The 72,089-nt window shown below is 37.4% G+C and overlaps 2 protein-coding genes across 2 annotated transcripts in view; both read left to right on the plus strand.

Annotated features, from left to right (window-relative positions):
- The first annotated feature begins 681 nt into the window (after positions 1 to 681).
- Positions 682 to 47,254, plus strand: ARHGAP5 (Rho GTPase activating protein 5). The gene is made up of 8 exons (XM_066188404.1): positions 682 to 954; positions 7,903 to 8,008; positions 11,482 to 15,381; positions 24,841 to 24,988; positions 36,274 to 36,351; positions 37,318 to 37,449; positions 39,121 to 39,226; positions 43,560 to 47,254. The coding sequence occupies exons 3-8, from the start codon at positions 11,659 to 11,661 to the stop codon at positions 43,888 to 43,890; spliced, it is 4,518 nt and encodes a 1,505-aa protein (XP_066044501.1). The 5' UTR covers positions 682 to 954; positions 7,903 to 8,008; positions 11,482 to 11,658; the 3' UTR covers positions 43,891 to 47,254.
- A 23,275-nt stretch (positions 47,255 to 70,529) lies between these two features.
- AKAP6 (A-kinase anchoring protein 6) overlaps positions 70,530 to 72,089 on the plus strand; it is a 288,951-nt gene continuing 287,391 nt past the window's right edge. Inside the window, exon 1 of the mRNA XM_066188405.1 lies at positions 70,530 to 70,697. The gene's annotated coding sequence lies outside the window, so the exon portion shown is untranslated. The remainder of the gene's footprint in view (positions 70,698 to 72,089) is intronic.

Here is a 72,089-nt window from a genome sequence, read left to right on the forward strand (position 1 = left end):
ACGCATTGTCCCACAAAGGTGGCCGTCCCACCTGCCGGCTGCGAGCGGCCCCCCTGCAGTACTCTTTCTCTTTTTAATGATTAACAGACGAAGGAAGTGCTGCGTTACACCAGCTGAACCTGGGAAATGTTGTGAAAAGTTATAGGCGGCCGGGCAGGAGAGGAGCTGGGGCACACGGCTGACCAAAGTAGCATTTTGGCATCTTTTAATTCCATCCCAGTTAACCGCCGATTTCCTCCCTTGGAGGAATCGCTGCTGGCTGCACGCTTAGGGTAGGCCCCAGCCTAGGCTGGCCCCCACCCGACAGGGGCGGTGGCCGGGATCAAGCCCGTGGCCGCCTGCACACCTCGGAGTCACTCTCAGGCTGGGGCGCCGTCCCGGCCTGCGCCGCTGCCCGAGGCGGGACTCGAACCCCGGTCCCCGAGACTCTCGGCTCCCCGGCTACTCGCGCGGCCACCAGGGCACGAGCGGGTGCGCGCCGCGCGCTCCCCCGCACGGGCCAGGGAGGAGGGGGAGGCGGGGCGGCGCGCGTGCGCGCGCAGCTGGGTGCCGGCCGCGCGCGCTCTCCCAGGCTTCCCAGGGAATCCAGCGGTAGCAGGAAGAGGCTCTTTCCCGCGCACGCGCAGCTGTCCGGGCGGGCGCGCGCTGAGCCGCGGCGGCGGGAGGGAGGGGGGAGGGGAGGGAAGCTGCTGAGGTAAAGTTAGGGGGAGAGAGAGACTCCGTCAGCGAAGCGAGAGCCGGGGAGGCTCGGCGGCCGCCATTACTGAGCGCCGGGGAGAGAGCGGAGAGGCGGGACGGGGCTGCGGCGGCCGGGAGCGCTCGGGAGCTGCGGGCCGGAGAGCGGAGAGAGCCCCGCGGGGAGGAGAAGCCGCCGGGGGCGCCGGCGTGGAGAGAGCGTCCCAGGAATGCTGCCGCTCCCGCCGCCGCCGAGGAGCCGGATCCCGACGGCGCGAGGTGAGGGGAGGAATGCGGTCCCGTGGGAGCCGGCCCGGCCTGAAGCGGGGCGGCCGGCCCGGCCGGCGGAAGGGGAGCGGGGGGAGGAGGCGGCTGCAGCCCGGCGAGCCGGCGCGGCGGCCGCTGGCTGTAACCAGTTCGGAGGGTTGGGGCCGCGTGGGGAGCGGGCACCGGCCCCGCGCCCCCCGCCCGGCCCCCTCGGCCCCGCCGCGCCGCGGAGGGCAGGCGGGAAGGGCAGGGAGCGGAGTGCCTGGTCCCAGACAGGTGATGAAGGCCTGAGCAATGGGAGGGTCTGAGCCTGCTGTACGAGGCTGCCAGCTGGTCACGGCTCTCTAGGGAGGGAGGAAGGCAGGAAGGGGAGCTTCCCTGCTCCTCTCTTCTTCCTTCCTCATTCCCTTCTTCTGCCTACTCCTTTAGCTTCCTCCCTTCTTCCATTCCCAGTGCCTTTCCCCCCTTTTCTCATTCTCTGTACTTATTTTCCTCTTCATTACCCCCTAATACTCATTCACGCCTTCTCTGTTCTTTCCTTCCTCTACATTTGAACAGTTGTCTATTCCCCTCCTCCTTCCTTTCACCTTCAAAAATTGCTCGATATTAAATTTCAGAAAACTTCACTCTCCTAATGATGTGTGTGCATTTCTGTTTTTCCACCAGGTGGATTTTAAGGCTTTGGAATAGGGTAGCCAGTTGCAGTGTTGCAGCTTTCAAGCGTTTTGAGTACCTTCAACCAGCATAACCTTTAGACTCTCTCCACCCAAGGGAATCACCAGAGACATACAGATGTAATGCCGTGGTGTTGTAGCTGTAAGACATAAGGAGTATGAAACACTGCTTTAATTTAAAAAAAGAACCGGACTATATAGTTATAAAAGGAAGACATACTTGTCACCTTCTCCCCATAATACACCCCACCCCTCTGTACCCCCCTCTTTTGCCCTCTCCAGTATCGCTTTTGATATCACCGTGGAATATTTCCTTAATAAGTAGGAGGGGAACGTTTTTAATCTAGACCAAAATAGGCCTGTGGGGGTATGTGTGTATTCTTTAGTTTAGTGTCATGCAGATAAACTGGAGGAATTTTTTTTTTCCTTAATAAAGATCCTTGACAGAAATTTGAAAACTACACTGCAGAGTAAAAGCAGTAGAGAGAGAACAGCGTTAGCTGGTCAATTGGACGTCCATTTTAAACCTGTGTATTGAAGCCAGTTGCAGCACTGATGCTTGTGTACTTATTTCATAAAGAATAAGAGTTAATAGATGGCTTTTTTGTCAGTTGTGCTGTCTTACCTTCTGAAGAGTCCTCCGCATGACAGTTGTTTTCAGCAGTGACATCAGTGACCAGAGTTAACTGCCTTCTGATAAAACCCATACTTATTTATAGTACATATCTAAAGTTAGGGTATTACAAATATCCATCCAGGTGCATTTTTGTAAGGGTTTACTTTCATTTTTGTGCTGCTTTGAAAATTATTTTTAAGAAGTGCTAAAATTCTTAAAATTCTATTTATAGTACTCTATTAGAACTCAGTGGTACTAGAGCTCAGAAAGTATGATGCAAATGTATGGGGTTTTTTTTTTTGGTCTGTAGTACTTGAAGTATGGGAAATTGTTTAAGCATTTGCTGCATTATCACTATCTTGTTTTAGTATAAGTTGCTTATAAGGGTGGGACATACAGAACTGAAATAGCATTTTCGCCCTAAAGTATCCCTATCTAAAGCAGCTGCCATTGTTGTAAAATTGTAAATAATTGGAACCAAATGCCTACCACATCCTGGTATTGGACTTTACTTTAGCTGAGGTGTTGCATGTGTAACATAATCCAATTAAATACTTTAGGCTCAGACTAAATTGTTTTAAAATGCTATATTTAGCACTAACAGAACCAAATGCTCCACATGTTTTTCAGGCTATGTGCTTTCCTAAAGCTGTAGGTGTTTTTTCCGTGTGCAGACTTTGTGGAAAAGAAAAGCACTGATCATAATAATGGATTGTTCTGTGTAAGTTTCCCTGATGGGACTTGTTATTTGAGTAGATAGTGCAAAAATAATTCCATTATGTTAAATAAAGGCATTAAAAGGGTGCTGATGCTATCTTAAGGCTTCCTAAAGTACTTTCTTGACACAAGACAAATCCCATGTACTGGCATCCTTCAGGAATATTTCGCATAAAACTTCCCAGAGCACTCCTCGTCACCCCGTTCAGTAGAGTGCGGCGCGGTGTGTCCTTAGGATTCCGTGCAGAAGGCGTTCTTGGGGGGTGACACGCCGTGACCTTCTCCCAGCGAGAACGGCACTTGGGAAGCCCAACACCCGTGGCAAAGTTCTGGTGGCACGGTTAGGTGGGGCGAACTGAAAACAGCCCTGTTTGTGGCCATGACGTAGCCGTGCGAGCGAGCCCGTGGTGCATTCCTGCTCGCTGATAAGGCAGGAATGCTTTCCAGAGGGGCCTGCGTCCCGCGGCCGGGAGCTTCTGCCGCCAGGGGGCTTTGTCCGCGCCGGGCCCCCGCCGCCCTCAGGGCCCCCGCGGGGAGCGCGCCGCACTTCGGGGGGTCCGCTCACCCGGGGAGTTCCGGATTAGCGCTCCCGGGGCTCTTTCCTCCCCTGGATCCGTGTTACGTCTCTCCTAATGGGCACGCAAAATACTTAATCACTCTTTAATCACTCTTTGTTTGGTTGGTTCTTTTTTTCTTTTTTACTCTGAGAGTTTTTAGCCTAAAGGTCAGCGTAAGTGAGCTGGAAGAGTATTGCATTTTACAGATTATTGTTTGAACCGGCTCATCGCTTCCTTGTATTTACAGATTTGGTGAAATATTTAAAGAAAAGCGAGTTCGTAATTCCTCGCAAGAAAATCTGAGACAATTGTGAAGTTATTTTGAATTTGCGTGTTGACTGTGTTTTTCTAGTCACATCTATTGGAAAACAAAATAATTAATCTGTGGCTAGTTCTGCACATTACATTTTGTGATAAATAAGAGTTGTTTCTTTGGCTTTCAGTTAAAATTCCCACGCATTTTTGCAGTTCTGCATCAGTTGACATTCAAACATGACAGAAGAATGTTTGCATTTAAAAAAGCAAAACCAATACCTGCATGCATAATTTTTGGAAAAGTGTATATAGTTGCATTTTGGCATTTATTTGTTGAAGTTGGCTAATTTTTATGCAGACTATTATTTGCTGCTTATATATGCCATCTCCCTTTCTCAATTCATAATTTTAAAAAGGGTATAACCAGTATTGTTTTACACAGGTAGAAATGACACATATGGCTTGTACAAGGTCAAACAACAAACTGAGCTTTATGGTGTTTAGAGTCCTGGATTCTATACTGCGGTTGCTCATGAAGCAAAATAATACGAAAAGATCCAGATCTGTGGATCAGTGAAACTAGTTGTAGTTGCCTATACCAGGATGTAAATATTTCTTTTTTTTTTCTTCCAGGAAGTGCGTTCTAGCCCTTTTTCAGTTCTTACTTTGATCCCTCTTTCTGTGTCTGCTTCTTTTTCTTCTATTTTTTTAAGTTTTTTAATGGATCCCCTTTGTAAAATTTCTCCATTCATTTTGTATTTTTCCATAAATAAGCCCGATCGGGAGACATGCCCTGAGAAACTTCTCTGAGCACTCTCCATGTTTTTGGTTGGAGCTTATCCTATGCAAAAACAATTAAGAATTGATTACTTCTGTAAATTTGCCCTTTCCTTCTCTGTTAAAATACAGGCTTTGAAACTATATTGAATGCTTTCAGATATTCAGAAGTCTGAAGAGAAGTAACTTGAGAGGCCTAAGTTCAGAATACTGCTGTGCTGGTGATTTAAACCTTTGCAGTTTACCTTTTTATTGTACCTTTATTTAATTTATGTAGGTTGGTCTTTTTTTTTTTTTTTTTTTTTTTTTTTTGTGGAGAGCAGTAATGATAATAGATGCCCTGGGACTGCTAGATTCCACCTAAAGAATGATGTTTTGAATTCAGAAATAATATTTAGGCTGTGATTTAATTTTGAGTAATACACAGGCAGTCTTCAGTGTATTATTATTAATTGAAGACATTTATTGAGCTTAGTAGGAACTAAGAGCTTTGAACTTCTGTTTTTTAACACAGTTTTTCGTTGTTTTATAATCTGAAGTTGGGCAGTTGGAGTTTTTATCTTTTTTTTTTTTAATACATTGATTACTTTGCTTTTGTATGGAGAGAATTATCTAGGCTACAGAACTCCTTTAGGGATTATAGTTGGCTGACATCATATTAACCAGATCTGAAATGAACATCCATTCTCATCCTTCATTTCCTTAGCATGAATAATCAGCATACCACTTCAACTGAATTTCTTTTCAGCCACAGGATCACTGTTGTCCCTTTCTGTCTTGCCGTTGCTTGCTTGAGCTTACTTTCTGATAAGCAATCTGAATAATGTTTTTTCTCATGTTGGATGACACTTGGGTCATGGTTGTATTTACCATTATTTGTAAGTAGGATTTCAAGAATGGTTAATGAAGGTTACCAGCACTTGTGAAGGCAAGAGTATTGTGTGTTTGTGAAGTGGACTGGACAGGTTAAGTGTTAGCACCTCAACAGACTTAAGTGATACGAAATTGTTGAGAAGGTGACATTGGTGTAGTCTGGTTTCATTTCTAAAAAAAAGATTTTCACTTGAAGGGAAGATTTCTTAGGCTTGCTTGAGTGAACAAAATAACTCTTGTTAAATACTGAATGAGAAATGACAATATTACATTAAGGGACATTAACTTTTTTTTTTTTTTAATTGAATGTTAGAAGGGAAAACAGTTGAATTCTTATTTTTTTTAGTAGGGCTATATTACTGTTGTGCTGATAGATCTGAGACGTTGGGTACTGTAGTAAATGTTTTCCTATGCCAAGTTTTGGTTCTCAAAAAGTAAGAAGTGAGGAGTGACTTGGTATAAAAACTTGGTGTCAGTAGTAACTTGAACCCGGAGCTGTAACAACCCTTTCAAACCCATCCTCCTTACTTGGTGATCTGCTGTAGAGGTTACAGTAACTTTCTGTGGGTAACTTTCTGTAGCTTGCACAGCAGACACTGTGATGGGCCTTTTATTCACGTGTGCTTCTCTTTGCTTGGCCAGGTAATTTACAAACACACTTGCAAGACTGCTGGTTGAAACTAACCCCAGCAAATACTAATCCATAGTTGTGTCTAGACAACATTACAGAGTGAGTAAAGGACTTGGGGGAAACACTCCTTATCTTTCCCTGTTGGCAGCTGCTTAAATAGTTGATGGTCATGAGCAAATCTGGGGATTCTTTCAGGCAACATTTTTGCTTCAGCAGTGTTAGGTCTAAAACAGTTTTAGGTTCAGAAAGAGGGTATTGAGAAATACGCAGGGGTATTTATCTGTAAGTGATTTTCTTGACTGTGGACTCATCTACAAGTTCCTGTGCAGCCACAATTACTTAATAATGATAGATGATTAGCTGTTCAAGTATTTATTACTTGCTAAAAATATGGCATTCTATTCTAGTGTTTAGAATTGGGCTTGGAAGACTTTGGGAAATGTGTATTTTTAAATAGGGCTTTCTCTGGCCGCTTGATGTTTCTGACTGGTGTGGGGGCTTGTCTTTGAGCTTTCTCTTGTGGCAGTGTCCCTCAAGCCTCAGATGCATTCTTGCACAAGGAGACACTTTTCTCTGTCTGTCTGCTCTTCCACATACTCTGAGTTCTTCAGAGTCCCATTGTCTTTTTCCTCATGAACAAGTATCTGCTCTGCTCAGCTAGCTGTGGATGTAGAGGAGTGCCACAGCTTGGAGGTGAGGGCAGGGAACAGGACCTACTGGCTATCTTCTCTATCAAGTGATACAGTTTGAGCACTGAAGCTCACCCAGGCTTCATGCAGGACTGGTAGACTTCTGCCTATGGATTTTGGTGTTGTTTGGTACCTCAAGATTAGTTACAGTTGTGGTATTGGTATATTATTTACCAGAATTGCCAAGCCTTTTTTGTCCAAAAGAAAATTTACTAGAGCAAAGTGAATATTGTTCCCCAAGCAAAGTGAAATTATTAAGGATATAATTATAAACAGCCAAACAAGAAAAAGCTCTGTTGTTTTGATATAGTATTTAGCACATACACAGCATGGTGCTGCATCTTGCTTAACATTGACACCTTTCCTTAGTTAAAAATGGCTTACATAATATTCCAGTGCAAGTGCCTCAAGTTCCTTTCCTGTTCTGCATCACAGTGTGTGGATCACTGGCCTGGCAAAGTCTGGGTTTTGTGTGGATGCAAAGGGAAGAATAATGGAAGAGAGTTCTGTTTCTGATTACTTCATAGTATCATCCCTCCAGTGAGATCATCGCTTAGAAGGGTTATATTAATAATTTGTACCCTGGTCGAGAATTCAAAATCTTCAAATATAACTATACTTTCAATTTCTAATTTGTCACAGTTTGTGAGTCCCTTTAATATAGTAATGCTGAAAGGTGGAAGGGTTTTGAGGTGTACTGTGCCTTTTTCCTGTTAACAGAATATATGTACATAGACATACATTTGTTTCATATATTTTGTACTTATGACTATTCCAACTTCATCTTGCAAAACTATGTTCTAAATACTTTAGAATTCCAAATTGTTCTACAAGTCATTAATGATTTTTATAGCTCACATATTATATGTTGTCTGAGAAACTACATTAATTTTTTTCAGAACAGGCTTCTGCCACCTAGGTATTGTTGAAGTATCAAGTTGAAATTCAGATCACAATCGCATAAGAACCTTGCCCTCTCTCAAATATTAATAGGTGTGCTTACAGGATTTAAACCTTCCAAATTTAGACAAAGACCAACTTGAGTTTTGTTTATGGGTTTAAAATACGGAAAACAATTCTCATGCATAGGTGAAGTGTTGTACCTTCTCTGATTGCTGTGTCTTCCTTCATAAACTTGAAACTTTTAATGGTTCTTATTTTTTGTTTTCAGATCCCTCAGGGAAGGACTTACTGAAGGGCACTGTTTAAATGTGTGACATTACTGCAGGAAGATCACAGCAGGACAGTCATTTGCTTTGCACCTCTTTTTCCTAAGGGTAAGTTTGGGCTTTAGGCCTTTATGATGTGTTTAAGGGTGAAGGTGGGTAAATAAGTACAAGCTGCTACCTTATTTTCTTCATAACTACGCTTGGAAATTTAAAACTCTGTAGAGACAAGGTCCTACAGTGCGTCTGTAGATGATCAGAGATTCTTCCTGCAGTGATGTCAGACACTTTGTATTATTCTCAATCCTAAGATTGAAATTATTTGGGGAAATCAAACAAGCCCTCTTTTGAATCTGTAACAAAGGTGGGGGGAGGATTAGATGAATTGTAGTGTTTACAGCTTGTTATAATTGAATTAGGCAGATTGAACTAAGATAATGGAACTAACTTACAATGAATTTCCAGTGGGCATGCTTTAAAACAGTACAAAACGATAAAGTAAATTTACACTAGTGGTATAGTGAAATGGAAAATCTTCCATTTGGAGAACAACTTAATGATGATTACATATTAAATGTGAAGCCATTATAATGTCAGATTTTTACCAGTTTTATTACTTAATTAACAGATTTTTGTCCTGTGACTGCACAGTGCAAAGTAGGGACTGTATTAAAAAAAAACAAAACAACAAACCCACACTGGTTTTAAATATCTTTAGTGATTCAGCTTCTACTATGGTCAAAATCATTAGTGTCAGAACTTTAATAAGAGACTGATGTGTTTGTTCTCCCTTTGTGAGTGTCCCCTTTCACCTTACGCTTTGTACTTACTGGCTTAAAATTGTATCGATTTAACAAAACATTTTGTAGATGGAGGAGGAACAACCTTTGCTACTGTGGATGTAGAGTATCTGAAAGTATTGATTGTTTCTTATAAACTAATTGCAAATTGACAGTGTCTTCCTGATGAAATGAAGTAATCCAGTGGATGACAATTTTTGTGTTCTAGTTTAGTCCACATGAAATCTGTATTGTGCTGTGGCAAACAGAACACATTTTATAGTGAAAGTGCTGACTAAATTTCTCATTCTAACAGTTTGAATGATGCTACTATGATAAGCTTTGCTTTAGAAAGAAAACACTGGGTTTATTTGTAGTAACATAAATACTGCTTGTAAAGGATGTTATTATTGCTAAGTATTTTTATTCCTGAAACCATTTTCTGTTAGGTCTAAATTCTGTGTTTTAAGAATATAATAAACACAGTGGAAACAGTGAAGAGCGAAATTTAAAATACAAGTTGTCTTTTTGAATGGGTCTTTGAGTAATCTGATTTAACTGAAAAAGAATTCTAAATCTGTCATAAAACTTCCAGTTTTTGCAATATAAAAGCTCTTGAGTATAAAAATTAGGTGTTCCTCTTCATTTTGTAATCAAGTTGATACTATCTTCCTAAAAAAAGTACTTCGCTTTTCTGATTTCTCTAACAGCTGGTTTTATGTTTGTAGTTTGTATTTTATATTTTGGTTAGTTAATTGCTGCTAAGAAGGATGAAGTATGTAACACTAAAATTTCAGTATTGACACTTGTTATACTTTTATTCTTATTAGGGCTATTTATAAGTTTGCTTGAGTACATTTGTGTGGTTACTTTGTACTCTACAAATGTAAAAGCAAAAATGTAAGTACAATACTATCTACCTTTCATTTATAGTGCCATGTAATAGTTGTCTTTTTACCAACAATATGAGAAGTATTTTTATCAAAATATTTTCACAGAAGATAGAACAGTGTAGGTTGGAAGAGACCTCTGAATGTCAGCTTGTCCAGCCTCCCTACTGAAGCAGGGTCACCTAGGGCAGATTGCCCAGCTCTGTGTCCATGTGTCTCTCTCTGGGCAAACCAGGCCAGTGCTCATTCACCCTCACAATAAAAAGAAGTGATTTTGATGTTCAGATGGTGTGTTCTATATTTTAGTTTGTGCCCATTGCCTCCTGTGCACTGCTGAAAGAAGTGCTTTCTTTGCACCTTTCCTCCAAATATTCATACACATTGATGAGATCTTCCCTGAGTCTTCTCTTTGCCAGGTTGAACAGTTCTAGTTCTCCTAGCCTTTCCTTAAATGAGAGATGCTGTGGTGCTTTAACCCCTTGCTGCATTCTCCAGTTGTTCAGTATTTCTCCTGTACTGTGGAACTGGACACGTCAGGTGTGGCCTTAGCAGTGCTGCAAAGAGGGGAAGGTTCACCTGCCTTGACCTGCTGGCAGTCCTTTGTCTGATGCTGCCAGGGGTACTTTTAGCCTTGTTTCCCACAGGTGCACACCGCTGGGTGGTGTTCATGTCCACTGGGATCCCCAGGCCCCCTCTGGACAGCTATTCTTCAGGCAGCTGGCTCCAGCATGTACTGCTACATGGGGTTATTCCTCCCTGCATGCAGGACTATATCATTTGCTCCTCCTAATTTTGTCATCAGCAAACTTGCTGAGGATACGTTTTCCCCCCCATCATCCAAGTTATTAATGAAGGTATTGAACTGGGTTGGACCCAGTAGTGGCCTGTGGAGTGCACTTCTGGTTACTGGCCCCCATGTAGATTTCATGCCACTCCTCACAATCTGCTGGGACCAGTCATTTGGGTATTCAATTTTTTGTCTTCCTCAGAATGTAATTGATTCAAAACCAGCAAATGCATTTTCATTTGCAGTATGCATGCAAGCAGAGTCTTCTGATTGATTCCTGAGAGTTAGTGGTAATTGTTATACTTGATGACAGCTTTAATAAAGCCACTGGAACCTTGTAGTCATTCTGTGAAACTCTGTAGATATAGTAGTTTTTGTTTCCAATTAATAAAAGTTTGTTTTTTTTCATAGAGACAGAAGGAATGAAACAACATTGTAGTCTTAAAATCTATACTTAAGTCCTACTCTTAGTGTTTGTATGATGTTTGTGTTTTTCTGTAGAATTCTGGTTTGAAACATTTCCTTAAAAGCAGTTTGCTGTTAGTATACAAATCAAGTAGTCTACCTCTGCAGATAGGTAGCAGCTGAGGCATGTGGCCAACTGCCGTCTTTTACAGCTACTTGCTTTGAAATTTTCTTTACTGCAACCTAAGCTCAAATCTACAAATGCACGTGAAAGTAATGTTATTCATGCAGATGAGCATGATGTCTAGTGAAAATGTGAGTGTGAATAGAAGTGCATGAATATTGGGTTTGGTTTAGTGGTTTTATGTTGTATTTTTGCTTTTTAGTGCCTAGTGTTCGTAAGCTAAGAAGGAGAACAGTGATTTGGGGGTTTGGGTGTGGGTTTTCTTTATTTTTAGAAGTATGCTGATCAGCTATGAAAACAGCTGACAAACTACTACTAAACTGTGCCTAAAATCTGTTTATTTTAAAATTTGTGGTATAAATAGCATTAGCATCACCGAATTATGAATTTATGATCTCATTCACAGTAGTTGTAGAATTTTCATATACACAGAAAATCAAGGTGATCAAGCAAAAGTGCTTCTTTAAATCTCTTTTCCCTCATGAATATTATAAAGAAATACCTGCAGTCTTGAATTTTTTTTTCTCTGTATTTTTTAGGAAGATGATGCTCCTTGTCTGGGTTATCTGAGGTTCTCTTAATCACAAGCTGAAGCAAGAACGACTGAAGGCAATTTCTGGAACCCTGGATATACAATTCAAATTTGTAGGAACCTTTTCCAGAATGAAAACCACATACAGTTACCTTGATAATTGCAAAAGGATGAGAGGAAAGTTATGATGGCAAAAAACAAAGAGCCACGCCCCCCATCTTATGCTGTTAGTGTTGTTGGACTGTCTGGAACTGAAAAGGATAAAGGTAATTGTGGAGTCGGAAAGTCATGTTTGTGCAATAGATTCGTTCGTTCAAAAGCAGATGAATACTATCCCGAGCATACCTCTGTGCTTAGCACAATTGACTTTGGAGGAAGAGTTGTTAACAATGATCACTTTTTGTACTGGGGTGACGTAACACAAAGTGGTGAGGATGGAATTGAGTGCAGAATTCATGTAATTGAGCAGACTGAGTTCATTGATGATCAGACTTTCTTGCCTCATCGGAGTACGAATTTACAACCATACATAAAACGTGCAGCTGCCTCCAAACTGCAGTCCGCAGAAAAACTAATGTACATTTGCACAGATCAGCTGGGCTTGGAGCAAGACTTTGAGCAAAAACAAATGCCTGAAGGGAAATTAAACATAGATGGATTTTTATTGTGCATTGATGTAAGCCAAGGATGCAATAGGAAGTTTGATGATCAGCTTAAATTTGTGAATAATCTTTATATCCAGCTCTCAAAATCTAAAAAACCCATCATAATAGCGGCTACAAAATGCGATGAATGTGTGGATCATTATCTGCGAGAGGTTCAGGCCTTTGCTTCAAATAAGAAGAACCTTGTGGTCGTGGAAACATCGGCAAGGTTCAATGTCAATATTGAAACATGTTTTACTGCACTGGTACAAATGATGGATAAAACTCGTGGTAAACCTAAAATTATCCCCTATCTGGATGCCTATAAAACTCAAAGACAGTTAGTTGTTACGGCAACAGATAAGTTTGAAAAACTTGTCCAAACTGTGAGAGACTATCATGCAACTTGGAAAACTGTTAGTAACAAACTGAAAAACCACCCTGATTATGAAGAGTACATAAATTTGGAAGGAACAAAAAAGGCCAAAAATACATTTTCAAAACACATAGAGCAACTTAAACAGGAACATATTAGAAAGAGAAAAGAAGAATATATTAATGCATTGCCAAGAGCTCTTAATACTCTTCTATCAAATCTTGACGAGATTGAATTTTTGAGCTGGTCAGAAGCCATGAAGGTATTGGAGAAAAGGCCTGACTTCCAATCCTGTTTTGTAGTGCTTGAAAAAACACCCTGGGATGAAACTGACCACATAGATAAAGTGAATGACAGAAGGATTCCATTTGACCTTCTCACTACCCTAGAGGCAGAAAAAGTTTATCAAAACCATGTGCAGCATCTTATATCTGAAAAAAGGAGGGTTGAAATGAAAGAGAAATTCAAAAAAACTCTTGAGAAAATCCAATTCATTTCACCTGGACAGCCATGGGAAGAAGTGATATGTTTTGTGGTGGAGGATGAAGCATTCAAATACATCACTGATGCAGATAGTAAGGAAGTGTATGGTAGGCATCAGAGGGAGATTGTTGAAAAAGCCAAAGAGGAGTTTCAGGAAATGCTTTTTGAACATTCAGAGCTATTTTATGATCTGGATCTTAATGCAACACCAAGTACAGATAAAATGAGTGAAATTCATGCAGTTCTGAGTGAAGAACCTAGATACAAAGCTTTACAGAAACTTGCACCTGATAGAGAATCTCTTCTGCTCAAACACATAGGATTTGTTTATCACCCAACTAAAGAAACTTGTCTCAGTGGCCAAAACTGCATGGACATAAAAGTAGAAGAGTTGCTTGCCAACAGTCTTCTGCAACTAGACCACGGACGCTCAAATTTATACCATGATAGTGCCAACATTGATAAAATCAATCTTTTCATTTTGGGCAAAGATGGCCTTGCACAAGAATTGGCAAATGAAATTCGGACACAATCCACTGATGATGAATATGCATTAGATGGAAAAATATATGAACTAGATCTTAGGCCAGTTGATGCCAAATCCCCATACTTGCTGACTCAGTTGTGGACCTCAGCCTTCAAACCACACGGTTGTTTCTGCGTGTTTAACTCTATTGAATCACTGACTTTTATTGGGGAGTGCATTGCAAAAATAAGGGCTGAAGCATCTCAGATAAGGAGAGACAAGTATATGGCTAATCTTTCATTTACATTAATATTGGCTAACCAGAGGGACAGTGTTAGCAAGAATCTGCCTATTCTGAGACATCAGGGACAGCAGTTGGCTAACAAGTTACAGTGTCCTTTTGTAGATGTACCTGCTGGTACATACCCACGCAAATTTAATGAGGCCCAAATAAAACAAGCTCTGAGGGGAGTACTGGAAGCAGTTAAACACAATTTTGATGTTGTAAGTCCAGTTCCCACCATTAAAGATCTGTCAGAAGCTGACTTAAGGATTGTCATGTGTGCCATGTGTGGCGATCCATTCAGTGTGGATCTTATTCTTTCCCCTTTCCTTGATTCTCACTCCTGTAGTGCTGCTCAGGCTGGCCAGAGTAATTCTTTGATGCTTGATAAAATAATAGGTGAAAAGAGACGTCGAATACAGATAACTATATTATCATATCATTCTTCAATTGGTGTAAGGAAAGATGAACTTGTTCATGGATATATACTGGTCTATTCTGCAAAACGAAAGGCATCCATGGGAATGCTTAGGGCATTTCTTTCTGAAGTTCAGGATACGATTCCTGTCCAGTTGGTGGCTGTTACTGATAGCCAGGCAGACTTCTTTGAGAATGAAGCAATCAAGGAACTCATGACTGAAGGAGAACACATAGCAACAGAAATTACTGCTAAGTTTACAGCTTTATATTCATTATCTCAATATCATCGTCAAACTGAGGTTTTCACATTGTTCTTCAGTGATGTATTAGAGAAGAAAAACATGATTGAAAGTTCCTACATGTCGGACAGCACGAGGGAATCAACACATACAAGTGAGGATGTTTTTCCAAGATCTCCGAGAGGAGGTTCCCTTGACTATAATTACCCAGATTCAGAGGATGATGCCGAAGGACCACCGCCTTACAGTCCAATTGGTGATGATGTAAGGTTACTTCCAGCACCTAGTGATCGTTCAAAGTACCGACTGGATTTGGAAGGAAATGAGTATCCTATTCACAGTACACCAGTCAATTGTCATGACCATGAACGCAACCATAAAGTGCCTCCTCCTATAAAACCGAAACCGCTTGTTCCAAGAACAAATGTGAAGAAACTGGATCCTAACCTCCTGAAAACAATTGAGGCAGGTATTGGCAAAAACCCCAGGAAACAGCCTTCTCGAGTGCCTGCAGCACCACCAGAAGATGCAGACCAATCTGACAACTATGCTGAACCTATTGACACGATTTACAAACATAAAGGCTTTGCAGATGATATCTATGCGGTTCCAGAGGATACTCAGAATCGTATCATTAAAGTTCGAAACTCAATTGTTATAAATACCCAAGGTGAGGAAGAAAATGGGTTTTCTGATAGAGTATCCAAAAGTCATGGGGAAAGAAGGCCTTCAAAATACAAGTACAAGTCTAAGACACTGTTCAGCAAAGCCAAGTCTTACTATAGGAGAACACATTCGGATGCGAGTGATGACGAGGCTTTTACCACCTCTAAAACTAAAAGAAAAGGAAGGCATCGTGGAAGTGAAGAAGACCCACTTCTTTCACCTGTTGAAACATGGAAGGGTGGCATAGATAATCCTGCTATTACATCAGATCAGGAATTGGATGACAAAAAAATGAAAAAGAAGCCCCACAAAGTAAAAGAAGATAAGAAGGTAAGTCAATTAATTTAATATTTTTTATAACATCTGGTGCATTGTAAAATGGGGAGAGACAGAATATGCAAGTGTTGCACCCTGTTTTGAAACAGATGCTTTAAAATTTTCTAGCTCTATTTGTTTGATTTTTTTTTTTCTCTTGAGTTCCGTTTAAGTTATTTGGAACTAGCAAACCTTAGGGAATGAGATGGTTTGTTTACCTTATCAGCTGTTCAATAAATGGCAGTTATTTTCATCTCTACTTACCTCTGGAGACTTCCTTCCATTTGGGTAAGGTGGTGTGGTTTTTTTTAAGGAAAAAGCTGCTTTGTGAGTTCTTGAGTAGAACTGGTTCTTTCAGTTCTTGCAATTTTTGCTATTGGAATGAGGTTTAGGGCTGGTGAATGAAAGGAGTGATTTCTTTTCAATTCTTAGTTGTCTACCTGGAACTTTAGGACAAGTGCATAAAAAGGAAACTATATAGTAGACTGCTGCATTTTCATAGTGTGGGCAAACAGGTAATTAAGTTGAAAGTTGTTCTACCTTTATGGTTTTCTATACAAGCAGAATAAAGGGAACAAAATAGGGAAATAAAGGGAAAATAATAATGTTGTCGTTTACTTATTTTTTGACTGGCTGTCTGAAAAGTTGTGTTGTCACAGTAGTGTTGTGGTGTGGGTTCTAGATGTACGTTCTCTATAGTTTAACTTTGAGCCATCAATCATTGTGTTTGGTATAGTTTTGGCATTAAATTAGGAGTGTTCCTGATCAGTTAGATATTTCTTTCTTGTCTCAAAATAATCTGACCTTTTTAAGATTATCTTTCGTAGCATTTTTAAAATGTCATTTTTTAGTGTAAATCTGATGGTCCTTGAATAGCATAAATAAGTTTTGTTTAAGTAGAGCATAGTTAAATTTAACTAATAGATAAAATTCTTCTTGGTATGCAGCTGTGATTTGAATTGCACATGAGTGATTTGAAGGCCACTAAATTTTTTTAAGGCTTACTCGTAAGTGTGGATAATGATGTCTTGTGGATATAAAATCATATGGTTAAAAATACTTTGAAGTTACTCTTTTGGAGAAACTTCAATTTTTTAAAAAACAGTAATTAATATACTTTTCGTAGGATCAGTGAACATCCTCAGTTGAAAGGAACCCATAAAGATCATTGAGTCCAACTTCTGGACTCCTTTTGCTTGAAATAATCTTTCTACATAGAAGTCAAAATGTAGTTGCATGATCTTCCTACTGTCACTGAGTTGAGAGCAAGTTACTCTGAGTTGGACATTTATGTGATAAACTGATTAGCTCTACTGTAGTGGGGTGTTCTTTTCCTGAAATTATGTCAGGAAGCCCCCTGATGGCTCTACCAAGGCCTCCACTTTTGGTTTTGGCCTGTTGAGAAGAAGCCTAAATTGGGAGTTTCAGGCTGTTTTAATTTTTATAGTGGGTAAGTTTCTTGAAGAGTAGATTTGTTTGAAGTTTTGGTTGGTTTTGCTTTGGTTTGTGATTTGCTGGTTATTTTTTTTTTTTTTTGGGTGGGGGGGGTGTATTTTACTCACAAGTAGCAAAGCTGCTACTGTTAAATTAGTGAAAGCTTTTAATAATCCTGGAAATTATTGTAATTGAGAAAACAAATTTAACTTGGTAGGTCAAAGTTCGCTAGTTTTCAGAGTATCTTGCTCAGTGCTAGTGACATCTCTGTGTTGACTTTAATGAAGCTGAAGTGAGAGTTGTTCCAGTTCAAGTGAGTCATTCTAGTTCATTATCTGTTTGTTTCTTAACAGTTAATTTTATTTCAGAAGAGGTGCAGTTTTTTAAGTTTTGGAACTTTTTCTGCATGTTCTCCTGTGTTGTTTTGGATGAGCACCTAGCAGTCCTTTATTACAGAAACGCGAAAATTACTCAGATTATATTGTCCTTTCCAAGTGTTATTTGGTCCATGTAAGAGATGTTAGTGCACCACTAGTTACTGATTGCTTGCTGGGTTTTTTTGAGATTTTTGACAGCTTGAATGTGAAAGAGGTAAATAGGACTTGTGTACTTCTTTTTGACTATTTCTTAAATCTCTTATTACAACTTTTTCTGAATTGTTAAGCTCTGTGTAAAGGGAAAACAGAATTCATGTGTCACTATTCTTGCTTTAATTATCGTGATTCTGAAATACAGAAATCTTATGAACGAAATGAATTTATTTGGAAAAACTTGAATTTTAAAGTCTGAACTCCTAATTTTCTTTTTCAAAGGTTGATTTGGGTTTTTTTTTTTTCAAAGCCCAAGTAGGATGTAACGTTCTTGATACTCCTTGCATTTTTTTGGTTTGAGATGTGGTGTTTCTAGGTGGGTTTCTTGTAAGGTGTCACAGGAGGGACATGACTACTGAAGGATGCTCATTCTGTCCTGATCCTTTCAGGTCCCAGCTCAGGATAGAATCACATTAAAAAATGGGCACTAGGACAGATAGAGAGAAGCAGAGAATGGATGTAGAGTGATTGTAGGGATCAGGGATAAAGGCAGGGGTTGGGTGAGTAGGAAGGAGGAAGCAATATTTGACAAACAGTAGAGTAGGAAAATGAAGTGCTGTAGTTTGGCTAACACATATATATCAAACTTTAAAAATCTATTGTGGATGCATGTTATTAAGGCAGAAGTTAATACTCAGAATTGTGCTACTTGTTGCTATTTGGAAGCATAAATTAAAAGGTTTTACTGTGGAAAGTATGGCAATGACAAACCTGTGGCAAGCAGGTAATGTTACTTGCAAGGTCATGTAGTGTTTCTTATTGCCAAAAGAAACAATTTAAAACTCAGGCCAGTTAAGAAAGTGTGCTTTGGTCTAAATTATTTGCCCATTATTTTTGTCCATAACACTGTGCTAGTGTTCTTAGATCTTGTTTCAGTGTACTGGTAGTTAGAACTGGAAGAGAATTGTCCTTGAGCTCTTCTCTCAATTATCACAGAAATAATTCCTGTGAAAACTTCTATCCCCCCTCTTTCTTGCTACTCTGAAAAACCCATCCAGAGCTTCTGTTTCCTCTGTATTGGTGAAGAATCTTGCAATTCCTAGTTTTCATCCTTCCTTATTGTAACCTTTCTCCTGAAATATTTCTTTTTCTGGCTGGTCACTTCCAAACTGGTGAAGAGAAAACAGCTACTTCTTGGCCTGAGTTTTAGAAGATTTAAAAAAAAAGGATATTTTCCTCTGAACCTCTGTTTTTGAGGATGACTGAAAGTGTGCATAGTATTGCAAGGAATGTCACAGCAGTGCATCATGTAATCTTTATGTTTGCTGGTATCTACTAGAAATCGCTGCTGGACACAGTTGTGTGATTGCACCCAACCTTTGCTTAGCTGCAGTTGCTGTCACTTTTAGGTACCTTTGGCCGGCTCTTGTCCTTGATGGTTTCCAGGTAATTACTTCATGCAGCCTAGTACAAGTGATTTATTGTACACACTCACATCTGCAGTACCTGTACTTTACAGCATGTACTACAGGCACAGTACAGCACATACGTTTTACTAGTTCCTTATTCCAGTGCAGGATTTTTCCATTACTCCATGACTTTGTCCTTTTTGTTGCTGAGTGTCATCTTTTTTTCTGCTCCTCCAGTTGTCGCTGTAATTTCCTATATGCCATCACCAAGTGCCTTACTAAGGTCCAGATTGGTAAAACCAACAGATGGTGGTGCTATCTTTGCCTCTAGAAAAGAAAAAGTGGGAAAGGCTGAGTCAGTATAGTCTAATTTGTGATACACCCACCTTTATCCTATTTTATTTTATTAGCACATGTCTAAATGTTCTGAAAAATTTATGATATGACCTCGTATGTGCTATTAACAAATGAAGCATTGAACTTTTTCTGGTGAGGATAAATATGGAGACAAAGTAAGCAGGAGGAGAGGAAAGCAAGCAGAGTGGCTTGAATCACAGGACTTTTTAGGCCACGTTCATGTGTAGTTGTGTGTGCACACTGAGCTTGAAATATTTCAAGTGTATGTTGTTCAATATTTGAAGTGCATGTTGTGTGCTAATATTTGTTAAACTGTAGTGCCCTTTTTTCTTCACCTACAGAGATACTTCTGTAAAGTTTCTCTTAGGAAAAAAGCACCCTGTCCTTTATGCTGTTAAACAAAATAGCAAAAAAAATGCATTCTGCAGAGTGAGTTCTCCCCTGTGCTGACATGCTTTCTGTGTTTGATTATATATTTCCTTCATGGTGTTCACAAAGTTAGAGGAGCCAAGCACAGACTAAAATGTTAAAATGCAGCTTTGTCTCAGCTGTTTCTTCTTTGCCAAGTTAGTCCTCTCCAACTGAGATGTGTGCTTATTCATCTCCATATCTTTATCAAAAACTGGAAGTGGGAATTGCAAGTGGATGCTTGTCTCACTTATAATTTTTAACATTAAGGTCTAGTGTAAACATTATTGGTGTTGGCACACTTCAAAAGCAGCAGCCTTGCAAACTGTATCATAAATTATTTTTGTCTTCAGTTTAACCCAATGAGTTTGGAGGTACAAAACAACAGAAACTGCAGAAAAGTTCAGGTCAGGAAAGGGCATGAAAATTCCTAGAGGAAAAGGATCTTACCGAAGGAAGCAGCAAGATCCTGATATTTTTATTCCTACATTCTGATATCTTAGATAGGAAGAACCAGTTCACTAACCTTAAAGCTGCAACTGATGTATTTTATGCGTTACTGTAAAGCCCAAACCACAGTAGTCCTTGGCTTTCCATTGCTCTCACTGTGTAAACAAGCCCAGTGTAAATATTTTAAAAAACTCTTTGTCAATTATTATAGATGATTTCATGAAATCATGGCAAGTTATTTTTGACCCTTGTCATTATTTAGTAATTCCCTCTTCAGCAGGAAGCCTGCCTGATGTGGAAACCTGTAGCTATTCCGTATAGTGACAATTAAAAACCTTATTATTTGTTTCTGCAATGGAATTGATGAGTATTGAAACTTTACCCACCTACTTTAGTGCCTTTATCTTTGTGAACACTTTGAGATCTGTTCAGTGTCTAATTTAGTCTGTGTTTTGTTCACCTCTTAGAGAGAAAGTATAGTTGTTTAGGTTTTATTCCCCACAACATCAAGAACAGCCAATATCCTGAATTAATTTTTGCAATGGGAAAGGCAGGGCCTTATTTTGAATTTTTTTATGTACTTCTGAAAACAAATTCCAACTATAGAAATCTTGTAAACAATATAGTAAATTAACTGTTTAATTATAATTCGTTGGTATGCTATTGCAAGAATTTCAGTATTTAGGTTCTTTGGCCAGTGATCAATAGTTTGATTATTCAAGGTCTGATTTTTTTTCTGTGAATGGAGTTTCCATCTGCATTGCTGAATTAAATCTGAGAAACATTGTTTTGAAACATTCTGCCTTGTAACCCTGTTTGCAGACAGCACTTGTTGCTTCCAAAGAAGCTTCTTTCCATTTTCCTTTTACCAAGATGACTGTAAGATGCTTTTTACTTTAAATTAATCTGAAAGCTTTTCTCAGTATTTCAGCAAGAAAAATCCACCAGCATCTTGATGAATTCTCACATATTTTACTCTGACTTTTTAGAACACAAAGCAGTGCATTTGTCATCTATTTTTCTAGGCTTAAACTTGCTTGCTGCCTTTATAATTTCAAAACTGTCTGAAATTTTATGTTAAAACTATCATGGAAGTAGTGTGAGGAACCATACAACCCATGTGTGCTGATCTCAGTTTGAGTAAGATTATAGTAAATATGTGAGCAATGGGAGATCAACTTAAAATTTTATTCAGCTGTTCTTGTGTAAATTCAGTGGTTAATTTAGCAAAACACTGTCTACTTCAGACTGTGCAGTGAATTTTCTTTTTCTCCTGAAGAATATAGGAATATAGGAGATATCAGAATCTGTACTTTCAGGTTTTGTCTGTTCAAATTTAGCACTCTTAATACGCATATTTAGAGCCATACACCTTCTTGAGCCTTTGTAGTTTAAAATAGTGTAACAAACTGGAATTCTAAAAATGGCAGAAGGTATGAAGGGATGGAAGAGCATGTTAGGGACAATGATCTGCATTATCGATACTTCATACAGTTTCTGAAGAGCTAGCCATGAATTAGAGATTACAAATACTTTTATTAAGCCTATAAAATAAGTGCTGTTCACGGTGCGTGGTTTGATGAAGTATTTTACTAGTTCTGAAAATATTGGCTTTTCCCTCCATGACCGTAGGGCTGACTGCAGAGGAAGCAGGCAGGACTTTTCCTTTGCATCAAAAGTAGTAGTGAAATCTTTTGGAGATGGAGAAGTGGCTAAATTTCTTCTTTAATAAATAAATGATTAATGCTAGTTCTGGTGGGATGGGAATGAAAGAAAAAAAACATGCCTTGTGTAGAAGGCTTGCTAAAGTAAGCAGCCCATCCATGAAGGGGCTTGATAGGATTTTGGCAGTTTTTAATTTTCTCGGTTAATTTAAAAATGTTATTTAAGTGTGTTGTACTGTCAAGACTCACAGCTGGCTGAAGTCTTAGCCTACTTTCTCTTTAGATGATTGCTGCTTGGCTGCTTCCCTAGTACTTGTAGTCAAGAGGGTTAAGCTTGAGTACTCTTTACATCTATATTTTTAAAGTTAATGTTCTTTGTAATGGTATTTCTGGTTTTGAAATCAAGACTTGGATACTGTTCCATGCTAGACTATATGTTTTTGTGTTTAACTTGTCTTATGTTAAGAGGACTTTAGCTCATCTTTTGCAACAGGCATTTTGGTGGTGGAGGAACTGCAGAATAGAGCAATATTGCAAGTAAATGCAACGCAAGGCAAGTTTGGAATTCTCAGAGTTAAAATGCTTTCCTGCCAAAGTACATAAGGGTCAGTTGGAGGTTTGGCATTAACCTCTGTTAGGGTATGAAGAGAAGCTGTCTTTGGCAAGAAGCAAGTGGTGAAACCCATGCTGAAAGCTCAACATAAGTGCAGCAATAAATGATAGAAAGCCCCACAGATCTGTAGGAAAACTAAGAATTTCAATGTTATGTCTTGGGCTTGTGTTTTAATTACTAGCATGAAAACATTGGTATATGAACAATGAGCTTTTTGCTAGGCTTAAGTAACAAAAGTGCTGGTTCTTGTCTTCTTTAAGTTGGTGCCTCTTGGTCCTTTCTTATGATGATGGAAGAGAATCACACAAAATTGTTTTTGGCTGTGGCTAGATTAGCACTTGCTGCATGCACTATTACGTGACTGCTGCATTGTAGAGCGTAGGTGTATTGGGGAGAATGATCAAGCTAAAAATACCTGGGGCAAAATCATAATCTCTCTGCCAAAATCTAGGAATTTTGAAATGGTTCACCTTACTCAGGTGCTGTTTTGCTAAATGTGTAATTTAATGTTTAACAGTTTCTGTTCATTGTTTCATTAGTGATATATTAAAAGTTAATTTTACACGGAAAAAAATTGTGGTAGTCATTGTCTTGACTAGCAAATCTAAAAGTTCCATTCAATGTCTGATGGATCATAAAAAATGCTGTTTTCTTGGAGTGGGGAACAGGGATTAAAGAAAAGCTTTCACCAAGACATACTTTTGTTAGAAATAAGACCTGTCTTTTTTTCCCTGGAGTCAGTTGGTCTTTTGGCAAAGATCAGGTCTTTTGCACAGAACACCTTTTTGTTCAGAACAAGTTCTCCACTTAAGAAATCCAGACCAACAGCTTCAGGAAAGCATGGAAGTCTAAAATCAGGAAATAGCATGTTGGTTTTTCTTAAAGCCTTAAAGTTTTGTTTTTAATTTATAGAACTACTTTTTGTAAAGATCACGTAGATAGTGGTATTTGTGGGAGGATTTGTTTTATGCTGTCAGTGGAGGGTTCATGCACTCACATACCCCAAAAGAAAGGAAAATAATGAGAGGTATTTTAATCAATATTGGACAGGAAAGTTACAAAATACATAATGATACCTAATGAGAAATAGCTGATAAACTTGTTGTAACTGCCTTGTGAAATTGTAATTTCACATTCTACTCTGCCTTTAGACCAGTTTGCAAAGGACTTCAGGGTTGGGGTTTTCTCTTTCCTTTTTCTCTTTATTCTTTTGTTCTTTATGCTTCATTAAGTTCTTTAGATAAATTTTCACTTTCCAAATTGGGGATTTAAACTGTTTTCAGGTAAAGAGTTCCTCTAAGAAACCTTTGTGTTTCTGTGTGCATAATGTCAGATGTGATATGGCAGTCCCTTACAACCTGTCTTCTAAAAGCTGGGCTATTATTAGAAAAGAGCATGCTTTACTCCAATTTTGTAGCTGTGTAAAATATTTCATACTAGGTGCAGGTATTCTACACAGATAATATTTGTTATTTTCATAAAATTTCTGTAGAGTCCAAGTTTATTACTCCATTTACCTGACTGCTTTCTGAGAGACACACAGAACCTTTTCCTGTCATGTTGATCTCAAATATACAGTCTTGAGTATATCTTGCTTCATTTATTCTGCCATGGTGGAGATGTGTACTGAACACCTTGGGGGGGAAAAAAATTGAATTTTTTTCCTTCCTTTACTACCTTAATAAATCTATCTAAAATGAGCTTTCATTTAACATTTGACAAAGATGTTTTCACTGAGTTTTATATTTATACATTGTTTAGCTTCAGCTTAGCCCTTTCAGCTGTTGCTCATCTGAACTGGATGCTGCCTAAATAGCATTTTGATGTAATTTATATTTTCATCAGTATTCAGAGATGAATTATGGTATCTGATACAATATAATTCTTGTAATCATCCAAGGCTGATTTATCAGTTCCACTGATAAAAGTCCTTCTCAGTGGAAAAAACCAATAAAACCAGGAAAACTCCATATGAAACTCATCATCTTAGATTTGATTGGGTGCAAACCTCCTTTTGGCTAAAATCCTGTGCCTGTAACAAAGCATTCATGCTTAGTATGAGTGCCTGAAGCTTTTACTGCAAGTCTTGATTGCTTGGTAGATGTTCTCCATCATCATGTTTCTTGTATAGTTGCGCGGTAAAGATTTTTTAGTATCTTTAAATACATGCAGAAGACACCAACCTTGTTTTGGTTTTATGACACCAGAGTCCTATCCCGACAATTTCTGAAGAGGTGTGGTTCACATGTGGTTCCTGTGAGCAGTGCTGAAAGACTCTAAACAAGTCACAGCACTCTGAACAAGTGGTGTCTACTTCTGTTCCTGTGGTCTTTCAGTTACTGATATACTGGGTAATCCTGTTTCTAACATAATACAAAAAGGATCAAGACTTTTAGAAGTTGAGTTCTTTTTATCTAATGTATTATTACTTTATAAGTTAAGTATTTTATAATTTTAAAAGTACATTTAATTTGTATTCATTCAATTTGCTGTAGAGGAATTTTAATGTCTGATAGATGTATGTTCTGGTTGTGTTTACTGAATGATTGAAATTAGAGTTGGTTAAAGTGTTGCTTGAATATTACTTAAATAATTCTGTTTTGTTGTAGCCAAAAAAGAAAACTAAGACATTCAATCCTCCAATCCGTAGAAACTGGGAAAGTAATTACTTTGGGATGCCCCTACAGGATTTGGTTACACCTGAGAAACCAATACCTCTGTTTGTTGAAAAATGTGTGCAATTCATTGAAGATACAGGTAAGATAGGAGGACTGTTAGAGGAAAGACTTTCTCATTTTGCCTAATGAGTAAAATCTTCTCATTTCCTGTTTTAAAGTACTTTTAGAATTTTATCATAGATATAAGTAATTGTGAGCTAGGCACATTTGAAAAGCAGAATGTGTTTTCTAAATTTTATGCTTAATATGTGATGGTTTTTTGACTTCTTTTATATACTTAAGTACTTTTTGACAAATGTCTGACGTTTAACATGTTCCCTGTAATTTAAAAAACTTATATAATTTTCTAATGCCAAATGAAATTTAACCAAATGGCAGTCCAGTCTTACATGTGTCACTGTTGCCACTGTGTTTTACTTCATGTGTTTGAAAGCTCTGAAATTCACCTTTTCCAGTTATAGAAAACAGGTACTTTAAATGGCTTCTGGCTTGGTATGATTAGTCAGCTTGTGTTCTTGATTTTGAAGGTAAACCTGGTTTTGCATTTTAACTTGTTTCAGAGACAGAAACACTTATTTTCTAAATACTGTGTAATTCTCCATGAAAAATGTTAATCTGTTTAAGATGTAATTTCCCAGTTGAATGTGAAATATTAACATGTTTGTGTTTGGAGTGAAATTTCACAGTACGGTTTTCTCTGTCTCCTTTCTCCCTGGCTTCCTGGTTGTGTGTTTGTCCTGCTTTCAGCCTATTTACTGTGTGACCATGAGGCAAGTAGGACGATTTTGCTGGTCAAACAGAAGACTACTGTTAGGAGTGGGGATTTGTTTTGAGGTTTGGGAGTGATGTGTGATTGGGTTTTGTTTGGGGTTTTGTGAGAAGTTTTTTGTTTGTTTTTAAAGATTGTGAGCACTAGTTTTCTGTTAGCTTCCTTGCTCTGAAGTTTTGTAAGTGCTATATTGCTCTATTTGAAGTAAATGACAGTGTGACTGAACTGAAACATGTGCAGGACCATCTTTTGATGTGTGTCTGCAATGGGGTGTTGTTTAGTGCAAGGTAAAACAGCATTTTTTTCTAAATTTGCTTAGATCTCTAATACAGTTTTGGCTGTAAGATGATAGCAGTTTTAGCAAGAGTATAAAGTTTTTCTTTCTTATAGTAAAATTCAGTTTTGGTGCCATCTGTAAGAATAGTGTTTTGAAATAATTACCACAGGTGGTAAGCCTTATAGCTGTTTTTGAAGACTTGCATACTGCATTATTGCAGTCAAAAAATCAGGTGAAACCTCAGACACTGATCTTTTTGTAGTCAGAGATATTAGTATAGATCTGTCTTTAACCTTTACTTTCTATGGATTAAAGGTAAGAGCTGTATTTTCTGCCCTCTTTTGCTTTTTCTACCTCACTCAGTTAAAAATGGGAAAGGAGGACGAAGGGCAAGAAGTAATAGAGTGGCATAGGCAGTTTAATATGTTTATGTTGTGTTTGCTGTTTTCTGTAGCAAAAAAATCCCCAAAACAAATTTATAGGTAATTTATAGGTGAGTCACTATCATTGGTGTTCTTTAAAAGTGGCTACATACAGCTACTATGCATAGCTGTATAAAACAGATATTAACTGGTATTGAAGACCAATTTCAAGAGTTTGTGGAATCTAGCAGTAATTTAATTTTAGCATGTTTCACTTTTTAAGAATACTTTCAAACAACAAATTTATAAGTCCAGTTCTAAAAGTTTTATTTGCTTAAAAGTATTGCCATATTTGTGGTAAACTTTCAAAAGAAAGTATTTCTCCCAAAGAATTTTCACCAGCTTGTGGGTGAGAGAGAGAACTGTAATAGTGTGGGAACATTATTTGTTGTCTTTTTCTTGCCTTGTAACCATCAAACCATACAACCAGCCAAAAGAGTTAGCACATCTGTTTTCAAGACCTGTCTTGGGAAAATAAGATGCTGGGTTAAGCTGCTATGTGTTCAAAATGTAGGGTCTCCTCAAAAGTGGTGGCTCAGAAGGCACTTTTCCATTAGTAGCTGCATTATGTATATGTTAGTTCAATCCTGGAATGTTACTGTATGCCTGGAGAATTTTAATTCTGCCCATAAATGTAAGCTGGACAAACATCGTGCCCTCTGTGTAGTTTGTGACTGTGAAGACACTAGTTGTCTTCCTAGTTTTGTTAAGCCCTTAGAACAAAACCTCTACTTTTGATCTGTGTTGAAATTTTCTTTCTCCTACTCTGGATTCTGTGTAAGTAGGTTTGGTGTTGTTTTCAGCTTCCATACTTGGCTGTGGCAGTTTTATTTCTGGTGTGTATTATTTTTATACTGGATTAATATGCTGCAGGTATTTGAGTTTCAAGCAGGATTCTGATAGAATGGATTTATTGCCTTTGAGAGAAAAGAATGTTCACTTGCATTGTCTTCACATCCTGTACTGAGATAGACTCACATCATTGACTTTGGGACTGTCTGGGAAAATTCCACAGATCTGGTTTTGGAGATTATCAGTCTGCACAAGGCAAGCCAGGACCTGTTGGCTCCAGGCTGGAGTTCAGAATGGAACCATTCCTGTATGGTAAAGCTGCTTGGCCCTGGGGAGTCATTCAGTACTCATCTGTCTCTTAGCTAGTTAGCCTGCTGTCAGTTTGAACTGCACTGAAAACCAGTGTTTATTATCACTGTCTTTTTAACCAAGAAGTGCAGTCTTTTCCAACCCAGCTCATCTGTGTATTTCTCTTACAGAGGATGTAATTGTTTAGTGTTTCCTCTTCAGGTACTTTCATGCTGTTCAGCTCCTTCCTATGTCATTTGGATTGTGGCTGAATTTGTGAAGATGTGATTAATCTCGATTTGAAGGGCTAATCTTAATTTTTAATGTTTCCTATTTCTGTCTCATGAAATTATACAAGGCAATGCTTTGTACCCACACATTTAAATTTTGACTGAGGCTAGAAAGTCCACAGTGTGAAGAACAGTTTTGTCTATTTCAGATGCCTAGATGAGACAGTAGTACCTTAAAGTGCCTTTGAAGATTCTCACTTCACCATAAACCTTAAAGAATTGAGCACATGCAGAAAATACCATTAGCTTTTTGTTTTACCATAATGTTCTGGAATATCCTCACCAAAAAAAAAAAAAAAAAAAAGAAAAAAAAAAGAAAAAAAGTGCGTATCAGTAGAAGAGGGACAGTCTGCAAAAACTAAAGTAAATTCAGGAGCTAAAAAGTTCTAGTCTCTTATAAATCAACAGATTTTTTTTCCTTCTGAAAAAACCCCCCGTGTATTTCCTGTCAAGGTAAAGGGTGATCTGGTAAAGATAAGGGATCCTAAGTCTGTGCTTATAGGTGAAGGTTATTGTCTCTGTGTTCCTCTGTAGTATTTTTCGACTAAAGGCTTTATTCTAAACTTGTTTACCTTTACTGAGCCAACCAATTAGTTTTTGAAGTAAAATACAGAGCTTGAATCCCCTCATAATCTTTTTGATAGTATTGGAAGCAGAAACTGGGGGGCAGGTTAATACCTGAGTAGATGTAAAGCTGGTAAACTGTGAATGTGTTAGAACCTCCATTTCACAGCAGTCTGCACTGCCACTGGTACTGAGAGCACAAAGCAGCAATAGCACATAATTCTGGGTTTTGTGGAATCTATTGATTAAAAACAAATCACAATACCATGTGAGAACATCTTAAATTTCATACCACTGTCACTTCTGGATAAGAAAGGAGGAAAGATTCGCTAAATATTGTAAAAGAATTTTGCTTCTGTGCTTCTATGTTGTCCATGATTATAGGAAAGCCTTTTTTTCTATCCAAGCCTTTAATTTTTGAATCCATTGTAATTATAGCAGGATGAGTAATATTTTGGTTGGTTGTCAGAGCTCTTTCTTGGTTCACTGAACAAGAAGGTCAAAAGATTTTTTTTTTCTTTCAGGTAAGTAACTTGCCAATGGTGAATTACCAAGTTTTCCACTAAGCCTCTTGATATAAATATATAATGTTTTCAAGAAAACTGATTTTTGGTAAAGATATTGTGATCTTACCTGTAACCTTTTACGGACTTTATGAACACTTTCCTGTCACTCGTGACATGTATGATATTTGTGTGCTTTTACCTCTGTCACATCCGTTGCAAATTGTTTTTTAACTTGCCCATGAGGGCAGCTATATAAATTGACTGTCATTGGTTGCTATTTTTGGTTCTGGGCTTCCAAAAGAGCCTTTTGATGATACAGTTGTCCTGGCCTGTTTTTTGCTTTCTCCTGATAGCCTGAAAAGAACTTCATTTGGTTGCATCATTTGAAATGAACTTTTAAAGTGTACTGGATTTCTGTAAACTAGGTTTGTGAAAATGTGTTTAGTAAGGAAGCTAGAGTTTTGATTTTTAAGAAAACTGTAGTGGCTGTTTTTGAATAGAAGTGTAATGTTGCTATGCTAAGATATGCTGGAAAATAGATTACCTGCTATTTTTAAATAAAAAAATCCAATGTAGACTATTACCTTTCATAGTGCAACTCATTTTATTTTTTTTTAAATAGAGGTAGCAGAATTGAGATACTTTTTGAAACTAAACGGTTTAGCTGTATGAATTGCATGAATTCTGTGTTTCTCCAAGAGTTATTGTGGAGAGAATAAGGTAGATATTCAATACTCTGAGAAAGAGGAACAGATTTCTGAAGGCTAATTTACTGTCTTCAGCAGAATGTTGATATGGTTTGAATTTTGTATTGCAATGAAGTGGAAATAATTTATTGAATGTCCAGTTGTAAGTGTAAAAAGTGTACGTGTTTATGCCAACTTTCTAGCTTGAGTGTTTCGTTGGTAACATTTTTATGCTGTTTTATATTTCACATTCCTCAAATTTAGTGATGAACTATTCCATGGACCGTTTGTGTACTATTAAACACCTGTTGTTGATTTTTAAGTTTTCCCAAACTTGAAATAGTTCAGGCAAGACTATTTATGCTAACTGATACTATTAGCTGATGAAGTTTTTCTTTAATATTTCAGAATTTTTTTGTATTTTGGATTTACTTTTTCTATTTGTTCCTGCATTGGTGAAAAGTTCGGTATAGATTATATTTCATTCTGTTTTACCAAGGAAGGAGACATGAAATTAACATTACAAATACTAGCAGTTTTGCCATTGAGTCCACATAGTTCTTGCTGATACTCAACTTTAATATCAGTATTTTAATGTTTTTTTGTTCCTCTGAGTTTTCATATGTTTTTAATTTATTAGACACTATTGTTATCCATGTACTTCATTGACCAGATTATAAATTTTAGATTCCATACTTCATAGAAAACTGATAACATTGAGTCTTAATTGTATATGAAATAATTTAGCAAAGAGAAGCTTATTAGAAGGAATTGGTTTTAATAATTTAGTTACTCAGTTTATGTAAGACAAAGAATGGAATAAAGATGGAAGAAGGAATTTGACAGAGCTAAATGTCTCTATCTCACATGGTTCCTATGGAGAACTACAAGTGAAATTAAAAATTGTGTACCTGGTATATGTACAATAATTACTGCTTTTGATACTGAGACCATTTTTGTAATGCTCCTAAATTTACAGTTTTGGGATAATTCATGTAAAAGCATATTGCCTTCTTAGAATTTCCTTCAAACCTAGCTTACACCATGGTCTTTTATGCTGAATCTGCTGTGAGGCTAGATTTTTACACTGACAGTATAGATAAGGAAAACTTTGTCACCAGAGAATGAGGTTTGGTAGGAATAGGCAAAGAAAATTAATCAGCAGTGCTTGTTGTGGTAAAGAAATCATTGAAATATATTCCTAGTGGCTGGAAAATCCAGAAATCCAAGACTGATTATTGATTTTATTCAAGGGGCTTGGGAGAGCTAGAAGGTTTTAGGAACCTGTTGTGTTGGGCAGGGAGAGCAGAACAGGTCACCCCCTTGGCCTGGTGTATGAGTTTCTGTCACTTTTCATTTTGGGCACTTTTCAGATGTCTCTGAATCAGCAAAACTGGTAAAAGTCCTGCTGTGTAGTATTACAGCTGGTAAGTTAACAGACAAATATGTGCCGAAACAAGTGTAAGGCAGGGAGCAGGAGCAAGGGAAGGACAGAAGCAGTGATTGGTGAGGCAGGGGAGTGAGACCATTCTCCTCAGTCATATTGTTCAGTTAAGTTGACTCAGCTGCCCATGAAGCTTTATGTTTAGCAAAAAACGCTCACAGGCCATGACTGTTACTCTTGATTCTGGCTTAAATAGCTCCACAACACATTTTGTACCCACATCAAGTTGGTGAGTGTTTCTAGAGTGGGTGGTGTGGTTAATGTATTTAAGACCTGGGCTTCTGCTCAAGGGAACATAGACAAGCTGGAGGAATGGGATAGCAGGACCCTGAAGGAATTCAGTGAGGACAGATGCCAGGCCTTTCAACTAGAATTTCGAGGACTAAACCCCTGCAGTAGTACATGCTGAGCACTTGACTGAGTCCATATCAGTGCTAAAGAAAAGGATCTTGTGGTCATGGTGGAGAATAGGCTGATCGTTCCTTCTGTATTGGACTGTCCTAGTAGAAGGGCAGGCACTACCACAGTAGATAATGGTTACTAATTTTTGTTCTACACCTGTTGGATATCATCTGAAACGCTGCAAGAAAGGTGTTGACAAACTTGAGTCTAGCAAAAGAGGGTCAGGGGCTGGAGTTCCTAATAGGTAGGTTTATTCAGCTTGGAGAGAAGGACGCTGAGGAGGTACACAGAAGCAGCTTCCCATACCTATGAGGAGGTTACTGATAAGGTGCAGCTAGGCTAAAGAACTGAAGTACAATGTCATTAACTTAGGAGCTTCTAATTAGAAAGAAGGGGAATACTTGCTCTGAAGGTTATTAAAGCACTGGTTCAGTTTACCCAGAGAGATTGTGGGGTATCTTGGAGATACTAAAGGGAAGTTTAGATAAGCATCCGAATCTGAGTTTAGTGTTGACTGTTATTTGGGCAGGAGGTTGCAGTAGATGTTCTTCAGAGAATTCCTTCCGTGATCACTTCAAAATTGGCATAGAATAGGTTTCAGTAGTTAGAAGACTGTACACCAGTTTGTTTTGTAACTTTGGAATTAATCAACAGAGAAGAAATAAACTCCAGAGGGTAAAACAGGCATCAGTCATTTCTCCTGATGGAAGACTGACTACCAGACAGGGGAGGAGCGCATGCATTAATTTAGTATTGCGAGAGAATCACTGAAAACTGTAAACAAATAATGTTTTGAAATACTTATGAAACACATGTCGTGCACTTGAGTTGTATTGCTAATGAGGTATCTCTTCAAAGGAAGCATCATGGGAATTATATAAAGAATTCCTAAACAAGGCAGGTAGAACCAAGATGCCAGGGTATGTACGATAGTTATGCTGCTCCATTTATTCCCTCAGCATTCTCAGACCCAAAGTGACCAAGCAGCTATATGCCTGGAAAACTGCAGTGCTTTCAGTTGTCACCCATTTTTAATGATGCAAAGAATGCACCTACCTTTTCCTAGGCACGTGCATAATGTCATGTTAATTGTAGTCTTGTATTCTTGTTTTGAAATGGGCAGGCCGTAAAATAGGGGCTTGAATGACACTTCATAAAATGATTGAGACCTTGTTTAATAATCAGTTAGTGTAAATTATGGAAATGTTAATTCAGCTTTGGAGAGCTTCGTACTGTAAGGGTCATTCTAAAAGTGCTGTTTATTTCCTTACAGTGCTTATTGAACATTTCAATATGCTATAGATTGTTTTATTGCAAGAAGCAGCAAGGCACTTATTTTTGGTTCTGATTTTCAGTATGTGAGTTGAATGTCATGGGACTTTAAATGTCAGTGTTGGTAAGGACACATAAATATGTTTTATATAAGTAAAGCTAATGAGATTCTTACTTTGTCTTCTTTGCTCAGTAATTATAGATTTTCTAGGTGTACATAGAAATTACTGGTTTGGATCAGTAAATTGGCGGTTCCTTTAGTCTTGTGTTGTAGCATAGGGGTTGAAAAGAGGTATACCAGATCAATCCATGGAGTAAAATTAGAGAAATATACAGATCACCAAATTTGCAAAGATAAGTGTGGGAATGATAGTCTCAGCTATTGTAGTGGAGAATGAAAAGTTCCATTGGCCACTGTAGAGGAAGGAATTGAACTGGGAGAGACAGATTTGCTGTGATTGTGGCATGTATTCAGAAACACAGACAGAACATGATAGTGGAACCTGGCTGTGGATGTTGTTAGCAGACACTCTGACTTTTCAGCAGTCTAAATGTTAGTATAGCTGTTGTCACTTGGGAAAAGGCTTTGAAATCATCATAGACAGCTCTCTGGAAAATTAAACTCTCTGTACTTGCTATCAAGCAAGCAAAAAAAAGAGTAAGTGTTATGGAGGAAGAAAAATAATGCTATTACATAATGCCATGCTATAAACACAATTCTGATGCAGGTTGCTATTTGGTTCAGCCTTTCTGAGAATGGGAAAGAATTGGAAAAGATAATACATATGGGAGTAATAGTAACTCTTGGATAAAGATGCACCAAATTGATTAGCTTAGAACATTTCTGGGGAAATTACATAAATTTAAAAAACTGGCACTGGGAAAATGTAGAGAAGTTACTGCTTCTTGTTGAGAAAAAAAATTGTACAAACTTCAAGTACTGAGCATAAACTCAGTGTGCTTTCATAATGTACATTCTGGAATGACAAAACTGCATTCACCGTGTTGTAAAGACTACAAGTAAATTACTTGAAGGGGTTTTGGTGAATCAGTGAAGGATATATCCTCAGGTGGCTATTGCAACACCTTTTTCAAATGCCTATGTAAACCACCACCTGCAGAAAGCTGGGAGGATATACTACAAATAGATTGCTGGCAGATTTTGGTTTTTCCTCTCCTGTCCTTTCTACATCTCTCCTCAGGCATATACTACATAGTGTATGGTATGGAAAATGGATATTGTGCCAGGTAGACTCTGTTCTTCCCTTATGCTGAAGTTACAATGTTCCGCGGAGGAAGCAAGTTGTGGAAATATTTTGGAGCCTAAGAGTGGGAGTGTCCTACAGACTGATCAGGCACATAGGTGCAGATCCACCTTACCATTTTCTCTGAAGTGCTTTGAACTCCACATGGTGAAGTTCCAGTTAGATGTGATGGAGCCCTGGTCACAACTGGCAGCACAAAAGAAGGTGCAAGAGAATTTATTAGGCACTAGGAGGTACTTTGGGAAAAGAGTAGTTTAGGTGGAGGGGATGTGCACTGCCTCGAAATAAATATTGGTTATTGTGATGTGATGTAAGGAGGATCTAGTTATTTAAACATAGAAGTGTTGTAAAGCTAGCTAGAGTAAAAACATGGAAAAAATTTCTGAAAAATCAAGAGGTTTGCAGATGAAGGAACCTAATTTTTAAAATGCTGTCAGAAAAAAGAAATGTTGAGTGCTTTCTATCTCTCGCTCTTTTATTATAGATACACACAGATACCACACCAGAGCATATGTCTCCAGAGGAGCCAGTTCAAGTATTCAAGGTTTATACACTCCTACTAAACAGTGACTGGGTCAGATTTCTCAGAAACTGCTATTGCAGCACATGCAGTTTCCTTTGTGCAGAAAGACATTGAATTGTAATTGGATAAAGCAAAGACTAACCTGAGGCGATAGGGTCTCCAATGGAGAATTCTCTCATACTAGACAAAGAGAATCTTGATCTAGCTGGTTCTTATCTACCAGTGGTCTTTTGTATTTATTTACGGCTTTTGGAAGAGGAATGTAAAGTGTTTCTGGCTGTGATCACACTTAAAACATTTGGGACCTTTTCTTAAAGGCATGCTTGAAACTCCTTTCAAGATGTGAAAATCACTGAATCATTGAAGCCACTTTTTGCCCTGTGCCACCAAATTCCACCTTCTGGTGGTGTTTAAGGATATCAGTGAACAAGGCTCAGATTTTTTGAAGGGGCCGTTGAGGTGGGTATTTACAAGAGGAAAACGCTTGGCTATGGAATTGGAAAGCTAGATGATGGACATGGAAGTTTATTGAAGAAGTGCTTACTGAATTATCCTTGGTACAGCCAGTAAAGAGATGTGTTGTTGAGACATGAAGAAGAAAATAATCCTTCTGAACCAGTCAAGTGCTTTCTGTACTTCGAACATTTTAATAGGATTCCTAATGGTTCTTGGTAACTTTAAAGACACTTAAAAGATGGGTTGTAGTGTGACAGAGCAGTTAAGTATTGATCTGATGATCTAAAATGCATTCAGGTATTGGCCTATGATGGCAAAAGGCCAAGAGGTTTCATAAGGCTGTGAAACCTGTGAATTGTTAATAAACCCATGTAGTGTTATGGAAATCTGGTGTATGGTTAATTTTGCACCCATAAAGGTAACTTGAAGAATTACGGAACTATAAATTGTTTATATTCCTTAGTAGGTTCTAAATATAAAAAGAAAAATGTCTTGGGTAATGGTGTGATTATCAGGATGAACTTTCTCATTCAGTGAGTAGCTGTGGGCAAAAAAAGATAGCGTTGTGGTAGGAAGCATAATCACTGGAGTGGAGTGTGCAAGTATGTGTGTGTGCCTAATTAAGGTGCACTGTTCAGTGTTTGCCTTAAAAGGCTGATGGAATTATGACAACTCTGTAACATGTGGTAAAACAAAGTAATAATGAGAAGCTTGGGGAACCTCTGCTTCCTAGCACCTTTCTCCTTTTCCCCTTTTCCCCCACCCTTAAAGAAAAACTTGTAAATGATGTGATAATTTACCTTAGATAAGAAGTGAAGAGAAAGGGATTCGAAGTTTATAAAATATAAATGGTAAAAGGGAAAGCATGGTGGAAGATTAAGTTCTTGTCGTATACAGGAGTGTGTTACACCATGAAATTAAAAGAGCAGGATTCAGTTACAAATACTTGATTTTTTTTCCCTGCAGAGTATTTTTACTGTGTTGTTGCTTGCCATAATAAGTTGTTAAGCCCAAACTGTGAAGATGGTTTTTAAAAATATAGATGTTGTGAGTACCACAGAATTTAGGTTTTTGATTATTAAAAAAACAGTGCAAATAACAACAGCCTAATAGAGATCAGTAAGAGAATAATTTTGGGTACATTATTCAACAAATATCTGCATCAGAGTCTTGTTATCCTACAATGTAATTTCCTCTGATTCATTTTAAATGGAGTAATGGACTCAATAGACAGCTGACAGTGTTTTGGTAATCCTATATTACTGTAATCGTAAATGTGTTAACTTTTTAGGCACTTAAGAAATATATTCCTACTTTTGATTTCTGAATTAGTAGTAATAACTGGTTCCGCTTTGCTTTATGGTATATAAACTTGCTTTTTAATATTTATTTTTCCTCTTCTTCTAAGGGTTGTGTACTGAAGGCCTGTACCGTGTTAGTGGAAATAAAACAGATCAAGACAACATTCAGAAACAGTTTGATCAAGGTAATCAGAGATTTTATTATTTAACGCCAAAACGGACCATGACTTCTCCATAGATTTATCACAGTGAAATACAGAAGGATTGCACTTTGAAACCAACTTCCATAGCACTGTGTCCTTAATGCTCTGGTGGGTTGTGTTGGTGTAGTCCAGGTTATTACCAGTAAAACTCCAAGGATGGAAGGGAAATCTTGTTGCAGCTGGCTTAAGTGCTGCTAAAATATTATCTAGGTGGTATTTGAAGGTTTGAAAGAGTTTAAGTGCAGTCTTAGCTGCTCCTTGTGTTAACAGTTCATCAGTCCTAGGCATTAAGACATTCACTTCTGCTTCTTATTGCCCCACAGATAGTAATTCTTGATACTTTGGTGAAAGCTCTTAAGTAATACGCATTACCAATTCAGTCTGGAAAATTTCTAGCACAGCCTTTGTCACTGTATAGTGAAATGTGCTTTGTGGTTTAGGTTCTTCACTTTGATGTCTTTTTATTTTAAAATGAAAATATTTATTAAAAATTCTTGGATTTTAATCATGAAGTTGAGTCTGTGAAAAATAGTAAAATATCTCCTAGATGTTAAAGAAAATAAATGTGCTATTTCTTTACGCCTTGCTTTGCTGTTTATCAACATTTTGGGAAGTAGAATTTATAACTACTTACTGGGCAAAGTTGATTAATCAGAAGCCAGTTAATGAGAAACACAAAATCATTCAAGTCTTTGGGGGAGAATTAGACAACTTCATTTTTCTGGTCTTCTACTGTTTTGTAATACTGTCAGATTTTCTTATATTTGATTTCTTGTGGTGTGATAGCAGCTTGTCAATAGGTTCACCTTTTCCTTCCTTATTTAATAATCATTTGGCAAAATTTTAGTTTTCAGTATTTTGAGTAAATTCTTGTTTTCATAAAGTATTATAAGGAATCATAATGGTAGGTTTTACTTAAACTGCTATTTTTTAAATTTTGTTTTGCAGATCATAATATCAGTCTAGAATCAATGGGGGTAACAGTGAATGCTGTGGCAGGGGCTTTGAAAGCTTTCTTTGCAGATCTGCCAGAGCCATTAGTTCCTTACTCTTTGCATCAAGAGTTGTTAGAAACATCAAGTAAGTAATAAATAACCTTTTCTTGATTTAGTTGTGTTATTTCCATTGCCCATATTGCTATTTTTACTTCATTGTAAGTTGAAAGGACTATCTGCACTGAATATTTTCTAAATTCCTTAGACATATGTATTTTTTAATATTCTTTAAAATTAGAAGAATTATATATAATGAGATGAATGTAATAAATTTATTTTTCAAAGTAAGTTTGTAGCTTATTTCTTCTTTTCCTAGAAAATTTAATTGGGAGACATCTGCTTTTTTCCATTTTTTGTTAAGTGATAAAAATGATAAAAGCTCTTGGAGCAGCTTTGCAGTTGTTAATGGGAAAAATCCCTTGAATTCATGAAGTCTTAATTTCAAAGTAGACTTTAAAAATCAGACACATCTATGGGGTATTACGGTAATTCTCTAATTCTCTTAGATTTTTTTTTTCAAATTTTTTTTTAACTTTTGCAAGATGCTTGGTTTTGCCTTACAAACATTTTTCAGATGTTTCATAGTATTCCTGTCTTTGAAATTAATGTCTTGTATTGGCAGCAAGCTGTTCAACATAACAACCACCACACTTTTTTTCCAGAATACGACTGTGATGTACAATATTCCAAAGTATTTTTTGTTCAAAACATGGAAACAGTAGTGTAAGCCTATGGTTTGGGCCTGGACTTGATTAATATATTAGCTCATTAGAAATTTTGTGTTTTCTTATAATATCTGTAAATACCTATTTCTGGTGTTTCTGCTGTACTTTTTGGGCATATTGCTTGTTTAATGTGGTTACTTTGGTTTTTTTTCTTAAAAGTATAACAGTTAAATTCTAGTCAAAACATGAAATAGCTTAGAATAGAAATGTAATTACTATTTTAAAATGCCATTATTATGTCATTAAATTTATATTTGGGATATACTGGACTGTATTTAACATTTTTTCTATGATATTAGAGTAGATCAAAGTTCTTTGTAGCAATGCAGTCAAGTAACAGAGGGGAACTTTTTATGTATTCCTTTTTATAATATGAATCATCGTTGATTAGAAGCGTATTCTGCAGAATGTATGGATCCACAGCATTAGTTGCTAGGGTTTTTTAAAATGAAATTGTTACTGTATTTCATATTCCTTTCCTACATGTTGGTTATTTCCTGTTCGAAGCATGAATAAAGTCCTTTGGGCCTGTGAAGAATTCCTCTTGTTCTTTAGGCAGCATATTTAAAACAGCTGCACCAGCCCTATTCATAATGTTTTTATTATTTTAATAATTGTGAAGTTTAAGAATATTCTAAGCTCATATGAATGTCTTTCTGTCATAACAGTATGTAAGCAGAGGGAACTCTTTAACAGGAAATGACCCTGTCACATTGTTATTCTACAAGCCAGTAGTAAGCTAGCCAAGTAATTATTTCCTGAACACAGATAAATAATTCTGCTTAAATTCAGGAAAATACTGTAGTGCTTAGTTAAACTTGCAGTGGGTGTACTTAGTGTGCTTAGAGTAACCAGTAAAAACTATAATAAAGAAGTTGCTCTATGGAAATAGGAATTTTATTAAATATTTTCTCATTCAGTATTTCTTTGTGGGTATTTTACCTGTACCATTATACTAGGAAAAGGACTTAGCAACACTTTATTCAGTATGTCTTTCTAGATGTGTCAGAAAATGTCATTTATTTCTATAGAAATCATGGATAAGACAGAACGGCTACACGAGTTAAAAGAGATTGTGAAGAAATTCTACCCAGTGAACTATGATGTCTTCAAATACATAATAACACATCTAAACAGGTTTAGTATTTTTCAGTTTTAAGTTGTGGAAGTTGTTGTATATTTTGTTAAGTTGCAAAAAAGATTGTGTTTTTAACAATGAATTATCTACTAGAATTGAAAATGATACAGTTGAATAATAAAACATAACAGATTTGTTTCTTACATATTAGTGACATATTTATCGGGCATCATTGCTACTATAAAGTTATAAGAATGCTGTTAGTAAGAATGCTGTGCCTAACAAAAGCATGAAAGAATAACTTCACCTATTAATAACTATGCACCAAATTATAACTATTACAGACCCTCCCCCCAGGAAATAATAGCTATTAAAATTGTAGACTAATGTAGGTTTTAAGGAATTCGAGTCATTTGCCCTAAACACCCTCTTTCCCCTCTCCCCCTTCCCCCCTCCTGCCAAAACAGGGTCATCAAAATCAAAAATATAGAGTCCAAACCCTGTGCTGAATAGTAAAATGTAAAACAAAGCTGTAAGTAATAGTAAATTGGTTACACTTGCTTCTTAGATTTTGGCTCTTGCATAGAATTTTTTTTTTTTATATTTAGAAGTTATTTCCAAATTTACTAAAATAGTATTAATAGATGTATATCACATCGTAATCTGAGTTTTAAGTGTACAATATTGTCATAAAAAGAGAGAGAAAAAGACCAGTTAGTTGTGCTTCTTATTCAGCTAAAATGAAATTACTCTTTGAAATCCACTGAATGAGATTGATTAACTGTGTTATTGTTGAGGTTATAAGGGATCTTTGGAGATTATCAAAGCAGTGGGGTTGAACAGAACAGAGTCGATTACAACAGATGCCCAGGATGATGTCCAGTTAGGTTTTCAGTATCTGCAAGAAATGAGATTCCAGTCTCGAAGAACAGCCTATTTCAGTGCTCAGTCACCCTCACAGTAAAGTCTTTTCTTATGCTAAGAGGATTTCCTGTGGGTGTTGCCTTTTGTCCTGTCACTGAACACCACTCAGAATTCTGAGTTCCAAATCATCTTCTTTACACCCTTCTATCAGATATTTAAAATCAATGATAAGACTTTCCCTGAGCTTTTCCTCATCTGGGAGATATTTGATCTCTTAATGATCTTCTTCCTAATGTTCCTTCATTGGGCTCACTCCAGCGTTCATATGTCTGTTGTGCTGGCGAGTCCAGAACTGGATCCCAGACTCCAGATGTGGCCTTTGCAGTGCTGAGTAGAGGGGAAAGATCAGGTCCTTAGACCTGCTGGCAGCGCTCCTAACGCAGCCTAGGGTGCCACAGGGTTACCTGGCTGACTCCTGCTCTGTTTGTTGTCCATCAGGACTTGTCTTTCTCTGTGCAGTGTTACTTTTCAGCCAGGTAATTTTGTGTATAGACATACATACAAGCTTTTCATGACATTTAATTGTTCTGGATTACTGTCCATGTGTTTCTTCAGGTATTCTTAATGATCTAACTGAGCTTGTAGTATAGGGGTAGAAATAAGAACCTTTAACTTATCTACTTAGTCAAGAGGGAGAATATAGGTACTCTCTATTTGCACTTTTCACAGAATGTGTAAGATTTTGGAATTTAGGTGCCTACTTTTACACTTCTTTCCATCACATATACAACTTGCTTAATGTTTATTAAGTTGTCCATTTTGTTTTTCAGAGAAATGCATCATTTTTTCCAGTGTACTCTTGTTCAATACAAATACAGCCCTAAAATAGATAAAACCATATTAATGAACAAATGCCCATATTACAGAACTTCAATATGTGCTTGCAAGTGTCTTAAGTAAAATGAAGCATCTCAGACTTGACAGTTATCAGTTTCCTGAAATGGTAATTCTTAATCAACCTGATAGAAATTTTTGTGGAAGATTGACAGTCTTGGAACTGTCAGAAGTCTTCATCTGGTCACCTATTGGCATAGCACAGCTGAATGTTACAATGTCAAGTACCTAGATTGCTGCAAGTAAAAGTGCTAAACATAATTTTAAAAATTCCTTGGTAGGTTCTAATGCCTGCATATCTACAAACAAATGAAACTTAGTAATCATGGAATTTACTGGAGAACATAAGTGATACACATTGGCCTTTGGTTTCTGGTCTGGTCCTCTCTATTAATGATTTACATTGCAGATCGCTAGTAACAAAATTATCTTTTCTTAAAGAAAGGCTGTCATTTTTTATCTCATTTGCAGTGTCAGGTAGCTGCATTCCATTCAACAAGAAATCTGCTTGGATGTAAGCAACTGCATATGTAGAAAGGTGGATACAGCTGTATACAGATCTTAAAGGCAACTTGTAGCTAAATTCTTGACAGTCTGTATTTATTTTTAAGAGTTTAATTCATGGTAAATTACTGCTGGTGTATAATTAAAATGGAAATGTTGTTTGCCAAATGAATTGTTCATTTAATGAGGTAAAGCAGTCTTCTACATGATGAAAGAGCTCTCATCACCAGCTAATGTTTTAGATGCTTTGTTTTTACATCCTGCATCATTACAGTAAAATATGTGCTATTGTTGTGTAGTTAGTAATGATTGGTGATTGATAGTATTTTGTGTCCACAAGCACAAAACCTGGTTGTTGAAACAAAAGATACAAGTATGGATGAGTAACAAAAGATACGAGACCAATAACTGTAAGAATTCAGTAAATGGCAACAGTGAGATGAATTTTTCATTAGTGTTATAAGAAACTTTCTGAGCATTTCAAGTAATTGTGGCTGATTTACTGTAAGCAGAAGTGAGCTTTTTAAACAGGATAGTGTTGGGTTGACATTGGCTTTTTTGATACTAGTTGTGTTTTATGTATGTTCTTTGGTAACAAGACCCTCTATACGTAAGGACTAATATGGCATAATATGCTTCTGAAGTCTGGGAAGACACCAGTGTACAACTTTTAAAGTCTGATCAGAGTGGGTTTACTGTTTGAAGTTCCCGAGACATGGCAGTGGTGGAAGTGGGCAGGCTCAAAAGAGACATGTCATGTTTCATTTTGAGTGAACATAGAAGAACATTTTCTGAGCACTTAGAAGATGATTCTAAAGTAGTTAGAGAAAGTTTGGTGAGAGACCAACATACGGATTTGGTAGGGTTTTGTTTACTCTTAGAAAGTACAAAGGTAAAGTTGAAACACAGGAGGGAATGCAGTTGATTGTTCATTTTGTTGAAGCTGATGGTGAGCTGTTGTTGGGGAAGAGGTGCAGTGCCTTCTTTATCTCACCTCTCGCCATAGGTTCCCATTGCTTCATTTATTTTGTGTAGTGATTGTGATGATACAGCATGTTAATAATAATGCTAAGCAAAATGTACCTTACATTTATTCTTTGATCTGTAAATTAATTTAAAATGTATTTTTTTAGCAAAGAGATTATGAATTTTACTGCCACTCAGAAATAGTATCCAAATGTCCTTTGGACCAAACTTAGTCAAAACAGATTGAGAGGCAGTATTTGTATACCTTCACACTATTTTTTATGCTTTATTGTAACCATTATACATGCACTGTAAATGAGTGGAAATATTTTCTTATAGTGTTAATTCTAGTGTTTACTATGGCTTTCACAGCTCTTGAATCTATGGACTACAGCCAGCTGTCAGAAATTCTTGTGGGCTGCTCTTGTTAATCATCAAAATTGTAACTGACAAATTTCTGGAGTTTTATTTTCTATCTACTTCTACAGGACAATTGTATCTCTGCTATCTTTGTGATATCTACTGTAATACAGGAAATGCATATTTCCAGCTGAACGCATATCTTAGGTGTTTGCCAGATGTATTAACATACGATTTTTCATGCATCTTTCAGTAATTACTTCTAGATAAAATTGTGATGCCAGTTTAGAATGCAGAATATTTTAGAAAACAAAATACCCTGGCTCTTTCTAGCCTATTGCTGTGAAAAGCATTTTCTTTTTTCTGAGTAGGTGTTTACTTGTAGATGATAAATTTGGTAACAGGATGTTTTTGTCATTCTTTGGAGTTTTGTTTGTTTGTTTGTTTGATTGGCAATAGTGTTGCAATAATGAATTTAGATAATACATGAAGAACCTGTTTTGGTTTGTTTGTTACTGTCGTTCAGAATGCTGGTGGAATGTTGAATTTCTTTCTTAATTAAAGGCTTAATCAGATTTATATTAGTTAACTATCCAAATCTGGAAGTGACATGGTTTCTAAATTTGCTTCTGCATAATTGCATGAAATATTCAAGGACAATTGTTTTAATGGATCGCTGGAGGAAAGGAGCAAAAATTGTAAGATTGTTTAGTAATAATGCCTACAGTTAGAGTGCTGTGAGAATATTTCTAGTCAATTGCATCCTGGTTTTAATTCACTCTGTGCATATCATTCTCATTTCAGGGTTAGTCAGCAATATAAGACCAACTTCATGACTGCTGATAACTTATCGATTTGTTTCTGGCCTACATTGATGAGACCTGATTTTGAAAACAAAGAGTTCCTTTCTACCACCAAAATCCACCAATCAGTTATAGAGACCTTCATTCAACAATGTCAGTTTTTCTTTTACAACGGGGAGATTGTAGAAGCACCCAACCCAGTGGCATGTCAGCCACCGCCTTCCAACCCAGTGCAGATGGTGGAGCCCATGGTACCCCTGCAGCTGCCACCCCCGCTGCAGCCTCAGCTGATACAGTCACAGCTACCAGCAGACCCTCTTGGTATTATATAGACAGAAGATGATTGCAGGCAGCCTGGCGCTGGACAGTAGAGACAAGCTATAGACATGCATGTTTCAGGATACAGTAATGTACTTCATATTTATGAAAAATAATTCCCATCCAGCTGATTGGACATCTTTTTGTTATATCCCGTACTGTGTTCCTCATTTGTACACGCTGCAGATAAAAACTATGTGGTAAGCATGACTGGAGAGGTTTAATTTTTAAAAGCAAAAATAGCTATAAAGTACAAAGCTGCTGCTGCATGATACCTTATTGCAATCACTATATCATTCCTGTGACGGTTTGTCACAATATATTGTGAATAAAATTTTTCTATAGAAATTAAATGATTTAAAAAAATTACATTTATGAAACATTCAATGCTTACAGCCTGCTTTATGGCTGGTTTTTGTTATTTAACATGCTATTTTTGGCAATTTTCTTCACATTCAAGCGTTCTGTGTAAACAACTAAAGCCCAGCTATAGTTTATTTTGTAATCTCCTGGCTACTTATGTGACTTTATGCTTAGGGTGGTTTATGGAAGAATGCAAAATGCACTGTTGAGAATTTTATGATCCCTCGCCATCCATCTTTACTTATAAGTTAACCTGTGGACAGTTTAAGGGTGGGTGAACTTGCTTATTATTTCTTACAGCACAATACCAAGGACATGCTTGTTGTAAAAGTGAGTTTCAAATATTGTACAAAAATTTTGATGTTGCCTACTTATTTCTTTATGTTCCATTACCGAACTAAACATTTTGTAAAACTGTTAATTCTGTAAACAGCTGCATGTTTGAAAGATCATTGATGGTCTTGTAAACTTAATCTAATATATTTTAGATATTTTAATTTTTCCCACTTGGGAATACATGTAGTGTTTAGAAAATAGTTCATGACATTTTCATATAAGGTTATATAACTTTTCATACATAAACATGACTTTTGTTGTAGTAAAATTCTCTAAACCAAACAATGTTTTAATCTAGGACTTCAATTAATCTATTCTTTAAATCTATTTTTATGTGACCCTCTAAAGATATACAAAAATGCATTGCTAATACATGGCAATAAATACTTTGGGTACTGACAATTAACCTCTTTGGAGTGTGTATATATAAAATCACATAAACTTGTATTCATTTTTTTTTCCTGTGGTATGTTGTACTAAAATTTCAAATGACTCTTTTTTTTTTCACCGTATTTTTAAATTATCTTTTTTTTTCCCATTTATTTTACTTTTATATTGGTACCATTTTTGCTGTAAAAGAATGCTGCTTAATTTAAACAAATCTTTTGGTTAAATATTTTGATAGTGGTAAAAAAATTAGAAGGTTACAAATTGTAGCAAAGGGGAGACCGTAGATAAACACTACCTGTGAGACTTTTCATAGCAGCTTTTTTTTCTTTCATGCTCAAAATGTACCTTTTTAGGTCTGCAAAGAAGAAAGTTTTGGCTTATTCAGCTGCTAGAATGTTTTGTGTAGTTAAAAAAAAAAAAGCTTTATGATGGTCGCTGTTGTAATCTTCACTTATAACAAGATTTAAGATCGTCTTGTATGTATTATAGTAAATAGATGATTTTGAGAATTAAGGCTTTTATTAAGAGATTGATTTGCTCCATTTTCCCAAAATAAAAATTGCCTTTCCCACTTATGTCCTAGGTATTGTACTTCTAATGACTTGGATTATCATTCTAGATTACTAAAATACCATAAACCTGGCTGCTGTTTGAAGTACATGTATATTATAAATTATCTTGATATTGTGTTATATTCTTGCAAGTAATTATCTTTTTTAAGAAAACATAAACAAAAAAGAAAAGTCAACCCTATTCCTATTGCAAAGCACACAGGAACTAATAGTACAATAAAGTCTGTCCTGTAAATTGTAGTATTCCTAACTTGTTCTACTTTACCTGTTGTCTATATAGCTTTTATTTATAGTTTTCAGTCTAATCTTGGCATGTTTAGCAAAGAAAATGAATCTTCAAGAGTTTTATAAACTATTTCTAGGTTGCTAAAGAATTTATTTTTCTACTGTATATGGCATAGACAAAGCATCACCTGTACAGGAAACAAGTCTATTTCTAATAGAAGTAAGCTTAAAAATAAATACCAGTCATATCCATATTAAAAATTCCATCTATAAAGTATTTCCAGTCTTTGTAATGTGAATTACATTTTAAACTTTCTATAAATTCCAAGTTTTTTGCCATAGTATTTAACAAGTCTTTGGATACTAATTTTTAGAATAATTTACATTCCATTTCATGATGAACTTTCATGTTGAACTTTCTGCAGTATTTGCAGTACCATTTCTTTGTGTATGATGTTGTGGCTAAATGGCTAAATCACCGTTATTTTTAAGAATCTTAACACTTCCATTCAGCCAAATACAAAAGGGTTATTACATTTACTGGATAAACATAAAGAAGTTAAAGCCTGGCATGTGGCGCCTGGTTGTCACATGGAAGAGTCCCTGCATGCTGTTTGCATTCTGGAAGTGTTGTATGCAGGAATGTGGACATGTGTGTAAGTGTAATATATACACTTTGAGGTTTTTTTATCTGTGTGTTTATGCAGACATGCATGCACATACACCCACATAGTAAAGTTTTTAAAATATACTAGGAAATTAAACTGTGGTTATTAAAGATTTTTAATAGAGCTTTCTCTATTATTATTTTTATTAGTGCTATAAAATGAGGAAGCATGTTACTATATCCTGATTCCTCATACTTTGGCTCATGTAGACCCTTCTAGTTTTAATGAAAATCCAAACAATAATAACTATATTTTTTAATGTGAGCATTTTTACCGTAATATCTATCTTGATAAAGATGCAAATGTATATTACTTTGATTGAGCCATCTCAGTGACACTTTATGGAGTAGTTTCTTTTTTTATGTTATAATGGTATAGACATACTGCAGTGTACTGTCTTTCACTGTTTTAGCAGTTCTAAAATCCCAGACCCGAGTTACAGAAGTGCCATTTTAAGTAATGCTTAACAGGTTATTTCAAAAATCCTTACCCTTCATGGTCTTGTGGAATTTAAGCTCATATAGTGTAAATAGATTGCAGATGTAAACTTAAGTGAAAAGAAACTCTGTTGTTATGTTTTCTCCTTTATTTGAATCCTGGTTGCTAGGAATTTGTAGGTATGTTTATTTTTAGTTGCTGGAGCTTAGCTTCCCATATTTATGATAAACATAGAAAAACTATCAATTGGAGATTAAAAAACCAGGCCATAGTTTATGTCCTTCTTTCATTTTTTTTTTCAGTAATTGTGATGCTGTTTGTCAACTGCAAAAATTGCACACATTTAAAATTTCAAGTAAAAATTTTGTTCTTTGTTTATAGTGTAATCTTTTGTTGCTACATCAAGAGAATACTGCAGTGAATTAAATATCAGTGAAGCTTATTCTGTATAAAAGATGCAACAAATAAAATACTAAGATGCATACTGTGTATAATGTTCAGTTTAGTTGCCTACTAAATTTTTAAAGGCAAATCACCCTATCTTTCACAGACACAGAAATGAAATTTAGCAGTAAATCTTGCTAAAGTAAGAGTGCAGTGTGTGTTTAAGTTTTTCTTGGGTGGGAGGCTGTCTCTTGTGGGTCTCTTAAATTTATTTTTCCTGTGGAATTTTTAAACCTGAAGTAAAAACTGGGCTTTTAAGGTCAGGTTTAAATCATCAGAGTTGTACATTATTGGTCATAATTCTGCTAATGGTATGGGACAAACACAGCCATGATAGTAGTACTGGTTATAGTTCTCACATTTGCAGTGTCTGCTTACTTAGTCTTTTCTGAACACCTTGAGTCATATGGCTGGTGCAGAAATAACTGCAAAACCTTCCTGATGGTCTTCAAATCTGAACACCGTTTAGGTTTTATTATATCTATACACACACATATATATTACATATATTGTAACACATTCAGGTACTGGAGCACTTCAATCTCAAAATAGGATTCATGTTGCATGTTAATTTCCTCAGTGTTCAAATCTTAGTTATTTAGATTGCTTTATCAAAAAACAGCTCTACTGAATCTGACTGAAATATAATGCACTGTTCAGACTGAAGTTTCTTATGAGTAGCTGTCCCAGAGAACCAGTGTAACATCAGTGATCACTTGTGTCAGATTCAGTCCTTCAACTAATTCATGGTTTCCATGGAATCAGAAAGGCATGAAGTTAATCTGTCATCATTAGTGAACTGAACATTTCCTGCCTTTCCTTACTGGTGATTTCTTTCCCAAGTGTGTAGCTAGTGCATCTTATGGCTGTTTCCCATATGTTTCTCATCTTCCTTATAGAATACAATGCATGTGTGTTTAGAGCTGAAATTTTGTTGCTGAACTGACTGTCATTGATGCCCAGCTGACCCCATAGTGCTTTTATATTGCAGAATAGGCTTTAGTATACTTGATAATTTGACCATTACCGATTTTTGTTTGGTGTGATTTAGAAAACAGGAAATGAAATTGTGTCACTGAATGCCTGCAGTGCAGCAGCTGTGGTGTTTTCAGTTTTATAGTGTGATAATAACAAAAGACTGTTGTTGCTTCTACTTAGAAGCTGTTTGAGTTTGAGAAAGGGTGGAAGAGAAATCCTGTAGTGAGTCTAGCTAACAACTGCATGTCCATGCCTCAGGGTTAGATGCGCTGACTTGCAGAGTACCTCTGGCTGCTTATGTGACCAGTTTCTGCAGCGTAGCTGTAGCTTATATTTTCCCCAAAATTATGGTGTCACAATCTGTCTGTTCTTACAGATCTTTCTACCTCATCACTCAGGACGTGAAGGGAGGGTAGAATGGCTGTTCTCATCAATTCCTGCAGTTCTCAGCTTTGTCACTGGTGAGAATTGTCAGGGGCTTCTAAATTGCTTTTGCAGTGTTTTACTGAAGTAGAAACCTTACAGAGTAAGTTAACAGTAGCGTTGACTGACACTGAGTGCAATCAATTGATGAAGCATATTGAAAAAACCCAAGTTGTACTATCAAAGTGTAGGTGTACTATCAAAGTGCAGGTGTTATTATGGTCTCCCCTTGAAGGCTCCATTCTCAGTACTTGACGGTGTGACCTGAGTTTCTGCAGTCACAGCCCTTGGTCACATGGATCCTGTGCAATTTGGGAATGAAGAAGAGATCAAGAAATCTCAAAAAACCAAAATAACTTTGAACAGCCGTCTCTGAAAATATTTAGATGAAATTATTACACGTAGAGTGTAGTAAAAAAAATTAATATGGGGATTGAATTGTTCATGGTTGATTATTGAAATGCACACTGAAATGTGAATGTGCATATGGATGCTTTTTTAAACTTAGTGAAAGAAGTGGATGTTGATGCTGGGGTTTTAACATAGTAAAGGCAGTCAGTCAGCTACAGGTAGCTATTGGTTACAACTCAGATATAAAGTTTTGGAAAATGAATGTTGACATTTGTATCTAATTTTGCTGATGTATTGGTGAATTGTCTAACTGTAATATTAGGTTAATTTTATTACCCTATTATCTTGTGGCCACAGAAATAAGCCTGATTTTATGTCCTTTGTGTAACTGTTATGGGGTGAAAAGTTTCTTTTTGCAGATAACTGCTTTCTTTACTCTTCTTTTTGACTTAAAGCCAAAACTTGAAATTTATAACATGATCATACTACATGTCTTCTATGAAACAGACCGGGTCCCACATAAGGTTTATAAAAATCTGACAGTACTCTTGTCTTCTTTTGTCTGCACTTTTATGTGTGCACTACAATTTCGGGGATGCACTTGTTCATGTCTGAAGATTTCTGCTTGCTAGCAGGTGGATATCAGAGTGATCCCTTTCCATATCCTAACCTACTTTTTATAAAAGAATGCTGGAAAGACCAGCAAGGAAACCATTTTAAAATGGTGAAGGGTAAGTGTGAGCTCTCAGTACAACGATGGGGTGAAGGTGGTCATCTCAACTGGGCTCCCTTTCTGTGCTAGAAGTTTGTGTGTAGGGTGCTTTTAAGCCTTCCACTGATAGTGTAAAAGGGAGGAGGAGATGGAAAAACTCTTTCCTGTATACACTTGTCTCTAACCTCAAGGTTGAGTGTTATTCTTACAGAGTTTGGGGCACGAAGTTCTTTATGTCTGGTGTGGAGTTTTGGCCCCACAGTGTCATGGATTAGCATGTGGCCTTCAACTCAACTCGGCACACCAAAGCAGTGGGGACATACATACAAGCCTTAAATTGTTCATCAGCATCCCTGCTCCTGAAGCATGCTGCCCTGAGAGTTTTGTCGGTTTTTACTTTAAAATAGTTTTGAGTGCTATTATCACCATGATCTGCAGGTCCAAATGTTCTTTAGAGGATACAAAGATTCTCTGACCTGAAATACTTCTGAGGAAGTAGAAATCAAGCTCTGTTCTCCTTGGGATTGTGGACGGGACTATCAAGTATTGTTTTCTCTCTTCTTTTCAAAGAAAGCAGTTTCTAAGAAAAATCAGAGGAATGAACTGTTATCTGTCAGAGGTGTGTTTTTGTAGCGTGATAGTGACACCATGAGGTAAATGCCCAGGTCATTCAGTGAAAGCATTGAAGATGTGAATCCTGCTGGAATCGTTTGGAAGCTTGTCTGTGGTAGAGTAGGTGAATCATAGAACAAGTTCTCAGTCATGGCTATAGTTCCTCTTTGAAGGAAACCTAATACTTTGTTTTCTTTTCTGTTCTTCAGGAGGGGGATAAACTGGTGTGCAGGTAATGTGATTGTCAAAGCTGAGGTCTGACCCCACTGGGAAATGAACAAAAAATTTCACATCAAACACACTAAAAGGCAGCACTAAAGACAGGACATCTATGTCCTGTCTTAGTATTCAGAGTATTGGGAGGAGCTGCATGCTTTTGTTTTTCTCCAAGACTGTGCTTTTCATGAAGGGAAGAGTCTCTTAGCTCCCTTTGGATATCGACTGCTACCCCATATCCATTATTTTACTTAAAACATTTGCTACAATAAATGTGGTTTTTAGGTATTGATCTGTAAATGGATTGAGTCTGATTTCCTGAAATGCTATCCCTTTCCACCATATATTTATTTTCTTTCTTTCCTTATATACCTCCTCCTCATCCCCAAAACAGCAGAGCTGTTCAAGCTAGAGTTCTGTCAATATGAAGAAAGGATTTTCCTGCAGGCTGCAGGGCTTTATCATTTGGGAGTGCTTGGCTTTAGATCTTGGCTCTCTTCCTTTGCACTGTAAGAATTTGTTTGTTAAATTCTGGGCTTGCTACAAATCCTGTTTTCTTTTTTTTCTCCCTAAAGTTAGTGAGGATGAGTGGGCCAAAGTAAATGTCTACAGGCAGTTAGTTGTTTTTGTGGATTAATTTATGGGACACATGCCCAGAGCCCTAGAATAGCAAAATTTCTTCTAAAATGTAAAGAAAAGAATAGCTTAAAGCTTCTGAGTCTCCTTCCTTCTGATGTAGTTGTTAAGGAAACTTGCTATTCTTGCAGTGGGTAGTAGTAAGAAGTATGTTCTTGTACTTGTCTGGATGATAAATATCTCTATATGCAGAAATGTCTAGGGGAAAAAAAATGTAAGCAATTACCTTATTGCAGACATACTGCATGTCCAGCTGAATGAAGGACTTCTAGGAAGTGTACTAAACTGGAGCAAATAGGATGTGCAAATAGCTTCGCTTATCAGAAGGAAACCAAGATAGAGTGAGGATTTTAAGAGCTGGGAAGTTTTAAACTGACCGGAAGGAAATGCTTATGGTGGGTGTTCTTTCCGTTCTAGGGTTTTCAGTGGCTTCTGTCTGTGTTTATAACATGAGGACATGTTCTGACACATTCCATTCCCAGCGCTGCAATGCTCTCAAGTAACGTCTAGCTGTGTGCTTGATGAGGAGGTGCTGAAGGCAGTTTGCATCAGCCTTTTCCCTTTCGATGTAAAGCGCAAGAGTTTTAAAAGGTTTCATGTAGGATGGGAGTTTCCCACCTTGATGAAATTCTCAGGAATTTAGATTGTTGGCCAAAACCACAATCTCAATGGTTTCTATTTATTTTTTTTTTCTTGACTGGTTGTCCTTTTTTTAAAAAAAAAAAAAAATTGTTGAATTGCTGAACAAGTTTTTCCTTCCTTTTTTTTCTTCCTTTTTTTTTTTTTTTCTTTTTTCCTGAGAGGTATTGGAATTTACTGTTAAAAGAAAGGATTAGAATTAGCTAAGTAACCTGGAAATACCAGTGGAGTGTTCAAGTTGAAGTCAATTATTCTTTGATTAGTTTTTCTAGAGACCTCATAATTTTCTGACTAGCAACTAGATTCTTTTTTAAGGCTTTAAGGATGTTTTATTTGCAGGGATATTAATGCCATTTCTAAACTACATTTAAAAGCATGTAGTTTAAACATTTTTAAGCATGTAGTAGTTTCTGTGTTGAAGTAGCTGCATACAGGAGGCCCTGGATTATTCATTATTCTGATGGTGAGTGAAAGAGATCCAGATTTCTTCCTGAGAATATAAAAAGGAGACAGCTGACATCCTTTATTATTAAAGAACAACTAGGGTGACCTTTTTTTGCCTGAATTGGCGGAAGTTTGCTTTCAACTGCAACTGGCAATAGTGCAACTGCAGTATCTGGAGCACCCATGTACAAAGCAAAGAGAACCATTCTGTGAATGTAACTTCCAAGAGAAGTTTTGCTAGAGCAGATGAAAGCATGTCTTAATTTTTTCCTTACTGGAAATTTGACTACAAAAATGGCTATCATAGTCTGTCTTATAGTCTTAGGACATAATCTGGCTGAGTATAAATGCCAGATGTATATTTTCTAACCTGTCTCTCAAAAATATTTAGCACACTTGTGTTCCTTCATTCATTGTATTACCATTTCTGACTGTACCCGGTTTCTTTTTTAAAAAGACATGATGTCTGTATGTGCCCAAAATCATACTAAGACAGTGAAAGTATTAATTGAGATAAAAAGGTCTAAGCAAGTGTTGACAGAAAACAATCTTTGGTTAAAGTTACTCTGATAAAGGTAGAGCAAGTCAATGTGCTATTGTTAAAATGCTGGTCTTCACCTTAAAGAAGCAGAAGCTAAGTGGGGATGGAAATGTTGCAAATCTGCTTTGGTGTAGGTACACTTAGTGAGGAGGGGATGAAAGTTCTTGTTTACTTGCAAAGTCCTTGGCAGACGGCTCCGACATGATCAGTGGAAGTCTCACATACATGCATATGTGCATGGAGGGTTATGAAAAGGGCTCTCTGACACTTCTGTTTGCTCATTAATCTAGGAATTCTGTGTCCCCAAATGTCTCAGATTCAGCTATGTATAGCACAACATGTTGAGTTTTCCAGCGTCTTGGAAACTAAAACTCAAATTTGCTGTAAGTGCATAAATTTTTAGTCTTTCTGCTTCCTGGACAGCATCCATGCTTTATGAATATAACTGGTATTTAGAAGCAGAGAAGAAAATAAAGGTGAATGAATTTCAGAAAAATCTGGGAGTTTCTGTATTGGGAATTTGTCCCTGTTCTCTGTGGAAGAGATCCAGCTGCATTGTTCCTACAGGCACTCTCAGGGTAGCTGAGTATTTTGTTTCTAGGCAGGGCATGGTCTCAAAGATTGGCATTTCATATGCAGTTGGATCCTTGAAACCTTTGGTAAATGGCTGTGTACTGTTCTCTTTAAATACTGCAGAGGAAAAGTTCTCTCCCTCTGATTTTGAAAGTAAAATTTAGAAAACTAACCTCTTGTTTTACATCAGCAATGTGAGTCTTTGCCCTTTTCCTCAAGAGGCTTAAAGGAACACACTTCTGTTCCGCAACTGCGAACTTTCCCCTCATCCTTCTGATTTTAATTTATGTAGGAGATAATGAATTGTGTAAATGGAAGAAAGAAGTTCACATATGTGCATGACATCTTCATGTGCACATACTGAGCAGGAAATAATGGAAGTCCTTTTCCCCTTTGCCCCTAAAAATTAGTTGTTTTAAAGATGTGTGTAAAAATGCACGGGCACCAGTATGGTGGTCTTCTCAAATCTAGGGATCTGATCTCACCCTTCAGTTTATTGGAAGAACTGCAAATTGTGTTTTTAGTAAGCTTACTGCTGAAAATTCTCTGGCCCTCCCTACTTCCCCAAATGAAACTGGTAGCAAAAGGAGAAGAGTGACCTTGCCTGACTCTCATCACCCACTGTTAGACTCTCTGTTGCCATGCCCATTTATTACAGCCAGCTGTTCCCTCTTATATTATGCTTAAATCACAAGTTTCTGGAACAAGGAACTTTTCATGCTGTGGGGTATTTGGCACCTTCTTGGGACCACACCTGTACAGTAAAAAAAGTAAGTGTACAATAGCTGGGATTATGCTGAGTTTTGTAAATCAGATTGGCAAAATTTAATTGAATACAATATCAATAGGATGGTAATAAATTTGTGGGTATTTTTAGAAAGAATAAAGATACAATAGGAACTGCATTTAGAATTGAGAGGCCTTAGAATGATTTTATATCTTCACTCACTTTTTTTTTTTTCCCCTGACCTACTTTTTTCTGTTTTCCCTTGCTAGGTGGTAGACATCTATGACCATTTGGTTGTTTCTGCTAACAAAATTCTGGAAGTTGTGGACACTGCACAGATCGTTTAAGAAATGTGTGGTTGGGGGTGGGGGGGGTGGAGTTATATAACATTTAATAATAATTTAGCATTTAGTAATTTTCAAAAGGACATAAAATAGGGACCCAAATATGGAAATGGATAAAAACTAGAATTAAGGCGGAAGTCTTCAAAGGGGGAGGAACGTAGTTGTTAATAAAAGTGAAGACGCAAAAATAAGCTGCATGAAATGGGAATGGTTGCACGTGTTAACATAAGGGTTTTAGCTCTGTGCTGTGCAAGTGGATTTTTTTTTACTATTTCTATGTATTTAAGTTGTCTTGTTTAATCAATGCATTATGCTCATTAATCACTATTAATCAGTATTAATACAATATGCTCATTCTAAATTTACACTACAATTGAGATGAAAAAATTCTTGACACACCAGACATTTTATAAAATAAGTATTTTCATTGAATATACAAATGTAGATTGTAATCATTCTTACAGTTTGGAAATTCATCTATTTTTTTCTTCTAAACTTGTGAAATTCCACGGTTTTCTCTCAGTCCTATTTTAGTGATTCAGTAGCCTTATGGGAAGAAAGATTCTCCAGGTAGCCAAGCTAAATCTTCTTTACTGCAAGATAAATGGAATTCTTCTAGTTCTATTGCAAGCAGACGTGGTGGATATTTATTACTGTCACCTTTATGGTGATCTTTAGATGCTGGAAGACTTCTGTGGCCCATTTGTCTCTTACTGCTTTTCATGACTCCCTTACCTTTGTCCAAGTAACACAATCTCTTTAGGGATTTTTTGTAGTTTTGTTTAAAAATGTATTTTTTGCCTTTCTTTTAAGGATATTGGTGGTCCAAACTAGGCACAGTCCTAACCACTCCATGAGTACAAATGACATCTACTTAATACCTCTTGTGTCTTGTAAATAACAAGTAGGGCTGATTAACCCCTTGGCTAATGTACTATAAGACCTGGTTTTATTACCAGTGTGTCCTTTTAAAACAGTACCGTTCATTTGGGGAGACTGGTTTGTAACTCTGTTGCACAGTTTTGTGGGTGTTTCTGTCCACTGGAGAGGCTCAAATAGTGTGAACCACTCTGTTACAGGTCCCCTCTCAGTAGGCACATGAGTGACAGGGTGGTGGGGGATGAGGCATTCTGCCTTTCCAAGAAGTGCAGAGGCAGGTGGCTTTCTTACTAATTACTCCTGAAACACTAGCTATTAAATCATGCTACAACTCTGTGATCTAATGCTGTCATTGAGAAGGATGATAGAGAAAACACAAAACACACAGTAAGCCTGGGTGACAGCAAAAGCAGCTTTTTAAAATGGTTACTGAATTGAGTGATGAGAATAGATGTGCCTCTTCTTAAAGTGTGTAAACTTAATGCAAATGCCATTATCATGGCTTGCCTTGCTTAGAAATGTAAAAATTGCTTTGTTCAGTGAGGATTCAAGAATTAATGTTTGTTCTTTACTGGATGCTTCTAGCATTCAGGAGAGAAATATAGTTGGGTGATATAAGTTGGATGTCTTCACACCTGAATTACTTCAATATATTGAAAATGTTTAAATGCTTCCCATTTTTCAGAGTACCTAATCAACATTTTATAACTCCTGGTTCTAACATTGAAAGAATTTCTTGCAGTGTCCTTAGCTTTGTCTGGAAAGACACATGCAATGTTTTACAAACAATGCAAATATATTTGGCACTGAATTCTGTAATAAATATCTCACTTAGTACATGCTAATTCTCAGTGCCATGTTTCCTTAAGGTTTGTTGACTATTGAGTTTATGGCTCCCTTCATCAGTTCCAGGGCTAGATAAAAGCAACAGTCCCCGCAGCCTCAAATCCACAACTTTAATTTGTGCAATAAATACCATTGTCTGAAGGTCCAGGTTCTGGCCTTTTAAACACACATCCCTCTCATTCTTCTCACTTCCTTTACATTCATAGGAAAGTAAATCCATAGCTCTGCAATGTGATTCCTCATTGCAATAGAGGCCATTAGTCAAGTTTTGCTGGTTCTGGAATGTGATATCATTATCACTACCTTCAGTGCTGACAGTGCATTCCGAAGTCTTGAAGCAGCAGTTTCTCAAGTGACAAGGCAAACAACTTACTGTACACCTGTAAAAGGTAATAACATGAAAGGATTGCTTAAAGAAAAGCATCCTATTAGGAAATGTATTTCTCTAATGTTCTTCATAATATATTTATATTCAGCTATGCACACAGGATCTGATAATGAATGCACTGTAATTGTCCTGCAATAATTTGTGGTTTGAATGTGAAGGCTTTATTAACAAAAGTGTGGGATAACCATAGGGCCAATTGATTGCAAAGCCACTCAGAAAGCACTAGTACATTGTGATGGTTTAAAACCCAGCTGGTAAGTTCAACCCCACTAATGCTGCTCCCTTTCTCCCCATGCCCCTTCCCATAATGAACTAACAGGAATAACAATTTACTAAAATCACAATAACCACAGCACTACCAAGAGCAAAAAGCATCTCAAAGAGAGAGGGTACTTCATCCAAAGAAGGGCGTTCACCACAGGGAAGAAAAGAAGCGCCTCCCAAAAATAGTGCTGCCTATGTGGTCTCCAGACAAAAGACAATATGGTGAGGAGAGCCCAAGGAATCAGGACCCAACAAACCCCTTGGGAGCTTGGACCATCTGCGCTGTGCTGTCCACTGGTATCTCCAGATTGCCAGGCCCCAATCATGTCACACAACTGTGACTTTTTTAGTGTGTCTGGGAATTGAGAAGCTTTACTGGGTAGTGCTCATGTTATGGAAGATCATGTGTCTGAGTTTGGAGTGAGAGAAGATCCTCAATAAACTCAAGTGTATTTTTCATTGTGCTGCTTTGAATAGGCACAAAGATACCTTATCTTTAACAGGGACACATGAATTCTTTTGGCTAGCAAACATTTTGCTATGAATGTGGTTTAGATAAGCTGCCCTCATCATTCCAGTGGTCTGGGGGATCTGATGGTTTTCTGGCTCCATTTAGTATTATTCATTTAGCCCACAAGTGGTTATTTTATTCTGAGCAGCAGCCCACTGCTTGGGCCTGAGCAGTGAGATTTTTTGGTTGGCATGAGTTGGTGTGCTCCTCGTGAAGGCAGGATAAGGTGACGTAGCCAGGGGTTTCCAGCCATGCACCTGGTGCTGTGAATAGACCACAAATAAGCTGCCTTCAGCTGAACTTCAGAGCTCAGTGCATAAGTTTCTTTTAACAGTGAAGCAGGCAAAAGAAAGCATAGAACTAGGCAGATCAAAACCAAATCCCAGAATGTTTTTGTTCTCCATGAAATACCATAATGCTTTCTGGAGCACAATAAGATTTGTGAAATACTTCACTCCACAAGCTTTCAGTAATAATGTGTTAAGTTTTATTTAAAAATGAGTACCTAATTGTTTGATCTATGAAAGTTGCATCTTTTAAAATGAATTTATAACTTTGAACAATCAGACCTGCTTGAACCATTCTAAAAAACTACTTACTTTCCTATTTGATTAAAATATTGTGGCCAGTTTTCAGGTTTCTTCTCTTTCACAACTCAATTCACAAAACTTGTTGTTCATCATTGAAAGCATTCACTGACAGTTTCAGGTCTTCTCAGGCTGAATTAAATGTAGGAGTGATGCTCCTGTTTACAGTCTGAATGGCTTCCTCATTTCTCTCCTAAGAGATTCTGCTCAGCAATGCTGAGCAGCAACTTGGACAGCAAATCAAGCAGAACTCCTGAAGACCTTGTGCACACAGAAGCTGTTGAGTAAGATCACGCAAATTCCTCCTCTCTCTGCCACTTGGCAGTCACTGTGTTAAGATGATGGTTTGTGTTGGCTGCAGGCCTCCAGGCCCAGAATGTTTGCCAGGGGACAGGACACACCTGAGTCAGTGGCCCAGCAGAGAGCTGTGCGTTAAGACAGCTGACAAGTTCATTACAGCTAAAGGCCAGGAGGCACACAGCCCCGAGTTCTTGTGTTGCGTAGAAAGAAGGACAGGATGCCTCCCCTCAGAGGTTTTATGTCATGGCTCAGATCTCCAGGTTCATGTCTGGGAGCTGGTGTGCTTCCAGCCCTGTGAGCAAAGCGGCTAAGCATGCCCCGGGAGAGCTGACCCCTGCAGAGTTCCAACACCTCTGCTCCTTTCTTCGCTTTATCCCAGTTTGCCTGTGATCACATGCCTCCCTTGAACGTTTGCTCATATTTTATCACTGCGTTTCAGTTTCTTTTCTCACAGATGGATTCCCTTGCATTTTTCCTGGCTAAAAATCCTTTTTCTGGCAATGTCGAAACCTTCCTTAATCTCTTCACTCAGTTCACAAGAACTTAACTGTTACTAAGACTTTGACCAATATGCACAGATAAATAAGTATTTTCATGTTTCTAAATTAATTACTCCTTCTTGTCATTTAAAAGAAGCTTTTGTTTGAGCCTGTTCATGGTCTAAAAATAAACGGGTAGTGGTTCGGATGTAAAGCAGAACTCATGGCATTTATACATGTTTTGTGTTGGCTGTTACTTTGGGTTGTCCTTATTGTGCGTATAGTTTTTCAAGTCTGTTCTCTTAAGAAAGCAGCTTTCCTTTTTTTCTACCACTTTGAGATACTCACTTCTGACACTTTAAATAATTTTCTCTGTGAAAACAAATGTCAACTTGCTGTTGCTACTGTTACTTTATTTTGTCAGGAATGCAACTGAGGCAAATCACTAAAATTTGTCTGTGTTAAGTAATGACCTTACTGTACAAACTAACTATCCCTGTTTGACAGAATACATAAGACTAATAATCCTTACCATGGGTTAGTTTAAAAAAAAAGCATTTTATTTCTGTATTTCATGCAGTAGGTTTGACCTCTAAGCTAAAAAAGAAAAGGTCTGTGAGATCTCCATTCACATTCACCACTGAACCTTAGAGCTCAGCAAACAGGAAAAATAAAGACTTAATGCATCAGGCCTGCATGACAGAGACCCTCTATGCATTACATCTCATTTAACCAGATGTGAATTGTATTATAGCCAGAATAACGCTTGCCTGTGCTAGAGGCTAGTCTCTTGAATCAGGAAACCATTTTTTTATTATTCTTGAGGCTCTTATATTGCAGAAACCTGCTGCAATTCAAAAGTGGCAGTAGACAAGCTGATGCTGACAAAAGTAAATACTGCACAAAACCTGTTTATAGAGAGAATCATAAACTGATGTGTCTGAGCACATTATTTCCATTTAGAAGATTTCCAGCGTTGCATCAGTGCATTTCACTACAGATAACAGAAATTAATATTATGGGGTTTTGTTTTGTTGGTGCAGACAATGTTACTGTGGCTTTGTGTCTACAAATACATGTTTACTATGTGTTGAAATGATTTTATTATTTTGACCTGAAATAACTAAAAATAGCATTTTTACTGCTTTTTTCCCCTTTCTGTTCATGCTTTACTGAATGTTATGTACATAAATGTTAATTGTGGCAAAGATTCGAACCCAGTTTTTAAAGAGCGATTAAAGGAGCCTGTGTAGGAAAAAACTTTCAAAATGTTTCAAGTGGAGAATGGATCTGGATGCGACCCTTCTGTGTCTCAAATAACATTTAATGATAGGATGAAACTAAAGAACCACTACTTGGTATCCTGGTCTTGTTTTAAGACCGATAGCTGTTGGAGAAACTGAATTTCAGAAGCAGGCTCATGACCATGATCCCCACACAGACACAACCCCTCAGTTTGGTCTGTTTTTTGCTTCCTGGACTACATGTTGTACTAGACTCTAAAGTGCTGGAAGCTAGGTCTGTGAAAGCCAGATGTGGGTCCAGCCAGGTTAATGAAGGGTATTCTCAGGCCTCTGAAAATAAGCAGGGAAGGTGTGCGCTGGTACAACCTTCACTCTATCTTTTTCAGGTTTTCTGCCCTATTCAGTCCATGTCCAAGTTGGTTATGATTCAGGGGCTATGTTTTATGTTAAAATGTAACATTTTACAGAGCAGTCTCTCTCATTTCTATGTGCTTTAAAGCTGTACTGTAATACAGCCCTCTGGGAGCTGTTTCACAAACAGTTTGAAAATCCATGCAATGGGGGTAGTGAGATGTGACCTTGTCATGTGCCCCAAGGTAATATGTTCTGGATGGTAAATCAAATCCTTCAGTTAAAACAGGGATTGGAGTGACTGACTTCTTTTGTGTCCTTGGAGCATATTTGGAAAATTTGCGCTCAAAAGACTTATGAGGTTGTTAAAAGATGCTCTGGGGGAGGACAGCGTGCTTTGATGCACGCTCTTGTCTAAGAAGCCAACTCAGATCCATTTCCAGCATCAGAAGTGGACTGCAGAGAAATTTCTTTTGACTGTTGAGTTGTCATCTGGTGAAAGTGGTTTATCTTTGTGTACATTTCAGTATGATGCATCTGTTATTTTTTCAGAAGTCACTTTTATTGCTTTTGTCTTGATTTTGTGACATGAAACAAGCATGGAGTGGGAGATAAAGGCAGTGGCTGAGAGACAGCAATGCTTGTTTAGCTGCCTTCTTTACTACATCCTGATGAGTTTTCTCCAGTTCTCATTTAAATTTGCTACACTGGAGTTATATTTATTCATGCTTTTTTCCTTTGTTCACCTTTATTTGGTTTTCTTTTTCAGGCAGTTACTCTGCTTTATTGTTCTTGTGTGCACAAGTCCTCTGCAGTTATATTTATGAAAGTTTTTAGCCAAACAAACTAGCTTGGTCTGTGTTCCACAGGGACTCATTAAAGTTCTTGTTATTCTTACTATTCATGTTAATACTTTGAATTTTAATTACTTACACATGCAGATAAATAGTACACATTCTTTGTACTTGTAAAGCAGGTTCTACGATTTCTGTAAAACCACTTCTGTTTCATCTAATATTTGTTTTATAAGCTTTTCAAAAGGAGCAAATTCTGAGGAGTTTGCTGGGTAAAAATTCACCCTGACATCCCTGTCAGGTGACTTTTATCCATGGTAGATATAACTTTTTGTAGTGTTTCGTACATAACTTTTTTATGTTAAAAAACATAAGCTTTTGCCATATGCACGTATCAGGCCCATGTTTAGTGTCCCCACACTTTTAGAAAGTGAATGTCACCTGCAATTCTTTTTTGAATTTTAAACAAACAGGAATAAACTTGAAGAGCTTGAGCACTGGTAGAACACCTACTGAGGCAGTACACACAACGCAAATAATAATACAACAATTGGGACCTAGGTAAGCATCAGCAAGATGATTTCAATGGAGTGCACAGAGTGGTGTGGATTTACCAGAGTGGGAAGAACACTGCTCTCCCCAAAGAGCCTTGGGAAACATCACCATTAGCAGTGGCTAGTTCAGAGGCAGAAGTGTTCTTTGGAACTTTCTAAAAGGCAGCTCCTTCCACAGATAACACGGCTATGGACTCCCATGTTAATCGGTATAGTGCAGTTAATTCAAGTTCAGTAATGATGCTTACATCAGTCTGACGTCCTAAACCCACAGCAGTGCAGGATGAGTTGCAGTATTTTTACATTGCAAAAGAAGGTTTCTTGACACCTAAGATAATGCTGAGAAACCATACAATTATTTCTTAGTATCACAAGCAATTTGGTTGTTCAGTAAATGATTCCATAGTAGAATAAACCACAAAACATTTAGTTCTTGAGAGCTGCTGTTTCAAATGCCTCTATAGCTGTGGATTAGGAAGGAGTTCTAACAGATTTAAAAGGTAAAATCCTATATCAGGAATTCAAACAAGGGTAATTTTCAATTTTCTCTTTTGGTTTTCCTCTCAGATACAACATTCTTACCTCTGACAAAGATTTTGAAAAGTTTAATGATGCTTGTGCTTTGTGCTTTAACTTTGATAGGAAATCTGTATTTATTTTCCTCTCCCTCAGCACAGGTTTATTTCAAATTGTAGCTGGTAAAATGTTCAAATACAAAAATAGAGATCATCGATTTTTCTTGGGCTGCTGTAGCAAACCATGTTTTCCTTAAAGTAATGAAATTTATTTCAACTTCCAAATTAACTTGTGCACACATTTAATTCTCTAGAAAATTTACAAGAAAAAGAACACCTTAACTCCCTAATGATATAAAAAAACCCCAAAAGAAGTCATTTTCATGTGGTCTTGCAAACCATCACACAAACCATGATCTTAAAAATTTTTGTAGTGTTGAAATGAAAATTTTAATTTTAAATTTTTTTTTTAATTTTTTTTTTTTTTTTTTTTTTTTTTTTTTGCCAAGGAAAAAAGTCAGAGAAAACAATGCTTGGGTTTCACTGGAGGGTAATATCCCTTTTCCCTACATTTACAATGGACTGGTTGTGCTCAGATGAAGAGTTAGTACATCATAATTCATGTAACAAGGCTAACAGGAGTTCAAGCCTTCGTTGCATTAAAACCTCTAGAGGCAGGAAGGCAGCTTATATACTTTAATATTCTCTGGCTTGATGCCCTGATTTAAAATACTCTTATAGCACCTTTTTCAATAACTTTGGATTGGCTGTGTTCAAAGTAATGGTATGCAAGTTGTGGTAGTTAACAAAGATTTAGAATATAGGTATTGTTTTCCATCCCAAGATCCCAGAGCAGTTCAACACATAATTTTTTATAACCTTTCTGAAAATGCAGCTTAGATTTTAAATTATATCCAGACAGATTATAACTGTTACTAGAGAGGGTTCCTGGTATTTTTTGTTCTTTCTTAATTCTCTGTTACACATTTGGTTTTTCTGCTTTGGAGATGGAATGCGAGAGCCAAGCAGAATTACAGCCAGAGTGAATTTGGCTGGGAACTGGCAGCCACTGTATGTGCTATTTAAATTATTTATATACTCCTTTGGGAGACTTTCTTCACTTCTGTCAATCATAAAAGAAAAAAAAAAACCAACAGACAATGAATACCACGTGGTTGTATCCTTTGGAGAAAAGGTGCACAGAAATCATTGTGTATTTCTTTCTTTCTTTTGGTATCTCTGACTTCCTAGAAATGCTGGTAATCAGTAAGACAAGAATTAATTTTTCATCTAGTAGATGGCGAGGTTCAATATCCTCAGGTTTATTTATGAGGATCTCTGCATAAACACTGTACAAAAGAAAGGTAAAAATACAATCAGTGATTCAGACTGACAAAGGTAAGTTCTAGGGCAAACCTAATTTCATAGCTGCAACTATTGGCTAGTTAGGCCAGATTTTTCAGTTTTACTGCTGGGAGCCGTGGATCTTTCCAAGATCCAATCTATCCCTGTCTTCAGAATCTGCAGGGGAATGAACTTTACCAAAATGTTCCCTAGTTTTTTCCCTTCAGAAGGAGTATTCTGTATCTCCTGGTGACAAGCTTACACTCTGACCTGTATCTTTGCTCCTGACTGCCCTGTCCAGCGCTGCTGGCCCATGGCTGAGCAGTGAGCAGGCCCAGGTGGGTGTCAGTTCTCAGCTCCTTGCTTTGTCCTTTTGACCCAGACCAAGGGTGCTTCTGCCTCACTGACCTGCTGTGCTTCTTTTCCCTTCTTGGGCTGCAGAGCCACCTCACAAGTAGCCAGCAGGACTGTCCCCAGCACCTGCAGCCCTGCCACCACGTGTCCCTGGCGTCAGCCACACACCCTTTGCAGGGCGCTTCCCAGACAACAGGCTCCACGTAAGCCAAAAACAACTCTATCAACCTGTCCCTGCCTGTTTGGTTTTTTTTTTTTCTTTTTTTTTTTTTCTTTTTTTTTCTGCTGTGGAAATGAGGAGAGGATGGGTGGAAGATGCTAAATCCTGATACTCAAAAACCTGAGACAGCATCTTTACTGTGCTTAATGTGAAGGAGAGCAGAGCCCAGTGCTGCAGGAGGCTGTGAGGACCGACCTCACCCTCAGGGCCGCTTTCCCTGGGCTGCTTTGCGCTTTGAATGTGTGCGTGTTTGCAGGGTTTGTTTTCTTTACAGTGGCATTATTAATAACTAAAACTCTCTTTTCATCGGACTCCAGACCCAAAGTGGTGCTGGCTGTGATTTAATGCTTTTTTCCTCACTGGCAGTCCCCGCAGTTGGCTCCTGGTATGTGGCTGTGGCAGGACTTGGAGTCCAGCAGCCTTAGTATGGGTTCCAGCTCTCTCTCGTTTGAACTGAGAAGTATCCTAATTCCAGCTTGCTTTTCCTGTAATGTATTTCATTATTGTTTCCACATTATGAGGAAGAAATGATATTCGGACTCTTTTTTCTGCACAGACAGATGGCCAATAACTGAGCCTAATGAAGAGAATAAGTTGCATCACGGTGCTAGTGTCAAAGAGGGGATTACTGGAAGTCTGTCTTGTACAAGCTGAGAATGCAACAAACATAAATTGTACCCAAACTGTATTGCCATGTGGCTTTCTTATTTAATTTGTTCCCTCTTCACCAACGTTTTTGCAATTGTGCTTGTTAATGAAAGGTAAATCAGTGTCATTCAAGTGTAGGCATGTGGCCTTGTCAAAAAATAGCTTTAAAATTTTTCCTAGCTCTGCCCATATGTGCATTTTAGTATTTCTCTTCCCAGATCTCAAATTCTCTCCCGCTTTTTCTCCAAAGTGATAGGAATTGAATACATTTTTAATTTCTTTTTTTTGTTTGTGTTGTACGTGAAAAACGTTTGGCATGTGTTGCTGTGCCTGAGGATTTCTCTGACTGACTGGTGAACTGAGAACACTCAATTGAACTTTGCTGTCTGTCTGCTCTTGGGAGATTATGGTTGTGCATGCGTCCCCAAGCCTGGCAGTTGGCCTAATTTAGGTTTAGGACCCATTGTATCTAGAGGCATTCAGGGCTGGCATTTGGCCAGGCCTATTTTAATTGCAGCTTCTCTCAGGCTCCTTCCTGGAGTTTTGCTTTTCTCTTTCCTCTTCCCTTCATCTGTGTGGCTGGAGAGGGTGTAGAAGAGCAAACCGCTCACAAAGACTCAAATCTTGGACGGCTCACACAGCCAAACCCCTTCGGTGCAGACTAGCCACCCATGAACTCATCCCACTGGCTAAAACCCTTGGCACTCAGTGGGTCCATTTGTTTGGGCTGTAGATGGTAACAGGCATGAGCTCAAAAACCAAGAAGGAAAATATAGTTTCCACCCCATCTATTCTATGAACTGTAATCCCTGCCCATGAGAAAGATTTTTGTTTGCAAAATTATGGCCTGCAGTCAGTCAGAGGTTCCTGAGTAGGTGGTTTAAATCAGACTGTACATTTTACTTACAATTTTCTTTGTCAGAGGTTGAATCTTGAGCCAGAATCTACTTACTGCTGTTTTTTGATTTGCAGTATGCGAATGCTTCAGCAGACAATAGAAATTTAGGGGAAAAAAACTGTTTTTAATGTCTGAAATGTTTTAAAGAAAAAGAAGAGCCTTGCTTGTGAGTTATTTCTTCACTTTCATGTTATCCTTCATAACTCACTTGCCATCTAACTGTAATTTTTCTTCCATTTGCCTTTTATAGGAAAAGGAGAAAGAAACCTTCATGTAACTGAGCTCTAGCTTTGCAGATAGGTTATCTGCTTCACTGCTAGTGTGTGGGGTGATGTGGGAGCATTTAATTCAGTAGGGAACTTGACCTCGTTTTTCCCCTACCTTTTTCTTCAGCAATAAAACTTTCATTCTGCAAAATTCTAGTGATACACTCCTGGTTTTTTGTTAACACATCTTTTCATCCATTTACAACTGAAATACAAAGTCATGAATCTTGGAATCTCACATAAAAAATATTCAGTACTGGAAGATGAATTAAGTGAGTTTCAGAAGAACACAGGAACATGGTGAATTCTCCTATTTTTTTTTTTCATATATATATATATACACACACACACACTTGGCACCCTATTTTAGAAAAACATGCAGTAGGCTAAACGTTCTGACATTTCTCTTTTTCCCGGAAAAACTTTAATTGCCTCAAAACAATAAATCTAATATCCTATTGATGTTTTATTTGCAAGATAGGTTACACAGCCTGAACAAGGCCGTGAAGAGTTTTTTTCCAAAAGGAAACAACTATTAGAGAAACTGCTCATTTTTCACTGCATTTTTTTCCTTCCTCTCTGATGTTATCTGTTCTGCTGCGCAGCACAGGTGCTCCCAAGCACCTCTTCCAAATGTAAGTACTGACTACTATTTCCAACAATAGTAAGTGCTCTTAGAAAAACATCATCGGTTGATGGGTAATGATAGGGGATAGAGGCTAGGGAAAAGCCTATGATAAAGATTGCAATCAGATCTTCTGCCAGTGAGAAGAAAGTTCACTTATGCATTGAAGTTATTTGCAGAAAAGTTGCTCAGGGAGAATAATGGGAGAATGTAGCTCACAACATCTGCTGCCATGGTACTGAAAAAGATGGTACTGGCAGAATGAGCAGCTGAGATGGGTGACTGACTTTCCTGATCACAAATCTGATTTGTGGTGATCGAATTCAACTGCATCTGATGTTGCTATTGAAATATCTGAAAAAGTTTAACACAGAAAAATGCACGAACAAAGCTCATGAGCCTTAATGTTTGCCAGTAGAAACTGCTGTGATCAATCCATAACAGAACCTTTCTTCTTGAAAGCTCTCATACCTTCCATGATTTGCCAGCCTTCGGTAACCAATTCTCTGGAAAACACAGCTTTAAGGCAGTCTCACCCTCCTCTGACCTTTTATTCTAAACACCCTCCACACTGTGTCTGTTCCTTACATCAGAATGCAGGTGAGAGTTCTGCATTTCAGCACAGGATGTTGCAGCTGAGCTTCCCGAGTTAAGCAGTGCAAATGGATAGAGCCTCTGAGCCTCACCTTGTTTGACAGTTACTGCTACGCAGAGGTTTCACAAAGGCCCATGGTGTTCAAATGAAAGACACTTAATATTTCAAGGGAATAGAAAACAAACTGAATATCCTGTTCTTATCTCTTGAATATGTGACTGCTCTTTATTTCTTCTTTATCTTCTTCTTCATAATGATAATAATGTTGAAGAGCTTTACAGCTTTTTTGCATCTTTTTTTTTTACATCTTTTTGACACCTTGGTTTGCTTGGAGTTTTTTTTGGTGAACTGTGAGGATTTAATTTAATCTTTTCCTTGCTGAAAACTGACAACATTTTGTAAATTTGTCTTCTTCCAGGACTATCTTCAACACTCTTATTCCAGTTTTCTTTTCTAGTAAAAAAATAAATTTCCCAGATGACTTTTTCACCAACTTAATCCTGAGTCCGCAACAATATTTTCCTGCCTTCTTAACCTTTTTGTTCTGAAAATATTTTAAATATTTGGATTAATTTTTCATTTACCAGAAAAGGCTGTTTCAGATTCTTACCAAAATCAATCAGTATAGTAAAAATACTTTGTTTAAAAAATCCTTTAAATTTAATTTAAAAAGAAAACTAAAACAAAATTTCTTAGAAGTCTGATTGTTTTAATTTTCAAAATGAAAATCTAAAATGTTTTTATTGCAACAGAGAGAAAAGAAAAGAAACATTGCTTTGTCTTTTCTGACTTTACAAGGGCTTTTTAGGCGAAAATCTTTGCACTAATTGGGGAGCAATTATGTGCTATGCAGGAAATGTCATCTTGACCTTCTCGAGCCCTGGAAGTGGTTATCCTGAAACATGGGAATTAATATTTCCTGTGTTCCCAATAGTGTGTTTTACAACTTGTTATATCACAAGCTCTCAGCAGACATCTAAAATATCAGTATTACTTATCTAGGAGCTGTGAATACAAATATTACAGCACTAACAGCACTACTACTACTAGAGCACTAACTTCACAGCACCAACATCTGAAAAAAGAGCAGAAGTTAAGGGAATGCTACTACTCACCTCTGGTAAAAAAAAGAGTATTCTCTTCTTTTCTGTATTGGTATGATTACATTATCTCCTTTGCCTGGTTTTCAGAGGTCCAGTACTCCTACCCTTAATTTCTCTTCATATCAAGGCACCATTTTCTCTGTTTTTATTTTCTTGTCTTTTTTCTTCTGTATTAAATTTGTTCAAAGAGAAGCAATAGCTGAATATCTTTTCAATACAGAATACAACGTTGGTTTGTATTTAAAAACTTGTAGTAGTTTCACAAGGTTTATTAAAGTGCTCATTAATTCCAGCTGGTCACTTTAACATTTATGTGGTTAGGATAATGAAAAGTCAGAGAGGAGATGGTGTGTCATAACGGAAGGGATAACAGGGATTTTTTAATGGCAAAAGTCATTTAACATCTGGTATCACAGAGATTATTCACTCTCCTTACCTGTTTGTCAGTGGCCTTGGAGAATGTTTGTGAAATCCTCAGAAATCCATTAAAAAAATGCAATTTCACTAGCATGAGAAGAGATTGTGCTTCTCCCCCATAGCAATTGGGGAAGTCATCATTTTTCACGCACTGGAAATCATCTGAGAATCAACTCAAACAATTGCAAATCCATATTGGGTGCCAGGTGGACACCCTTCATTTTTACTGCCAAATACTGGGAGAGATAATTTCAGTAAATAGGATTTAACTAGTCCTTGTTTATTTGTCTGCTTTCCTAAACCCAGTGCTGAATTGGATGTTCATGACGAGAGTTCTTAAAATTTAAACGTAGGATTATTTACTTCAGACAATGAAATTATGTCCTCTGATCGAAACTCCAGCTTCCCAAGTCCTTTAAAGCAGGCTGTCCATAGCACGTTTGCTAGACAGCCCTCAGCTGTCTGAAAGAGAAAATCAGGAAAAGATGAGCAAAAGTCTCCTTTTTTCTCTTTAAAGAGAAAAAGCTATAGAGAAACACTGTTGTCTCAGCCAAAGGAAAGAGTTCCTAGTGTGGCTTGTAATAACGTTTAATGAATTACAAATGCTGGTTAATGAACTGTCAGAGGTTCACAAAAAAACCCCTTGTATGATATTCTATCATAAGTCTTATGTAAGTCTTATTGTGAACACATATACAGAGAGACAGCATTGCAGGGTGGCTAAAAAACAAACTGAATTCAGGTCCTAAAGCAGAAGTAGAGCAGGACACAGAAGGAAAATCCAGCCCTTGAAAAATCTCGCTGGGATGCACTCTTCAAAAAAATACCTCAATTTGAAGGTCCCTGCAAATGAATGTTTGCTTTCAGATTAAGTACAGGCCAGGATCCCATTAATTTTGCTCTCTGAGCTGTACAGACAAGACATGGGAGACTGACAACTTGGTTTTCATTTTTCCCAGGCCTCTCTTTCTTTTTCAGCCTCGCAATTGTTGCTGTTTATGTTGCTGGGTCTGATATGTTAATCCCATTACGGATTTTTGCTTTCCTTGACTTATATTCAATTTATGGGAAACATACCCATCTGATGAAAAGAAATTCCAAGTGCCACCTTTATTTTAAAGTAAAAATTAAAAAAATAAAATTGCTTATTCAATGGGTTCAGCTAAGTATATCCCATGTGGGCCCTACAGAAACAGAAAATTTCAAACATTTATTGAATTATATACTTATGCATAAAAATATAGGTATGTATTTCTATACTTACATTCAAGGTATTGAATAAAATGAATTTTTTTCAATACAAGATCAGTTCGTCTTGTCTTTGCTCTTATTGAAAGAAAGTGATTATCTGGTTATAAAGTCTATAAAAACCACTGTGTCACCCAGAAATAAACAGGTCTTTAGTACTGTTATCAAAGGGTTTTAAAATAATACTTCTCAATTGTGAGGCAGTGGCTGGTGATCATTTCTATGAATGAATTTCAGTGCTGTTTTTATTCACTTCTGGACCTGCACATCACTCTCTCTTTCCTCTCTCTTTCTTACCTTAGCATGCCATTAATAAAGAAAGCTACCAAGCCCCTTTATCTTCTCCTACTCTTCTGGAGAACATTAAAATGGCTCTGCTGTATTCACCACTGTGTTTCTGGTTTACAGGGGGTTGCCTATTTTGTGAGTCTCAGTCCTGTGTCTGTGGGAGGACAGGGAATGCAAAAGGCAATCATTGCCCCCAGTGCATTGCAGCTGTGTTAATTACCAAAGAGTGGGAACAGCCTTGCCCTCCCAGCTGGGTGTGATAAAGAGTGAGTGAGCTGGTAGGGAGTCACCTGGAGTCTGCTGGCTGTGCTGTGAGAAGGAAGGGACAGGAGGCTGTGTGGGGGACAGGCAGGGTTAGGTGGCTGTGCTGGGGACAGGACAGAGTGAGCTGGAACTGCAGAGGGAAGAGAGAAGAAGGAGAGAAAGAGCCAGAACTGTGGGCAGCTGCTCTTGGGAGGCTATGGAGAAAAGGTATGAGAGACTTTTAGATAACAAGTTGCTGGTGCTTGAAGCCTTTGTTGGTATCAGTCGTACCTCCTCTGTCATATGTCCATTTCTTTTAACTTCTCAGGATCGTTTTGTTGTTATAAGGATGCTTTTTTTACACTGAAGTGCTTATTTATTTAGTCCAATTAAATATGGTGCTTTCATTGAACATGCTATCTATCTGAGTAGATTACTCTTCATAATTAAAGATCCTTTCCAAAGGATCTCAGGTCTTCCTATCAGCTGTGCCAATTTAAGGGCCAAAGACTCTTCAGAGTAAGTGTTTTAATGCAATTTCTCCCTTGGAATTATATAAATTGTTTTTTTAAAAAGTCCTAGATTCAGTAATCCTTGAGCCTTCTATTAATTCCTATTATCCGTCACTGTAGTTTCCTGGTCAGAAACTCTAAAATTTTGACATAACTGAATAGTGAAGAAAATGTTGTTTTTGTGAAAACGTTGTTTGGTGGTACATCCCTCTCCACCCCCCCCCCCAGTAACTAATTCTAGTCGACAACCTGTTTACATGCATTAATTAATTAATGCCCATGTATTGATAATCAGATTAGGATTTGTTTTCAAGCGGGTGTTGCTTGATCTATCTCTCTTAGACCACCTTATACAACTTTCTTTGCAATGTTGATTAGTCTTTGCCAGCTAATATTAATTAGATGCTTAAACATCCTGTACCATCAAGGATTATCATACTTCATTAGTACTGTTTTTTGAACTGAATGCCAAGAAAGTGTTTGGTCACAATGGATTTTAATACCTCTTCTTAGAAATATTTGATTTTGTTGCCTTGCTTACTGAAAGAATCAAGTCTGTATCTTATTAGGACACAGCTAAAGTTCAAGTTATTAACAGATTTCAGTTGCTTTTCCTTTGAAGGCTGAGACTGTAACATTTGAGTTAGGACATTTTTTCTGTAATGTATTCTTTTTCTTATGGTTTCTGTAGATGCCAGTAAAATTAGCACACCTATAGCATCAGATATCAGTGAGCACTATACCTTATCTACTGTATGTGCTAGGAAATTAGGACACATTTGGCAATTATTTATTGCACTTCAAATTCCTAATTACTGTGACAGCTAGCAATTATTAATAAACTTATGAATCCGTATATACAGGTTGTTTAGTGATGGTGAGGATAGGCATACACTGTAGAAGGATCTTCTTGTTTCCTGAAATAGCAATGAACAAATTTCTGTATAAAAATGGCAGCTTTGCATGTTCTGAAGCAATTTTCTGAAAGGTGAGTCTTTGAATGGTTATGTGTTATTTCAATTTCTTCTGCATTTGAAGCAATGAGCCAAGTTCTAATAGTCTTAAAAAAACATCACCAGCTGTGAACAGTTTGATTTGTTTATCTGGA

Source organism: Chamaea fasciata, unplaced genomic scaffold, assembly GCF_029207755.1.
Source record: "Chamaea fasciata isolate MVZ Bird 193981 ecotype frontalis unplaced genomic scaffold, bChaFas1.0.hap1 SCAF_7, whole genome shotgun sequence".
Taxonomy (NCBI): domain Eukaryota; kingdom Metazoa; phylum Chordata; class Aves; order Passeriformes; family Sylviidae; genus Chamaea; species Chamaea fasciata.

What these genes read in the sequence shown, in the direction of transcription:
- ARHGAP5 (XM_066188404.1), top strand. Translation starts at nt 11,659, where the DNA reads ATGATGGCAAAAAACAAAGAGCCACGCCCCCCATCTTATGCTGTTAGT. An exon ending in GCAATTCATTGAAGATACAG is followed by an intron (nt 24,989 to 36,273) that starts GTAAGATAGGAG and finishes TCTTCTTCTAAG; the next exon opens with GGTTGTGTACTGAAGGCCTG. An exon ending in AGAGTTGTTAGAAACATCAA is followed by an intron (nt 37,450 to 39,120) that starts GTAAGTAATAAA and finishes TTATTTCTATAG; the next exon opens with AAATCATGGATAAGACAGAA.